Source organism: Pelodiscus sinensis, chromosome 8, assembly GCF_049634645.1.
Source record: "Pelodiscus sinensis isolate JC-2024 chromosome 8, ASM4963464v1, whole genome shotgun sequence".
Classification (NCBI taxonomy): Eukaryota; Metazoa; Chordata; order Testudines; family Trionychidae; genus Pelodiscus; species Pelodiscus sinensis.
The window spans coordinates 23034755-23106372 of NC_134718.1; the positions used below are offsets into that span (position 1 = coordinate 23034755).

The 71618-nt window shown below is 45.9% G+C and overlaps 1 protein-coding gene across 4 annotated transcripts; it reads left to right on the forward strand.

The window, feature by feature from the left end:
* The first annotated feature begins 15992 nt into the window (after window positions 1–15992).
* On the forward strand, window positions 15993–45005 carry CDK1 (cyclin dependent kinase 1). Of its 4 annotated transcripts, none has more exons than XR_012905580.1 (10): window positions 15993–16141; window positions 16629–16717; window positions 19774–19825; window positions 23123–23279; window positions 26069–26192; window positions 27701–27871; window positions 29161–29324; window positions 29464–29605; window positions 39450–39720; window positions 44629–45005. XR_012905580.1 is itself a non-coding variant. In XM_006113587.4 (9 exons), the coding sequence occupies exons 3-9, from the start codon at window positions 19789–19791 to the stop codon at window positions 44743–44745; spliced, it is 912 nt and encodes a 303-aa protein (XP_006113649.1). In that variant the 5' UTR covers window positions 15996–16141; window positions 16629–16717; window positions 19774–19788; the 3' UTR covers window positions 44746–45005. The 4 variants fall into 4 exon arrangements, 1 of the variants encoding a protein (XP_006113649.1); XR_012905581.1 differs by lacking the exon at window positions 15993–16141 and adding an exon at window positions 16148–16374; XM_006113587.4 differs by lacking the exon at window positions 39450–39720 and having other exon boundaries at window positions 15996–16141.
* The last annotated feature ends 26613 nt before the right edge of the window (window positions 45006–71618 follow it).

The following is a 71618-nucleotide window of genomic DNA, read 5'->3' on the forward strand; positions in this document are numbered from 1 at the left end:
ATATGAAATCCAGAGGGGGTGTGATAATGGATTCTAACTGTTAGGCAACACTACCCCAAGAGAAATGGGTGTAGAATTGTTCTCTCGCTGGAAGGCCACACTATCCCAAGAAAGGTGTAGACTTGAAATCAAGCTTTCAGACCATGCTACCCTGAGAACAAGGAGTCGCATACAGTTTGAGGGGCTGCAGAGGTCCCACTGCCGTCCTCACAGGGGGATGGGCAAGGCACCCCTCAACAAGGGGCTTGCATGTTAGTGAAATGTAACAAGTTTTATCACTCTATTGTTAATGGTATCACGAGCTTTCGTGAATGCAACCCACTTCTTCAGATGACTGGAGTATTAGAAGTCCAGATCCAAGAATAAAGGGTATGTCTACACTACCCTCCTAGTTCGAACTAGGAGGGTAATGTATGCATACCGCACTTGCTAATGAAGCCCGGGATTTGAATTTCCCGGGCTTCATTAGCATAAGCGGGGAGCCGCCATTTTTAAATCCCCGCTGCTTCGAACCCCATGCAGCGCGGCTACACGGGGCTCGAACTAGGTAGTTCGGACTAGGGTGCCTATTCCGAACTACCGGTACACCTCGTTTCATAAGTCATGTGCTCTAATATCCAACCTACACCTCCTCCACTGTAACTTGAGACCATTGCTCCCTGTTCTGTCATCTGTCACTACTGAGAACAGCCTCTCTCCATCCTCTTTGGAACCTCCCTTCAGGAAGTTGAAGGCTGCTATCAATTTCCCCCTCACTTTGCTCTTCTGCAGACTTATCAAGCCCAAATCACTCAGCCTCTCTTCATAAGTCATGTGCTCCAGCCCCTAATAATTTTTGTTGCTCTCCGTTGGACTTTTTCCAATGCATCCACATCCTCTCTGAACAAGGGCCCCCCGAACTGGACATAGTACTCCAGATGTGTCCTCCCCAATGCTGAATAAAGGGGAATAATCACTTCCCTAGATCTGCGGGCAATGCTTCTTCTAAGCACCCTAATATGCCATTAGTCTTCTTGGCTACAGGGGCACACTGTTGATTCATATTCAGCTTCTCATCCACTGTAATCCCCAGGTTCTTTTCTGCTAAACTGCTACTTAGCCAGTCAGTTCCCAGTCTGTAGCAGTGCTTGGGGTTCTTCTGTCGCAAGTGCAGGATTCTGCTCTTGTCCTTGTTGAATCTCATCAGATTTCTTTTGGACCAATTCCTCAATATGTCAGGTCATTCTGGACTCCATCCCTCCCCTCCAACGTATCTACCTCTCCCCCTAGCTTAGTATCATCCACAAACTTGTTGAGGGTTCAATCCATCCCCTCATCCAGGTCATTAATAAAGATGTTGAATAAAACCAGCCCTAGAAATGACCCACTTGAAACCAACCACCAACCAGACATTGAGACATTGATCACTACCCATTGAGCCCAATAATTGAACCAGCTTTCTATCCACCTTACAGTCCATTTATCCAATCCATACTTCCTTAACTTGCTGGCAAGAATACTGTGGGAGACCGTATCAAAAGCTTTGCTAAAGTCAAGAAATATCACATCCATTGACTTTCCCATATCCACAGAGCCAGTTACCTCATCATAGAAGCTAATCAGATTGGTCAGGCATGACTTGCCCTTGGTGAATCCATGTTGACTATTCCTGATCACTTTCCCCTCTTCCAAGTGCTTCAAAATTGATTCCTTGAGGATCCCCTCCATGATTTTTCAGGGGACTGAGATGAGGGCTGACTGGTCTATAGTTCCCTGGATTCTTCTTCTTCCCTTCTTTAAAGACAGGCACTACATTTGCCTTTTTCCAATTGTCTGGGATCTCCCCCAATCTCCACAGGTTTTCAAAGATAATGGGCAATGGCTCTGCAATCACATCTGCCATCTGCCTCAGCACAATCAGATAAATTAAATCCAGCCCCATGGATTTGTGGATGTCCAGCTTTTCTAAATAGTTCTTAACCTCTTTTTTCTCCACTCAGGCTATGGCTAGACTGCAGGCTTCTTTTGGAAGAAGCTTTTCCAGAAGATATCTTCCAGAAAAACTTCTTCTGAAAGAGAACGTTCATACTGCCAAAGTGCATCGAAAAAGCGATCTACTTTTTCAAAAGACAGCCTCCACATTGTCTAGCACCTGTGCTTTTTCCTCTTCTTTTGAAAGAACTCCCTTGTCCCTGTCCACACACTCCTTTTTCCAAAAGAGCTCTTTTGGAAAAAGGCTTCTTCCTCATAAAATTAGGATTACCAATGTTGAAAAAACCCCTCTGTTCTTTCAATTTTCTTTTGGAAGAATGTGATTGCAGTGTGGATGTAATTGATTTTTTTTCAGAACAATGGCCGTTTTTCTGACAAAACTCTGTAATGTAGATGTACCCTCAGGACTGCCCGCCTCCTTCCTATACTACGTTGCCTAATGCAGTAGTCTGGGAGATGACCTTGTCTGTGAAAACAGAGTAAAAAAAAGTATTGAATACTTCAGCTTTACCCACATCATCTGTCACTACTTTATCTCCATCATCTCATAAGGGTCCCCCACCTTCCCTGACCACCGTTTTATTGCTAGAAACCTTTCTTGTTACCCTTCACATCCCTTGCCAGCTACAATTCCAGCTGCACTTTGGCCTTCCTGATTACGCCTGAGTAATATATTTATACTCCTCCCTAGTCATCTGTCCAAGTTTCCACTTCTTGTAAGCTTCCTTTGTGTGTTTAAGCTTGCCTAGGATTTCACTGTTAAGCCAAGTGGATCGCCTACTATATTTGCTTTTCTTCCTGTGCATTGGGATGGTTTGTTCTTGTGCCTTCAATAAGGCTTCTTTAAAATACTGCCAGCTCTCCTGAACTTCTTTACCTCTCATGTTAGCATACCTGCTCATTGGTTCCCTGAAGGAGGAATGCATACCCACAATGCTTTGCTCTTTCTGTAGCGGAGGGAGCTGCATATGTGGCCCTGAGTTGTGGCCAGCAGGCACAAGAAAAACCAGTCTGGCAAGTTTGTAAACAGCATTTTCGTCACCAAAACTCGGAAGTGTAGACATAGCCTCAGTAAAATCATACAGTAGATTCTTATTGATTAACATACAATGTTGCCATGCACATTTTACCAGCACAATAATATTTAGCAGATTACGAGTTTTCAAATGATCACTCACAAGACATACTTTGTACAAAATGTATCGGTCATGTAAAAAGTGTGAACATGGGATATAGCGTGTGACAGATATTGTTAGGGAATTGATTGAAGTAATTTATCCCAAGAGCATATATTGAGTCAGTCTCTCAATAATACAATCCAGGAACCCTAACCACTACTATATTGCTCTTTCCACATTCCCCAGCAGAGATACATTAAGATTGAATAATAATTTAGTCCATAAGCTAAGTTATACGTCACCTTATTTAACTATTACGTAGATATAGGCTCAGACTTCTTTTGGAACTAAGTGCCCCAGTGACCATTTAAAAACTGTCTTAGTGAGTCCCAGAAGTATTTTTTAAACCAGCACTCTTGAGAGAAGTATAAACAAATGTATGTTTTGGCTGGTGATAATATATACATCAAAAAGACTTGCTTGATTAAAAAGATAAAAAGCAACCACAGCTACATAGTCTCCCTTAATCCCAGTACATCTATATCCAGTGTACCATGCAAATAGCCTCAGGTGTTATTAGAGCAGTTATCCATTTACCCATTTGTACTGCCTCGTGAAAACTGCACATGTTTAATATGTCTTCATTTAGATAAGATACAGGTTAAAGCTTTTTGATCTGAGCACTTGACTTTGGTTTACTACACACAGTATTGTCACAGTCTTACCCTATAGCGATCTATTTACACCACTACCAAAGATGAGCAATGAATTCCAGACAGTTTCATTTCAAAGTCACAGGAGCTGCCCCTGAGATGGGGAAGCTGAAACATCTGCTGTCTACCATATACTGCTTCATATTATACATTACAACCAAAGGCTGTTTAACCTGGTAAAATCTATAGGTCCTACAAGGAATGACTTTGGAAAGCATGAGCTAGACTCTCCATTGCTCTGCATCTTATGTAGCAATTTACACCAATGCAAAATGGGCATAAAATGCCGCCAATGGAGAATTATAGTGTTTCATAACCACTTTGCACCCCTCTAGTGACTACAATGGAAATGGAAATAATTAGACCCTAATTTGTTTCAATAGCCTAAATTGGTTATCCAGTGTGGGGCAATGTCACAGGGGTCTCCTGGTGTGCAGGGCACCCCCCGTTGTTCCCTGTGGGTATAGCCCATAATGTCATGGCTGATTCAGCCTTTGGGGCTTCATGCCCTAATCAGATTTACCCCCTATTAGGGTCAATACGGCCTCTTGTGCCTAGTCGCTAGTCCAATGCACCTCTATTAGGATGAATGCAGCCTCTGTGGCCTATTCCCAAACACAGCTCCCCTCCCTCAGGGTATGGACAACCTTGAAGGCCTGGTTCCCAGGTAGTCTTCTCAATGAGCCTGGAAGATGGGTTGCCGTGTGGGGACCCAGGCCCTCCTTCTCCCCCGGGTCCCAGCCCAGGGACCTGTTGGCAGCAATAGCGTATGCTGCCTGCTCAGTGGGATTCCACCCGAAGCACTGAGCTCCCAGAGATCAATCCTCCCCCGGGTGCCTTCCTACTGGTCCTAGGTGTTGTTCTGGTCTTGGGGCCTGGCTCAGCGAGTCAGGGCCTTGTGGCACTCTTTCCAAGTTGGGCTGTCACACAGGTGGCAGCTGCAGAGCCAGCTGCTCCTGGGATGGTGTGACTTCTGCAGGGCCGGCTGCTGCAGCAGTAGCTGGTCAGGAGCCCCTAGCTGAGCTCCTTCCCCTCCAGATGTCTGCCCCAACTGCCCAGTGTAGCCCTCTTTTATCCCAGCACAGCTGGAGCAAGCCCAGCACGCTTCTGGGGTGTGGCCTCCCTTACCTTTAGGCTATGTCTAGACTGGTATGATTTTCCGCAAATGCTTTTAACGGAAAAGTTTTTCCATTAAAAGCATTTGCAGAAAAGAGCGTCTAGATTGGCATGGACGCTTTTCCGCAAAAGCGTCCATGCCAATCTAGACACGGTTTTGCGCAAGAAAACCCTGATTGCCATTTTCGCCATCGGGGCTTTTTTGCGCAAAACAGTTTTTAGCTGTCTACACTGCCCCTTTTGCACAAAAACATTTCTGGAAAAGGGCGTTTGCCCAAACGGGAATGTCAAAGCATTTGCACAAGAAGCACTGATTTCAGACAGTAGAACGTCAGTGCTTTTGCACAAAAATCAAGCAGGCAGTGTAGACAGCTGGCAAGTTTTTGCGCAAAAGCAAATGCTTTTGCGGAAAAACTTGCTAGTCTAGACACAGCCTTAGAGTTGAGTTTAGTGTGGGGGAAGTTCACCCTGTCACAGGCAACTTCAAACTTTTACCAAACTATGAATTCAGCTGCAGCGAGTGCTTCAATTTGATGTTACACCCTTATGCTGCCCAAGACACAGGATAACCGGATGTATGTCATCTCTTCTCCAAGCTAAACAGTCTCAGTCTTTTTTATTCTCTCCTCATACAGAAGCTTTCTCAGATCCTGGGGGGCTGGACTCAATGACTTCCTGAGGTCTCTTCCAACCCTATGATTCTATCATCCTTAATGCTTTTTGTTCGGTACCTTTTCCAATATATATTTGGAAGCAAGCTATTGGAATTGCATGCAATATTGAAGGTGAGTGTACCCTGGATTTATCTGATGGCATTATGATATTCCATGTTTCATTCTCAATCCCTTTCAAGATCATCAGGTTTGTATAATTGTTGGTAGTGCCCAGAACAGATTCAAGTCCTCACTCTTATACATATCTACCCCTAAGGCTCTGGGAGGAAGTTTGGGTGCGGGAGGGAGTTTGTGGTACAGGCTCTGGGCTAAGGCTGGGGTTGGGGTGTAGGAATAGGTGCAGGGCATGGAGCTGGGCCAGGGATGAGGAATTTAGGGTGCAGAAAGAAGGATGTCCTAAAGTTAAGACAGGGCACAAAAAAGAGGACTCCCCCTTCCCTCCCTGGCAGGACACTCACTGAAGCCTAAGAGGTTCTGACAAGCCAGGATAAGTCCCCCCTCCCACACCATGGAGTTACCTTCTGGGGGTGGGAGAGGCTGTCATATGCCTCCTTCCCTCTTCCCTCCATAGGGGTAACAGCTACTCCAGCGGCCAGCGAGGGAGTGCTGCAAGTGAAAGGCATTGGTGGTGGGTAGCAGAGCCAAGGGAATACAGTGCTTTCCCAAACTGCCAGGCATGGCCCCACCCACACTCTGCCCCCACACCCTCTCTCCCAACCCATTCAGCTCCTGTCAGTATCCCAGAGCTGCTCAGACTTAGGTCCAGCAAAATTGGAACCACCCATGTTCTGAGTTGCCTTCCCTCTGCTCTAGGGACAAAGAAGCTGGGGCCACCCACCCCACCGTTCTCGGGATCGGGGAGCCTGGGGCCACCCACCTCTCAGGCTGGGAAGACTGGGACCGTCTGCACCTGGTTATTTATTACTGTTTAATTTATCAATTGGCATCTCAGTCTGGGACAGTTTCTCAGATTCATCACCTTAAAAAAAAATGGTTGAGGTGTAGGATTTCCCTTCACATCCTCTGCAGCAAAAACTGATCAAGGGTCTTAAATTCCTGGACTGCAGTCTGGCCCAGTGGGAAGTATTCCCATCACTGTTCCTCAAACCCCATCCCTTCCCACCATTGCCCTATCCTTTCCTCTCCAAGGCACCCATTCCCCAAGGAACACTGCTTCAGAGATGACTGGGAGGCCCTGGTGGGGGGGGGGGGGGGAAGGGAGCGGCAGCAGTGAGCGCTCTCCTTCCACACTCCTGGTGGTAGCAGGAACCACAGGGAAGTGGTGTGCAATGAAGCAAATGTGCCTACTAAGTTAGATCCTCTTACTGTTTATTTAATTACTGGGGCATTCATATAGTTTGACTCTATTATAATGATTTAAAAAGTTTCTAGGAAGCTTCTCCTGTGAGTGTTCCTAATAATTTCCATTTAAATAGCCTTCTCATTTTTGTGTCATTATCAATCATCATCATCATCTTCATCATCATCGCCCTTCACACCCACTGGCGTATAGGGCAGCAACAAAGGACTTCCACTTCTGTCTGTCTCTGGCCAGCCTCTCAATAGTCCCTAAGTGTGATTCATGCTCTTTATTTCTATTTCAGTGGTCCGGTGCCATGTTGTCTTGGGTATCCTCATTTCCGCTTCCCTTCAGGGGTCCAGTGCAAAGCAATCTTTGTGATGGAGCTTCCATCTTTCCTGAGCATGTGCCCAATCCATTTCCAGGGTTTTTTCATAATGATGGTAGCCATGTCATCTTGTTTGCACTGCACAAGCAGGTCCTGATTTGAAATTATTCTTGGCCAAAAAATACAAAGAATCCTCTGAAGACTTCTGGCATTTTTGTGTAGTTGCTTATTTTTGACATTAGTGATTCTGTGGTTGGTTTCTTTGATAATCCTCCCTCCCTGACTGTGGCGGGTTCCCCCCCCCCAACCCTCACCCCCTCTTCTCCCCAAGGTTAAAGCAAGCCCTGAGACCTAGTCCAGCACAAACGCAGGCCCTGAGGCCTAGTTCACAGTTAAAGCAGGCCCTGAGGCCTAGTCGAGCACAAACACCGGCCCTGAGGCCCAGTCCACACTCTGAGTGGATGGGGTAGGAGGCTTCGGGCCCTCCCTCTCCACCAGACCCCAACCCAGGGCCCTATTAGTGGTGGGTGGTTCCCACCACCGGCTTGGCGGGGAGTTCTCCCTGAAATGTGCCGAGCCCACCGGGGGGGTTCCTTGCCCTGGGATGCTTCCTACCCCAGCCCTGTGGCCAACGGAGACTCCACTTGCAAAAGCTGGGCTGGTGGCAGCTGCGATGTTGGCAGGTCCGGTGTCTGGGGCAGCAGCGAAGGGGTTGTCCACCGTGGCAGGGCGGGCAACCCCCCGGAGTCAGCATTGCGGGCGCACTCGACCTGGGGACGGTAGCAGCGACGGGGGTGGTCCTGGCAGCTCTTACTCCGGCGGCAGGTCCAACGGTGGCTCTGGAGGTTGGGCAGGAGCTCCTTCCTCCCCAGAGGCCAAGCCCCAACTGAGCAGCCCAGCAGCCTTTTATACTGGGGCTGCACTGCGAGCATGCCCAGCAGTGCTGCGGAGGAGGGGCATATTCCACCTCCCTATTCAGTGCAGGGCAGGCCAGCCCCACCACACACCTCCCCCCTTAAGAGCGTTCTCCCCAGTAGTCTCTCCTCCCCCTCCTTAGAACCTATGCGAGAAAAGAAGTCTGCATTTCCGTGGGCTCTCCCTGGCCTATGTGCCACTTGAAACGAATATGGCTGCAATGCTAGATACCAGCGCATGATAGATACCAGAGCATTGGTGTCTTTCACTATTTGCAACCACCTTAGGGGGGCATGATCGGTCACCATCAAAAAGGTGCCACCCAGCAAATAATACCTCAGCGCATCCACGGCCCACTTCACTGACAGCGCCTCCCTCTCTGTGGTGGAATACTTGGTTTCTCGAGGGTACAGCTTGCGGCTTAGATACAGTAGAGGGTGTTCTATTACCTCCACCTCCTGGGATAGCACTGCTCCGAGGCCTACCTTCTGTACGATGAAGGGCTTGGAAAAATCCGGCTGGGCTAACACTGGTCCCCGAGTAAGTTGGTCTCGCAAGGTCTGAAACGCCCTCTCACACGCTGCTGACTACTCCACCCGCCGTGGGTGTTGGTTTTTGGTCAGTTCCGTCAGGGGGGCAGCTATGATGGAAAAGTTAGGGACAAAGCACCGGTAATATCCCACCAATCCCAGGAACTGTCTCACCTGTCGTTTCGTGGTGGGTGTGGAGTATTCTCGGAGGGCCTGAATTTTGTCTATTACGGGTTTCACCTGTCCCTTCCCCACTGTATACCCCAAGTAGGTTACCTCCTCCTTCCCTAGATGACACTTGGCTGGGTTCGCTGTCAACCTGGCCTCCTCTAGTGCCCTTAGTACCTTTTCTAAGTGGGTTAGATGTTCCTCCCATCCTTCACTGTAAACAATAATATCATCAATGTATGCAGCTGCATTCTCATTGTGAGGTGCCAAGACTTGATTCATCAGCCGCTGAAATGTGGCAGCGGCTCCATGTAGTCCGAAAGGCATCATCGTGAATTAATAGAGCCCAAAAGGGGTTGGAAATGCTGTTTTGGCTTTGGCTGTCGGTGTCAATGGGATCTGCCAATAGCCCTTTGTGAGATCCAGTGTCAAGATGTACCTGGCCCTCCCTAGGCGTTCCAGTAGCATGTCTACCCGGGGCATGGAGTATGCATCGAACTGGGAAATGGCGTTCACCTTGCGGAAGTCAACTCAAAACCTCACTGAGCCATTGGGCTTGGGGACCAGCACAATGGGGCTCCTCCATTCACTTCTGGATTCTTCCACCACCCCTAGGGCCAGCATTTCTTTTAGTTCCTGGCGCATGGTGTCCCACATTTTCCGGGGCAGGGGTCGATGATTATCCCATACTTTCTGCTCCGGTATTGTGGCAATGTGACTGATTAATGGGGTTCTTCCAGGTTTATCGGACAACACATGTGGGAACTGTGCCATGAGTTCATGAAGTTGTTGCTGTTGTCCCTTCTCCAGGTCCTGCCCAATATCCACCTGGGAGCACTCTGTCGAGGCTCCAACTTGCAGCCCCAACTCTTCTTCGGGGGGGAATGATGTGATCATCATTGCCTCCCTCTCCTTCCATGCCTTCAGGAGGTTCACATGGTATATTCGTAAGTCCTTCCGCCGCCCTGGCAACCTCACCCCATAGTCGACCGGCCCCACCTTCTGCACAACTTCAAACAGTCCTTGCCACTTTGCTAGCTACTTGGACTCCGAGGAGGTCAACAAGAGCAACACCCGGTCCCCGGGTTGAAAGGTCTGCACCTTTGCCTTCTGGTTGTAGTAGCGCACCTGTGCTTCCTGTGCCATCTGTAAGTTCTCCTGGGCTAGCCGGCCTAATTCTTCTAGCCGCTCTCGCAGTTGTAATATATAGTGGATGGACCCCGGGCATGTATTTCTTGCCTCTCCCAAGTCTCTCTCACTAGGTCCAGAATACCCCGCGGTCGGCGCCCATATAATAATTCAAAAGGGGAAAATCCCGTGGAGGTTGGGGAACCTCCCTTACTGCAAAGGGAAGCGCTGGTAGCCACCTGTCCCACTGCCATGGGTCGTCCTCAACGAATTTGTGCAGCATTGACTTCAGCATCCTGTTGAATCGTTCCACCAGTCCGTCTGTCTGGGGGTGGTATACAGAAGTTCTCAGGGATCAAATATTCAGTAGTCGACACAATTCCGTTATCAGCTTTGACGTTACATTAGTTCCCTGATCTGTTAGGATCGTCTTAGGGAGGCCCACCCTGGCAAACACTTCTAAGAGTTCATTGGCGATGGCACGGGCGGTCACGACCCGTAGGGGAATCGCCTCTGGGTATCAGGTGGCGTAGTCCACGATGACTAAAATGTATTTGTTTCTGTTGGTGCTTCATTCCAGCGGCCTGACCACGTCCAGTCCTACCCGTTCAAAAGGTGTCCCTACCACTGGCAGTGGGACCAACGGGGCTTGGGGAACCCCACCTGGGTTAGCATGCTGGCACTCGGGGCACGATGCACACTAGTCTCTCACAGTGTCGTGTATCCCTGGCCAGAAGAACTGTTGGGCTAGTCTGCATAATGTCTTTTCCCGGCCCAAATGTCCCGCCCAGGGCACATCGTGGGACAACCGCATCACCGCCCTCCGAAACCATTGGGGTATCAGCAGCTAATAGATCTCGGCTTGGGTTTGTGGATCTTGGGTCAGTCGGTACAGCAGATCACCCTGTAGCTCGAACCATGGGCCTTGTGGCCTTCCTTGGGGTGGCCAGTCCATTGGCTCCAGTCCCCCTGCCTGCTCCCAGGCTTGGCTGAGGGTCAGATCATTCCTTTGTTCTTCTAGGAAGTCTCCATCCAGGTCTATGCCTGTTTCTTGGGGGTCTATAGGAGGAGTGTCGGTTCCTTGAGATCGTAGGGCTCCCCTCCTGGGCCCCCCGAGGTCCCTTCCCCAGGGTCCTCTTCCGTCTGCTGTCCCACCAATGCCACTTGCAGCTGTTCCAGGCCCCCATTGCTGGGGTCACCTCGACTGTTGCTTTGTAGTAGGGCAGAAAAATAGGGCCAATCCTGCCCTACCACCACGGGATAGGCCAGTCGGGGGACTACCACTATGCTCTTTGTGTGACCCGATAGCTAGCTTCACCTTGGCCGTGGGGTACGTCCTCACATCCCCATGAATACACTGCATTCTCACAGGGGGCCCCCATTACTCTTGGTCGCCGACTAGACCTTCCTCTGTCAGGGTCTGCCCACAGCCAGTGTCCACCAAGGCTGTGGCCTCCTCCCCTTGCACCTTAACCGGGATCACTATCTTTGTCCCATCCTCTTTCTGTGGTTGCACCCCAGCCGCTAGTACTTGCCCGTAGCTACAGGCCCTGGCAGTACCCTTATATTTACCCAGGCCTCCATGTTTTCTCCCTGGGCGGCTGATCTCCCTCAGGGCTCCGCCGGCAGCCCAGTAACCTTCTAAAAGGGCTACGGCTTGCCCCAAGGTCTTGGGCCCATGCCTCTGGATCCACTCCTGGCCTTCCTTGGGCAAAACCCTCAAGAGCTGCCTCATGGCCTCTTTACTGCCTTTCTGGGGGGCCGTCTTCTTCTGGGCCCCCTCCCCAGATCGGGACCTTCTGGGGTCTCCCTCCTGCCCTGGGCCCCCCGCATCTGCTTGGGTTGCTGCACCTGCTCACCCACCCCCGTAGGGGCAGCTGGCCCCCCACTCCTGGGGGGGGGGAGAACCAGATTACACGGCGAGGGCCCCCCAGCCACCACTTCAATAACACCAGCAAAAATTAATCACAATTGTCTCACTCGCTATAAGCCCACCCTCCAAAACATTTCTTCACCCCCTTTTTGTTGGAGGGGGAATCAGAGTGCCCACATTCTCCACCAGTTGTGGCGGGATCCCCAGCCTCGCCCTCTTCTCTCCAAGGTTAAAGCAGGCCCTGAGGCCCAGTCCACGCTCTGAGTGGATGGGGTAGAAGGGACCGGGCCCTCCCTCTCCACCAGACCCCAACCCAGGGCCCTATTAATGGTGGGTGGTTCCCACCACCGGCTCAGCGGAGAGTTCTCCCCGAAACGTGCCAAGCCCACCGGGGGTTCCCTGCCCCTTGCCCTGGGATGCTTCCTACCCCAGTCCTGTGGCTGACAGAGACTCCACCTGCAGAAGCTGGGCTGGCGGCGGCGGCGATGTTGGCAGGTCCGGTGTCTGCGGCAGCAGCGAAGGGGTTGTCCACCGTGGCGGGGCGGGTGACCCTCTGGAGTCAGTGTTGCGGGCACACTCGACCTGGGGACGGTAGTAGCAACGGGGCTCTTGCTCCGGCGGCAGGTCCAGTGGTGGCTCTGGAGGTTGGGCAGGAGCTCCTTCCACCCCGGAGGCCAAGCCCCTTCTGAGCAGCTCAGCAGTCTTTTGTACTGGGGCTGCACTGCGAGCATGCCCAGCAGGGCTGCGGGGGAGGGGCATATACCACCCAATAGGCGGGCTCTCCGCCCCCCTGTTCAGTGTGGGGCAGGTCAGCCCCACCACACTGACAAAAATGTTAAATTTAATTATGCTTTAGCTATACTCAGCCTCTTGGACTAGATCCTGTGCTCCATTTAGGTCTAAAACTAGAAATACATCAGCCCTTGTAGCAGAGAGGACTCCTGATGAGGGGAGAGAGCACAATTTAAAGATTGTGGTGGTATGCAGTGGGATTCACTGCAGATACTCAGCAGGAAAACGGGTCTGATTTCCTGGAAGCACTTTTGATGTCATAGTATTGACAACATAACAGCAGATGAACTCCACTCCTAAAATGAGCTACTCCTGACATAGGTGCAGACTTCTCTTCTACGTGGATGGGGGGAGGAGCATGTGCTCACTTCTCCTCTGCCCTAAGCCCTGCCCCCATTCCACCTCTTCCCCCAAACTCTCACATCTGCCTTACCTCTTCCTGCCCCTGGTGTGTCCCCAAGCACACCCCATGTCTACTGCTCCCTTTCCCTCCCAGCACTCCTGCACACTGCTGAACAGTTGATTGCAGCATGAAGAAGGCACTGGGAGGAAAAGGAAGGAGCAGGATCACTGAGGGGTGGGAGGGTCTGGGGGAAGGAGAAGCTTGGCTGCCTGTGGATGCTAAGCACCCACTAATCATTTTCCATGGGTGTTCCAGTGCTCCTGAGATTTACAGCCAAATGTGAAACTTGGAAGCTTGGAAATGTTCTTGTTGTAGCACAGGACTCGTTAGGCTTTAGACCCTGCTGCAGATGGTGTCAGGGATTGCTCTAGGCAGGTAAGGAAGCCAGTCTGGGAAGAGAAGTAATGAAGAGAGAGAGCTACTGCATCTGAATCACTTTCTGGGGGAGGTAGACAGAGAGCAGCTGTGGAGAGCCCAGCACCAACTGTGTTATGCAGGTGATGGGGGACAGGACTGTAGGCACTGGCAATAAAAGCTTAGAGCCAGGGCAGGCGAAATACAACCTGCAGGCCATATCTAGCCCACCACGATACTCTAGGCTACCAGTGTATCAAGGTCTAGCAAGATTTCTTGGGTAGCCTCCCTGCCTGCTGCAGCCTTATACACTGCTCAAAGTACTTGGCTGGTGGGGCCATGTGCATTTCTGCACCATGCACCTCATGTGGATGGGGGCTCTGTGTACTGCCCCACCTGCAGCACAATCCTCGCAGCCCCATTGGCTGGAAACCGGTCAATAGGAGCTGCCTGGGCCATGTTTGCAGCACAGAATCCTGTCCCAAGGTCCTGCTGGGCTGCTGGCCAAGAGTTGCCTAGGGTAAATGCTCCTGGTCAGATCCTGCACATAGCACTCCACCTCCTTCTTTCCCACCTAAGGTCACAACTGTCAAGTCACAGGGCCAGGGCTGTGGATTCGCTTCAAGACAGAGTCAATGGCTGCTTTTATTAATCTCACTACGTCATTACTGTTACAGGCTTAATACTGGCAAATGGTTACACAGCTACAGCAAAGTAATACAACAATCAGCATAGGCAAAGCAATGCATATAAGAGTAACAGGCACTTGAAAATGCTTGTGCCTGTTTAGTCTGCGGGAAGTCCTGTTCTGGTCTTATATTGTGGGAATAAGTAAATAACTGTTCCTTATTCACTTTTTCCACACTAGTCATGATTTTATATCCCTCCCTTAGTTTCTTCTTTTCTAACTTGAAAAGTCCAACTTTTTAAAAAGTCTAACTTTTTAATCTCTCTTCATATGGGACCCATTCCAAACCCCCTCATTATTTTTGTTGCCCTATTCTGAAACTTTTCCAATGACAATATATCTTTTTTGAGATGAGGCGACCATATCTGTACTCAGTATTCAAGATTTGGGTGTACCATGGTTTTATATAGTCATTAAGATATTTTATCTTATTCTGTATCCTTTTCTTAATGATTTCTAACATTCTATTTGTTTTTTTTTGTTTGTTTGTTTTTTTGCTGCACACTGAGTGGATGTTTTCAGAGAACTATCCACAAAGACTCCAAGATCACTCTCTTGAGTAGCTGTAGCTAAATTAGTCCCCATCATATTGTATGTATAGTAAGGATTATTTCTTCCAATGTGCATTACTTTACATTTATCACCATTAAATTTCATTTGCCATTTTGTTGCCCAATCACTTAGTTTGGTGAGATTTTTTTAAGCTCTGTACAGTCTGCTTTGGTCTTAACTATTTTGAGCAGTTTGGTATCATCTGGAAATTTTGCCACCTCACTGTTTATCCCTTTCTCTAGAAGAGAAGTGCCGTGGATGCTGCCAAGAGCAGCAAGGGAGTCTAGAGCCCAGCTGCCAAATGCATTGCCCACTCATTCTAGGAAGTGCCATAGCAGTTTTGCCAAGCTCAGGCCTGTATAAAGAGGGGAGAAGTTGGCAGCACATTTCATGGCAGCCAGGCTCTAGCCTTTATTTATGTATCTATTATTACAGTCTTTTCTGGGTTTGTAGACTCTCTAATCTCCCTGAGCATTTCTCAGCATGATGACCAGTGCAGCCCCTTCTAACCCCATAATTCTATGACTCTATCTAGGTGCCTAAGGAGCATCTCATGGAAAATATGTAGATGGGTACATCAGCTTAAGTATCTGCAAGCATTTTACAGAGTGACAATATTGTCCCATTTCAGGGGTGCTGCTAAGATACTGGATTCAGAGTATTAGATCCTGCAATGATGAGATGTTAGGGTTGCCAATTTTGATTGAAAGAATTCCTGGAGATTTTATCATCACATGACAATTGTTAATAAAAGATTAATCTTTAATTCCTGGAGAAGCTGCGCCAATTCTGGAGGGTTGGCAACCCTAAGCATGTGAGAGAAGGGAGTAGGGAATACAGCTGGTATCTCCACCACTAATTGTCTGGCCTAAGACTGATGTGGAGGTGCTGTCATTATTCACATTAATTACAAAAAATCTGAGGCAGATCAATAATGTTTCACTGAAAACATAGAGAAGTCCTTCATCCTAGGAGGCACAGACAGTTTAAAGTCCCAGCAGGGTACCTGTGTTAGTCTGTATCTGTGTTAGTCTGTATCTGCAAAGTCCTGTGGTAGGTACCTTAAAGACTAACAGATTTATTTGGGCACAAGTGTTTGTGGGTAAAAGCCATTTCACCAGATGCGCTCATGAAAGTTTGTGCCCAGATAAGTCTGTTAGTCTTTAAGGTGCCCCACGCTAGACAGATGAAAGACTGTTAAATATATTCCAAAGCAAGAAGCTTTCGGGCCTGTCAATGCCGTTTTGATTTTTAAAGACCCGCCCACGTTACATTATCTCCTTTGTGTTAGAAATCAGTGGGACGCTCAGTAGCATTTTCAGATTGAGGAGCCCGCCCGCGCCACTACTCGAGGCCGCCTTTCGGCGCGTCCTTGGCGCCTGCCCAGGAGCGCCTGCTGATTGGCTGCTTTGAATATCTCGGCGCGACGCAGTTGGCGGAGCTGGGGCGGCTCAGCGCGGTCAGTTCGAATCGGCCCCGCACAGGCGCGTGGGGCTGTTGGTGTCGCGAGGCAGGCGGGTGAGTGCCTGGGCCGGTGGGTTTCTAACTGGGAGCGGCCCGTGCCCTGAGCCTGTGAGGGAAGGACCCGCGTCCGGCTGCCCTGGGAGCGTGCGGCTCGGGCCGGGGCAGCGCAGCCAGGGTCCCGATGAACGCCGTGTCCGCAGCGCTCCGGGCCCGTCCCGCGGCCAGGGCTGGGGGCGGCGCGGGAGCGAAGCAGGCCCATTGAGGCTGGTAGCGAGCTGCTCTTGTCCGTACGTTAGTGCCACCGTGGGGAGGGAGCGCGGCCGCAGGGGTGCCTGGCGGCTGCCGGACCTCAGCCTGGCTCGGGGCTACACTCGCCCGCGCGTCCGGAAACGTTAACAGGCGTTTAAGCTCAAACCTGGGAACCTAAACGCCCCGTGACCGCCCCGGAGCACCTAGAAACCAGCACGTCTCTGTGCGGCGCCCTCCGCCACCTGCCCGTCTTTGTCTTTCTGAGCACTTGATGGTACGTTTTGTCTTCTAGTCAGCTTCAGCCTTCCCCTGCTCGGCAGACCGCTTCCTTTGTGTTGCCTTTTTAATACAGCAGAAGAGCAGGCGGTACGTTAGGAAAACGTAAGTAAAACCATAAAGGGCAGACATCTGAATAGTTACTTTAAACTTTCAGGTTGATAGATTATGAAAACTGAAAGTGCTTTAAGGTGCACTGTGTCATCTGGTAACCTCGCATTAGCGTTCATACAATACAACTTTGTGTATACAACTGTAGGAATTCATGACCTATAGATGTGGTAGAAAGGCCTCTGCCCCAAATAGGCTTTCTTTTATTGTGTTATATGTTTGAAGTAAAAGCAGTATTAATAACTTTTTTCTGTGTTACCTGAATTTAAATGTTGGGTAATCATGTTGCCAACCTCAAAGCCACCCCAAGATAATATTAAATTGTCTGTTCCTTTAGAATACTTCACAAAATGGTCCTGTCAAACTATGAAGAGCAGTAGTTCTCAAACTTTTTTGACCTGAAGCAAAATGCAGGACAATGTAGCACTTTAAAGACTAACAAGATGGTTTATTAGATGATGAGCTTTCGTGGGCCAGACCCACTTCCTCAGATCAAATAGTGGAAGAAAGTAGTCACAACCATATATACCAAAGGATACAATTAAAAAAAATGAACAAATATGAAAAGGACAAATCACATTGCAGAACAGGGGGGGGAAGGAAGGAAGGTAAGTGTCTGTGAATTGATGATATTAGAGGTAGGGAGAGTGGGATGTATGTGAGTTAATGGTATTAGAGGTGATAATTGGGGAAACTATCTTGGTAATGGGTGAGATCAAATGTTTAAGTCCTTTTTGGAAAGTGTCGAATTTTAACATGAATGACAGTTCAGAGGATTCCCTTTCAAGTGCAGATGTAAAAGGTCTTTGTAGCAGAATGACCTGTGGAGCACCTGGCTCAATGCAAACCTTTCTGTGGACCACCAGTTGCTAATGGAAACTCTCCGTTAATTACATAACTTTGCCCGAATCATTTTGCTAGTGCTTCAGCTAGGGAGAACAGTTTAATTTAAATAATTTAACTGATTAAGTTTTTTGACCTGTGGGGCTCTTGTGCATTTCAAAGGGCGAATATAGAACTCTGCCTGCAGCCCAGGGCCAGTGGGAAGTCCTACTGACTCTGGACTTCATGTGGGTGTGCCAGCTTTGAAGTGTACAAGAGTCCCCAACTGGGGCTCTTGTGCATTTCAAAGCAGAAGCACAGCATGGAACCTGGGGTCAGTGGGGGACTCAGTCCCCCTGCTGACTCCGGGTTCAATGCTGTGCTGCTGACTTGAAATGCTGCCTGGGGTTAGCTGAGAACCCCCCCCTCCCCCAGCTGACCATGGGTTCTGCGTGGCATTTCCCCAGAACCTGGGCTCTGTTGGGGGTCCCCAGCCGATCATGGGCTCCATGCTGCATTTCAGCAGAACCCAGGATCAGCTGGGGGGTCCCCAGCTGAGACTGGGTTCTGTGCAGCATTTCTCCAGAACCCAGGTTCTTCTGGGGACTCCCCAGCTGACCCTGGGTTCTGCAGAAATGCCAAGCGGAGCCTGGGATCAGGTGGGGAGTCCCCAGCTGACTCGGGACTCCACTTGGCGATGCCATCTTGAAACGCTGCCTCAGCGTTTCAAAGAGGCAACGCTGCACAGCTGAGCCTGGGATCAGCCTCTCCCCCCCGCCCCAAGGGGGGGGTGGGAATCAACTAGTCAACTGACTATCCGATAAGCATTTGTTTATCAGATAGTTGACTAGTCCTTAATATCCTTAGTGGGGAACATTCTTAGGACAGTCTCTCCTATGTTTTCCATTATTTCCTCTTCACTCTCAAATTTGTTTTGCTCGCTTCTCTACTAATGCAGTTCTTGTCTCCTTCCTGATGTCTTGGTGGCAGCACTGCAAAGTGGTGTCAAATGCAAAGCAAACAAAAAGATTGACAAAGTAGACCCTGCCCATGCCTCTGCCTCTATTTACATTCAAAAATTCAGTTTTTCTATTTTGAAGGTATCTCTATATATTTTCACTTTCACCCTCATATAAGCAATCAAAATAAATTAACAAACAGGTTTTCTTCCTTATATTTCAAACTGTGCTCCTTGCTCCATATTTGTCATCTGAAGAAGTTGTGCCTATGAAAGCTCTTGATGCTATTTATATATTTTTGTTACTCTCTAAAGTGCTACAGGGTCATTGTTTAAAATGTTTTTGTTTTTTTAAATTAGATACTAACAAGGCTACCGCTCTGAGACTTCCTGTCTCAAGTTCATTGTGTCCCCATTATGATCCTCTACTGCCTCTCCTAAAGTCTTATGCTGTTGTGAGTGGTTGGAACTAGGGATGTTAAGCAAGTATTTCACTAATTGTGTAGTCCATAGAATTTTTATCAATTAGACAATTAGTCGATAAGGGAAGATGCTCAGTCCCAGCTCATGCCCGGTCCAGGAGCTACCCCCTGCTGCAGCTCTGCAGCTTAAATGTAATAAGAGCCAGGTGGACAGGCAGCCCAACTCATACTACTTTTAAAACGCAGAGCCTCAGCCACGGTAGCCCCCAGAACCAGCTCGAGCTGGGACTAAGCCAGGTTCACTCAGTTCTGACTTGCACCGGGTCCAGCAGTTACCGTCCGCAGAGGAAGCTGGAGTTCTCCTGCAGACAGGGGCTGCTGCTGGAGTAGCCTCCATCAGCAGCTAGCCTGGGCTGCCGTGGACAGGAACTGTTGCTGGAGCAGCCTCCCTGTGCTGCTTCCTCTCAGAGGCACACTCCCACTAGTGACATTACTGCTTTCAGTGCTGAGCAGTGGAAGAGCAGTGGCACTAGCCAATAGCCATTGCTGAAGGGCTGCACAGCTCTGAAAGTAATGCAAAACAAAGGGTGGCAATACAGTAACCCCTTCTGCAACTCCAAGTTTGAGAGGCTGCTCTTCCTCTAAAAAAAATCTGAATTGCATAAGGTTAAAAGCGCTCAAGACTAGATTTCACAGTCCATGATGTGTGTTTCGTGGATGTGAATCTGGTAGGGCCTATATATTAGTGTCCAGGAACCAACCATATATTCAATAGCTCCTTTGTATTCTTCATTTAGTATAGCAACCATTTACTCTGATTTTGTTGTCTCCCTTCACTCCCATTTTAGGGCTAATTTCTAGCAATGGATGACTACACAAAGATAGAGAAGATTGGCGAAGGTGAGTAACACTTGATGGATGTCCTTTGCAGAAGCTTATTCTGCAAGTGTATGTCTACACTGCATTCCTCTTGGGAGAGAGGAATGCAAATGCAGCCGAGCGAGATTGCAAATGAAGTGCAGATTTGAGTTTCCCGTGCTTCCTTTGCATCATCGCTTCCGGCCGCTATTTCAAAATACCCTATTTCGAGATTATTTTGAAATAAACCCCTTCTTTTGAAATAACCCTTAAACCTCATTTTTTAAGGAGTGTTATTTCGAAAGAAGGGATTTCTTTCAAAATAATCTCAAAATAGATGCTGGATGTGATGATGCAAATGAAGAGCAAATTCAAATCCACACTTCATTTGCAGTTTTGTTTGTCTGCATTTGCATTCCTCTCGAAAGAGGGCCTTTGTATTCTTGGTACACTTAAACTCCTGGATGGCTCATGAAAATAAATCTGAGTGCACTTGTGCACTCAAACTCTTGGGTGTTGTGCCAGTGGAGCAAGTACCACCTCTTATCTGTGTGGTGTCAGTTGTCAAAAATGTAGGCGAGGATTATCAGTGCACATCTCAAAGGGTACGTCTAGACTATAGGGTTTTTTCGACAGAAGTTTTGTCGACAGATATTGTCGACAAAGAGCGTCTAGACTACATTCAGTTCTGTCGACAAAGCAGCTTGCTTTGTCGACAAAACCCTGTAGTCTAGACACAACCCTACATGCAATAACACCTTCTGTCAACAGAACTCTGTCGACAGAAGGCGTTATGCCTCGTAAAATGAGGTTTACCAGCGTCGACAAAACTGCTGAGTTCTGTCGACGTTATGTCAACAGAACTCAGCGGTAGTGTAGACGCAGGTATAGTTTTGTTGACAAAAGTCCACTTTTGTCGATAAAACTCTGTAGTCTAGACACACCCAAATTGTATTCCATCTCTAACCCTTAAAAGAGAGGGAAGAGAACAAAGTGGGCTTTGAGTTCTGCCTCTATACTGTTTGAGACCTTGTGGCCCCTTCCTGCTTGAAATTTGATATACTGGTTGGCATAAAAGTGACACTGTCCTATTTACAATCTCTTTGGTGGTACATCTAGAACAGTGGTCTCCAACCTTTTTAAGCATGAGATCACTTTTTGAATTTAAGTGCAATCTAGGATCTACCTCAAACCCAAACACCCTTGCCCCGCCTCCTTCCTGGCCCTTCTCCAAGGCCCCCCCCTGCTCACTCCATCCTCCCTCCCTCATCCTCACTTTTATCACACTGGGAGTAGGGGTTTCGGGTTTAGGACTAGGGCCGGGATTGGGAATGCTGGCTCCAGCTGGGCACCACTTACTACAGGTGGCTTCTGGGTGGTGGTGCAGGGAGTTAAGGCAGGCACCTCTACCCTGGCCCTGTATCACTCCCAAAAGCAGCCAGCAAACTCTCTCCATCCCTGCCCCACTATACTTTGTGGAGATGGGGTACAGCGTGGGGGGAGGGCACCCTGACATCAGCACCCTCCCTTCCTCTTCTTTCCATGCCCTGCACAGCAAGCGGGAGGTTCCCAATGGTGAGGGGCACCTCCAAGGCAGAGGTCAGGAGCAGCATGGCAGTACTGAGAGGGGCAGATGAAGTGCCAGCACTTGATAGGTTCCTGGCCAAACCTGTCAGGATCACCTGTCAAAGGTTCCAAGATCATCCCGATCTACTGGTTGGTGATCACTGATCTAGAAGAAGAGTAGTATCAATTTCTGATGAATCCTTGCTCTGGACTACATCTTGCTTGTAGAAGTATGATCTAGGGATGTAAGCAAGTAGTTGACTAGCTGACTAACTGATAAGCCTAGGCTTATTGGTTTGTTGAGTTGACTACTCGCATTCCTCCCCCATTGCTACCTCTGTATCAGAGGCAGCAAGGGTGGGTGGGAAGCAGGATCTGGGGGGTGGGGTGCAGGGTCTGCATTTAAAATATAGTAGGAGACAGGCAGGCTGGCAGCCTGCTGTGGCTCTGCAGTTTAGAAGGCAGTAAGAGCTGGGTGGCCTGCCCACCCCACTCTGGCTCCTGCTGCCTTTTAAATTGCAGAGCTGCAGCAGGGTTTGGTCCCGGACCTGGTGTGACTCAGGACTGAACCTGGCTGCCTATTGACTAATCAAGTAGTTGATAAAAATTCTGTCGACTACTTGATTAATAAATTAACCTTATTTTAACACTTGTTGTATGTTCTAATATCTAACTATGAAGTAGCATTGCTGTGCAGTAGTAATTTAGGGTATTGTAATCTAGGGATGTTAAGGATGCTTATCGGATAGTCCCACAGGATAGTTGACTAGTTGCTCTTCCCTCCTCCCCCCAACTGCCTCTATCAGATAGAGGCACCTGGGGCGGGAAGAGGGGGTTCTTCGTAACAGCGGTGCCTCACGGAGCTTCTCGGACTCCAAGCAGCATTGCCCCTTTGATGCGCTGCCCTATCGGCTAATTGAATAGTCAAGGCAAATATGCATCGACTGTTTGATTAGTGAATTACCCGATACTTAACATCCTTATTGTAATCTACACACAATACCATGTTGTGGAAGGAGACTGCCTTTGTGTTGCATATTGAGCTCCTCTGTACAGGTGGTATCAACATTCTTTGTTCTTTAAAGTCGTTAGGGGCTACTTTCTAAGTAGAAGATTATGTACTCTTTTAATAAAGTCTAGATTTTTATGTAGACTTGAGATTTTGCACCAAGTTCTTTGCCCTAATAAGACTTTGCAACACTTTGTCTTTGGCTTGATGTAAGAGAATGGCTAAACCTAGAGTCTATTCACTCTTGTAAATCTGCTTGTTATTGGAAGTAGGGCTATAAAATCTTATTTAACCGGTTAAACATTGTTTCATTTGGTTAACTGCTTAAATGGGGCTTCTCTGGCCAGGTTTGTTAACCAGTAAGCATCACCCAGTAAGAGTAATACTTACTGATTAACCACTTATATTCTTAATGGGAAATAATTATAGTGATATTGTGATCACTATTACTACATTGTGTGAAGTTATGAGCTTCCTGAAGCTAGCATAAATATGGATGCAATGTCTTTAAAAAATAGTTTTTTTTCCTGTTAAAGAACTTTAATCTTTCTTAAGTATTAACGCAGTTTAGAAGAACTGAAAATTCTTCAAGTATGAAAGGCCACCTTTTAATAATATGTTAGCTTTGTTACACTAAAATAAAAGTTGAACTTTATCATCAAGTATAAGAGTACAAAAATCCCAGCTTTTAAAACAAAAATCAAATATTCTCTTTATGGCTCAATTTTACTTGTGGAAATAATTCTTTTTTTCTTTGGGGCCAGGTACCTATGGTGTTGTGTATAAAGGTCGACATAAATCCACAGGCCAGGTGGTTGCCATGAAGAAAATTCGACTAGAAAGTGAGGAAGAAGGTGTTCCCAGCACAGCAATCAGAGAAATTTCTTTACTAAAAGAGCTACACCATCCAAATATAGTCTGGTATGCATACAATATTCTCAGATTTAAGTCAGAGTCTCTGTTGGGAAGGGCTTACTCTCTCCTCTCATGTCAGAAAATCTCTGCTTTTACTTCAGACTGAATTTGAGAGCTGCAAATCTTCCGCCCAGCCCCAGTTCTGATTTTTTTGCTCTCCATCCTTATTACGTGGTGCCTTCTGCTCTTCTCTCACTCTCTTTTCCACATACCACTTTGGGAATTTTTCAAGATTCTCATTTGTCACTTGGGAGTCTGTACAACATAGCTATCCTCTTCCAGCTGAAGAGAAATGGATATCAACAAAATGAAATTGAATATAGACAGGTGTGAAGTGCTTCAGGTAAAGGAAACAAATCTAATGCACAACTACAAAATGGGGAATAACTGACTAAATGGTAGTACTGATGCCAGGGATCTGGAGGTTATAGTGGAACTCAGAGTAGGCAAGTCAACAATGCGATACAGTGGGGGGGGAAAAAGGGCTGCTAATCTATGGTGTAGTAAGAGGAGTGTCATAGTGTAGACCATGCCATGCATATGAGGTAGAGGGATTAATTTAAGTTACTTATAGGTGTCAGTGTATTTAGATCTACTTTCCCTGGTGTCTTCGCTGCATTGTGTAAACTAGAGACTCTCTCCTGTCAACTTCCCTAGAGTTGATGCAAAAGCAATCGGTGATTGATGACCCATAGCTGGAATGGTCATTGCCTTGTCAATCCGGCAGTAGCGAAGACAAGTCCTGTGACACAGAATATAATTGTCTTGATTAACTTGGTGCTGGGGAGGTTTCAGTTGGAATAGTGTGTCCAGTTCTTACTGCTACATTGGAGAGGGTCTAGAGGAGAGCAACAAACATTCTAAAAGGTTTAGAAAACCTGACCTATGAGGGAAAAGTTTAAAATTATGCATTTTTTTTCTGGTGGGGGAAAGACTGAATGGGAATCTGATTAATCTTCAGATATAAGGATGGTTATAACCATGATAGTGATAAATTGCTCTCCATGTCTACTGAAAGTTGAACTAATTACTTGCCCTATCTTCGTCAAGGAAGGTTTAGGTTAGTATTAGGAAAAACTTCTATAACTGTTATGTTCAAAGTTTCAGAGGGGTAGCAGTGTTAGTCTGTAACTGAAAACTTAAAACAGCAAATAGCCCTGCAGCACATTAGAAACCAACAAAAAATTAGATGGTGGTATGAACTTTTGTGGGCACAACCCACTTCACCTGAAGAAGTGGGTTGTGCCCACAAAAGCTCATGATATCACCTACTTTTTTCTGTTAGTCTCTAATGTGCTGCAGGGCTATTCATTGTTTGTTTTTATAACTGTTAAGCACAAGAACAGGCTTCTAAGGAAGATGGAATTCCCATCACTAGAAGGGTTTTTCTAAAAAATAAAAGATCAAACAGATCCCTGTTAGGAATGATCCAGCTATTCTTGGTCCTGCCTAGGTCCTTAGTTTGAACCAGATGAAATCTTGAAGTCCTAGACTTACATTTCTATGATTCTATAGATTCCTTCTGGAATTAATTAATGCTGTTTTTTCAGTGAGCCATGAGGATCACCTGTTACTTACCTGACCCTATTGGGTGACCACTAGCGGTGGTTGGCAACCTGCGACCCACGATATATTTTGTTTACCATTGTCCATGCCCACAGTTGCCAGATTCTGTTGGTTTTCATCCTGTTAGTTTTTAAACTTAAGCAAGTGCATGTGAATGAGGTCCCTGACAATCAAAGCACTGCTACAACTATCCTATTGCAGGAGTCTGTCTTGGTTATGACAGTCTTGCAGCCCACTGAGATGACGGAGGGCTACTCATGCAGCCTACTCAGTAGCCTACATTGCCCCTCACTGACTGACAAGGTTTTGCTTTAGTCCTAGCTGTGTAAAATGTTTGCTTTGTTTTTCAGCAGATATTCTGGAATATATAGCTGTTAGTGCACTTCATAATTGGTACAAATCGAAGAGCTGTAATTAAAATATTGTGTATTAGAAATCTTTTAACTTATAGTAGAATTGCTTAACCTTAGAAAATGATTTAATATATTTTGCCCCTGCAATATTCATTTATTCCTCATAAAGTATATAGATTCTGTTTGCCTTAACTGGGCCTTTAATTGATAGACCCATATTGGTTAAGATTAAAGATGTCTTTGTCTTGTGTGTGGGTTCAAGTCATCATCCACATCTTGAGTATAAGAACCGCTAGACAAGTCCTATTTTAGGTTCCAATCTTTCACCAAGCTTTCCCCATATAGACTCTTCCTACATGGAGCCTGGCTGAAATAGGGGTCTGCTCATGTACAGCTCAGGGAGATTGGGTCCATAATAGTAATTTAGGCACTAATCCAACTCGCATGGAAGTTGGACTTTTGTTTTCAAAAGTTGCGCTAGATACTTCCTTTTCTGCCATTTTCAGAAAGAGCTTCATCCTTCTATTGAGTGATCTGATTCTCTTTGCATCTGTCTCTTTCTAGATTCTGTTAAAACACTATTTTCTCCTGCCTAGAAGAATGAATTCTTGGTTCCATGTTGATCAATTTCATTAATAATTTCACATGTACTCCATCTCACAAGTTGCACTGAATCTCACTGTTTGACAATAATGTGGAAAGGCTAATAACCTTGACTCATGCTGGCTCAGCTGAAATAGAGAAAACCAATAACTTTATAACAATGTGGAAGTGCTTAGAAACTGAGATGTAGAAAAGTACTTGAGCAGTAATATCAAATCTATTTTAGTTCAGGGTATGTGTAATATTGAGTATATCATAGATATTTCTCATTAGTCTTCAGGATGTGCTTATGCAAGATTCGAGATTGTACCTCATCTTTGAATTCCTTTCTATGGATCTCAAAAAATATTTGGACTCTATTCCATCTGGCCAGTATGTAGATTCCATGCTTGTTAAGGTAAGGAGTAACAATGAGTTACCATATAACAGAGTGTCACTATAATTTTTTTTCTTCTATTTTAAAGATACAGATATGGAAAGAGCAAACTGAAGTCTACCATGCTGGAAACATCAGTTTGTTTTGTTTTTGTGTTTGTTTGTTTGTGTTTTTTTTTGGGGGGGGGGGGGGTAAATAATGCCTCAAATTGCATGACAAATTTGATGCTTCTTTCTTTTCTTCCTTGAGGGTTGATTTGGGAAGAAGTTGCTAGTATCATTATGGAGTGGACCTTTTGAATTTTAAATCTGACATTCTTTGTCTAGTGCAACCTGGAACTTTTTAGCTGTATTTCACAGCCTAAAAAGTGATTTGGTTCTAATAGAAGTATTTGAGTAATAAACAACCCGATGTTACATATTACTTTTGCATTACTCATATCAATCATGTTGCCTTTAAGAAGAGAAGATTGTAAAGTTTACTTACCGTTTGTAATATTCTGGCTCTTAGCTAGCCATTTCTATACAGGCAGTCCCTGGGTTACGTCAGTCCGACTTAAGTCGGACCCTTAGTTACGAACGGGTGGGGGGGGGGACGCAGCTAGTGCGGGGTCCCTCCCCCACTGTCGCCGCCTCCAGTGGTGCGGGGGGCGCTTCCCCCCCAACAGACCAGGGAGACGCGGAGCGGCTTTTCTCGCCGCGGAGGACGCGGGCGGCGGGACCACCGAGATGTGCTGCGGTCCCACTGCCCGCGTCCTCTGTGACGAGAAAAGCCTCTCTGCGTCTCCCTGGTCTGCTGGGGGGGGGGGGGGGGGGGGCGCAGCTAGTGCCCTCCGTCCCCCAGCAGACCAGGCTTTTCTCACCGACGCCTGGGGTAGAGCAGCTGGGGTGCTGCCGGGTTGGTCCCACAGCGCTGAGGTGCGGCGCTACTGGACCAACCCAGCAGCACCCCAGCTGCTTTGCCCCAGGGTCCCCAAGAGCAGCTGGGGTGCTTCTGGGTTGGTCCCGCTGCGCCAAGGGTCGGCGCTACCAGACCAACCCAGCAGCACTCCAGCTGCTCTGCCCCAGGCGTGTCTGATTCAACTGCTGGTGGTCAGTTTCATCAGCGGGTGAATCTGGACGCCAGTTCTGACTTACATACAAATTCAACTTAAGAGCAAACCTACGGTCCCTATCTTGTACGTAACCCGGGGACTGCCTGTAGTATGTAGGGATGTTAAAATTGGATCAATCAACTAATCGAATAGTTGATGGAATTTCCATCGACTATTCGATTAGTCAGTAAGGGCATTTCTGCTTTGAAATGTAGCAAGAGCCTGCCTGGCTGTTGCTATATTTCAAAGGTGGAATGTTGCCACTCTGTCCCTGCTTCCTACCATGGAGCTGGGGGGAACTTTTAAGCTGGCTTCCTAGAATATATCCCTACTCTAGTGGCATATCTGACATAAGCCAGTAGTGCCACATGATGCAGAACACTATCTTGCAGCAAAGGTCACTTTAAAAACTTCCCGTCTTATTTCACTCCTACAGAGTTACTTGTACCAAATCTTGCAAGGTATTGTCTTCTGTCATTCAAGAAGGGTTCTGCACAGAGACTTAAAGCCTCAAAATTTGTTAATAGATGATAAAGGAGTAATTAAATTAGCAGATTTTGGACTGGCCCGAGCCTTTGGGATCCCTGTCCGGGTATACACACATGAGGTAAGTGAATTGCAGTTTTTTTCCCCATAACTGACACAACTGCAGGTGGGACCTTCCTGGTCCACCACCTGAATAGTTCCAAACAGAGTTTTCTGAACTGGGGAGGTCAAGGCTTCCTGCCCAGCTATTGGCCTTGCTCCCTGCTGCAGGCTTGCTGCCCTCCAGCTCTGCTGAAGCTGCGCTTCCCACTTGGGGCTGGAGCTATGTTCCCCAGTGTGCTGATCTTGGCTGGGGTTATGCTCTCTCCACCGGTCTGTACTCCCAGACTACATTCCGGGCTGCGCTCCTGGGTGCTGGCCTCATTGCCTCTGGCCTGGGTGGGGCTATGATTTCTGCTATGCTGTCTTTGCTGGAGCTGTGCTGCCAGCTCCTGAAGGCCCTGCTGTTTCTGGACTGGGGGTAGGGGGGGTAAGGTGGAGGGTTACAGTCCCTGCTGTGCCATCCCTGCTTCTGCTGGAGCTGTATTCCCCACCTAAACTCTAAACCTAGACTCTCTGGTCCAGAACACAAATATTGCTGGATCAGGGAGTCCAGATTTTAGAGGTACAGCCTGTAAGGTGTGTGTGTGGGTACTATGGAATTTGAGTTGGTTATTATTTGTGTTACCAGTTACTCACTCTTCATTAATAGTTTCTTTGAGGAAATGTTAACTGCTAATATGAAGGAGCTGAAAAGATACTGTCAACTAAGAATAATTATAAAAACTTAAATCTAGAACTATAATTAGTCATTTTTCTTTTTTTACTCTGATTAAAAACATTGCACTAAATATTTCAACCACACAGTTATAACAATCACAAAGAATAGGGTGAGGGATGAACCTTGAGAGTAGGAGGCACTACAAATTGAAATATAATCCATTTAAAGGTAATTTACCCAGGGGTGCTCTCAACTTAAACTAGAACACCTTAAAAAAATTGAGCAGCTAGAATCAATGGGAGTTCTGCTGCAGATCATAACACACACATACATACATAGCAGAACTTGATTGATTGTATAAAAATGCTAATACAGATACTTAAATCTGTCTGAATGTTCATCAGCCAGACATAGATACATCCTGCTGTCTTTGAGGAGTAGGTATAATTACTATAGCTAGTGCTATTCCAAATAAATCAATGCGCTCCACTTGTAGGAGTGTAGTGGGCAACATTTCTGGTTACATTTTATTAAAAGAATGTACATATTGGAACAATTTTCCCACTGAATGATGAGCCATACTTTTATACAACCAGCTGGAAGATTTAATGTTACTATAAATGACTAATGAAAGTATATGTGTGCAATAGGTTGTGACACTGTGGTACAGATCTCCAGAGGTGTTGCTAGGATCCGCTCGTTACTCAACTCCTGTAGATATCTGGAGCATAGGCACCATATTTGCTGAAATGGCAACTAAGAAACCACTCTTCCATGGAGACTCTGAAATTGATCAACTCTTCAGAATATTCAGGTATTTAATATTAAACCTTTGCTAAATACATCATGACTAAAATAATGTTTTATGAAGCTATACCCCTCAATAACATTCTAATAATGCATTAAAAATTGCTTGAATACAAATTATCAGTTGTGTGCTTTTTCTTTTGTAGAGCTTTAGGGACGCCCAACAATGAGGTGTGGCCTGAAGTGGAATCCTTGCAAGACTATAAGAACACATTCCCCAAGTGGAAACCTGGCAGTCTGTCCTCTCACGTCAAAAACTTAGATGAAGATGGACTAGATTTACTCTCTGTAAGTGGCTTTTTTTTTTCTAAATTTCATCTTGGGGAGTGTATTGGAGATTAAAAGTTTTTGATGTCTTCTTAGCAATCTAAAACTAAATTATAATGTAGCAGGGTAGAAATATATGGCAAAGGTGCTGAAACACTAAGGGATGTGAATGGTTAACTGGTAGCCCTGCAGGGCACACCACAGGCAGGGAGGCTGCTCCTGCCTGCGCATCCCTGTTTAATTGGTTAACCAGTTAAACATAACCTTTAACTGAGTTAACTAATTAAATAGATTTTACATTTCTACTAAGTAACTCTTGCCTGCTTGGGCCTGTGCCTCATTTGCCTTATTTATTCATATAGCTTCCTTGATGGACAGCAAGCTTTGGTTTCTGGACTATTAGACTAATCTCTAGATTTCACCTATATAGCTGTATGTAAACAGAAGGGAAGCCAAAGCTCGTTTTATATTGGTGGGTCAGGCAAGTTGAATCTGAAGTGTTAAATACTACTTTTTTGAAGACTATATTGAATTCCTAATTTCTTAGCCAAGTTATAGTTTCTTACTGCATTCTATTTATCTTGAGTCATCCTTCTAGCTTGCACTTTCGTGAATAAGATCTACTGGGTGTTTTGTTTGCACTCTTATCTCTGGGCCAAAAGACTGAGTTTTTTTCCATAGTTGGATCCATTTAGCTCTTTACACATGAAGAAGAAGTCATAGCAATCTTGTGTTCTGATCTTGTATATTAAACTGGGTCCACTGTGGACCTTACTTGGTTGGTAATCCGGTATTACAGCAGACACATTGCTATCAAAACTTCTTGCATTTGATTGTGGAATTGTACTGCTGGAACTACAGCTCCACACACAACTGAAAGCCCAACCCTTCCTCTACTTTCCTCACCCCTGGTGTAAAGTCATTTCTTTGGGTGGGTGGTCACTGACGTACAATAAGTCAGCTGGGGGCCACATACAAGAAAGAAGCAGCAAAAAAAAAAAAAAAAACCCTTCACTGACCTGGCTCCCAGGTGACAAATGTGTGGGATTGGAGAAACCCTTCCCTGATGTTTCTGCTGAGAAGACACTTACCTCCAGCCCTGTTTGGGGAAGAGGAGGATTGAGCATGCTGAGGCTCGGGACTTATTCCCCAGGGCCAGATTAACTCTTCTTGAGGTCTGGGGCTACTAGATTTTTTGAGGGGGGGAGTAGGGCTGGGCTTTGGGGTGAGGCCAATTAGGAGTTCAATATGTGGGAGGGTGCTGCTGGGGTGTCTCGGCCTAGGAATGCAGGGTTGGGCAGGAGGTGGAGTGCAGGAGTGAAGTGGGAGAGGGCGTGGGGTCTGGACCTTAATGAAGAAGGATGCTGGAGTAGGGTGTGGTGTCTGGGGGTGGGGTGTAAGGGATTTGGGCACCCAAATGTCTTTGTGCTTCCTCCCATCTACCAGGCAGAGCCTGCATGCCAGATCAGGGCAGAGCCTGCAGGGTGTAGGTTCCCCACTCCTGTAAACTGTAAAAGACTCGCTCAGACTCTTCCTTTCTCCACTTTTTGTATGGAAAATATCAGGTTCTCATTTTTGGAGGACTGTAGCAAAATCTTTAGAAATCAATAACCGTCACTTAGGATTCTTGGCATTAACATTGCATCTCTTATCCTCTTGACGGAGATAAAATGCTGCAGTTCAAGCTGCAGCCTGTGTGATATAACTATTTATTGTCTCCTGGGATTTTTCTCTTGTCCTCTTCATATTTAAAAAACAAAAGAAGGAAGGGGGGAGGACCAGCATCTCAAATGGGAAAAGAACCAAAAAAATACTCTGGCCCCACCCCGAAGCTTGAGACATTGATCTCAATATGTCTGAATATGTCTGAAACAGTAAAGATGAAAATAACTAGTATTTGGCAGTGGTGGTGTGTGGTACTTCTACAGATCTTCTCTGTAGATACACTGCACTGGTGCAACTTAAGGTGCTATGAAATCCCTGGTCTTCCCTCACTAAAATTGGTTTTCAGATGGATTTCAGGCATGCACATCTGTAAAATGTAGCTTGCTAAGATATATCTATCAGACTAGGATATAATGACAAATGTTTAGTCTTAATTGCTCCCCTGACCATATTTGGCTTTCCTTATCAGAAGTAAAAAGGAATATGCTAATATCTAATAAAGCAAAATTGTGCAAGTTTCAAGACCTACCAGGACAAAAGCTAATTCTTCATCAATTTAAGTTACACCAAAAAGTTAAGGTCTTTTTAACAGTCACTAATCAAATTCAACTGACTGGATGTTCCTAGTTGCAAGATAACAGCATAGGGTGTAAAACTGTCTGAGATACAGGAACCTCTCTGAAGTTAACTGGCACTGCCCTCTTAAATGACTTTGCTATCTGCATTACATTTTTGGTCAGCACTTTAAGGTACTTGGTTTTAAGGCTTTCTAGTAGCTAACTTGTAGATTTAATAATAGTGCTACATACAGTAGAACGTTAGTTCTGAATGTGAGTTACAAAATGACCAGTAACCCTAATATATTGTTTGGAAACAGAAGTATATAATCAGGCAACAGACACACCCGAATACAAAAAGCAGATACAATACGGTACTGCATTAAACTACTAAATCAAGGGCAAGATTTTAAAAAAGCTTTGATGTGGTAAATCAACTTTTGTGCTTGTTTCATTTAAATTAAGACAGCAGTTTCTTCTACATAATACAGATTGGAAAATTTACTAAGTCAATGTTTAGTCGCTTTTGAAAGAACAATCATGTTTTGAGTTAAACATTCTTTGACAGCTTGCTTGTGCTTTTCTTGTGCATCAGTGCCAGAAGCTTTTCCCTCAGCAGTATCTGTAGGGGAGTAGCCCTAGTAACTAAGAATATGAACAGTAACTAGTTCCCCAATACTATGCTCCCCTGCCCCCAGCCTTCTGTGGGCAGAGGGCTGCTCCAGCCCTGGCAGACAGCCCTGTGTGGCAGAGGCCAGCAGCCAGCCCCAGTTGGTCTGAAGCGGTCCTCTGCCCTGCATACCAGTTAATCGCTTAACTTATCATTTAACCAGTTAACTTAAAGTTAACTGATTAATAGGGATCTTGCATCTGTACTAGCAATCTTTGGAATGGCGCATCCATAGTGTAGTATAAGGGGCTCTGCATGCTTCCCCCACCCTCAGTTGCTTCTTGCTGCAAGTGACAGTGCATCAGAACTGCTGTGTTCTATACAGCTTCTTTTCTTGCTGCATAGATAGTATCTTCATGTAGGTCGACTTCTCATTTGTGTTTATTAGGTAGTGTCCTGGACAGGACTCAGTGTAGGGATGGGGCATGTCTCAGACCCCTGGGATTGTGTTGAGAATGCAAGCACCCTATGCCCATTAGTGATCTGCATAACAGTTGCCTGAGGTGTTTGGGTGAGGGACACGTTAGCAGTAAATTCTGCATCTGCAAGTCATTTAAACCTTGGACTAAGAGAGACTTTCACCTCAAGGCACTTCTAATGGAGTTGGCGTTAGTCCTAGCACCAGAGACCAGATTGGACTTGGGCCCAAATGCCAGTGCCTTAAGAACATAAGAACGGCTGTACTGGGTCAGACCAAAAGTCCATCTAGCCCAGTATCCTGTCTACCGACAGTGGCCAGCACCAGGTGCCCCAGAGAGGGTGGACCGAAGACAATGATCAAGCAATTTGTCTCCTGCCATCCCTCTCCAGCCTCTGACAAACAGAGGCCAAGGACACCATTTTATCCCCTGGCTAATAGCCTTTTATGGACCTAACCTCCATGAAATTATCTAGCTTCTCTTTAAACTCTATTATAGTCCTAGCCTTCACAGCCTCCTCTGGCAAGTTGTTCCACAGGTTGACTACATGCTGTGTGAAGAACTTTCTTTTATTAGTTTTAAACCTGCTCCCCATTAATTTCATTTGGTGTCCTCTAGTTCTTCTATTTAGGGAACTAATAAATAACTTTTCTTTATCGGCCCTCTCCACACCACTCATGATTTTATATACCTCTATCATATCCCCCCTCAGTTTCCTCTTTTCTAAAGTGAAAAGCCCCAGTCGCTTTAACCTCTCCTCATATGGGGCCCGTTCCAAACCCTTAATCATTTTAGTTGCCCTTTCCTGAACCCTTTCCAAGGCCAAAATATCTTTTTTGAGGTGAGGAGACCACATGTGTACACAGTATTCAAGATGTGGGCGTACCATAGTTTTATACAGGGGCAGTAAGATATTCTGGGTCTTATTTTCTGTCCCTTTCTTAATAATTCCTAGCATCCTATTTGCCTTTTTGACCGCTGCTGCACACTGTGTGAAAGTTCTCAGAGAACTGTCCACGATAACTCCAAGATCTCTTTCCTGATTTGTCGTAGCCAAATTAGCCCCCATCATACTGTACGTATAGTTGGGGTTATTTCTCCCAATGTGCATTACTTATCCACATTAAATTTCATTTGCCATTTTGTTGCCCAATCATTCAGTTTGGTGAGATCTTCTTGGATTCCCTCACAGTCTGCTTCTGTCTTGGCTACCCTAAACAGTTTTGTATCATCTGCAAACTTTACTACCTCACTGCTCTACCCCTTTCTCCAGATCATTTATGAATAAGTTGAAAAGGATTGGTCCCAGGACTGACCCTTGGGGTACACCACTAGTTACCCCTCTCCACTCTGAAAATTTACCATTTATTCCTACCCTTTGTTTCCTGTCTTTTAACCAGTTCTCAGTCCAAGAAAGGACCTTCCCTCTTATCCCATGGCCATGTAATTTACACAAGAGCCTTTGGTGAGGGATCATGTCAAAGGCTTTCTGAAAATCCAAGTATACTATATCTACTGGATCCCCCTTGTCCGCATGTTTGTTAACCCCTTCAAAGAACTCTAACAGATTAGTAAGACAGGATTTCCCTTTACAGAAACCATGTTGACTTTTGTCCAATAAATTATGTTCTTCTACATGATTCACAATTTTATTCTTTACTATTGTTTCGACTAATTTGCCCGGTACTGAAGTTAGATTTACCGGTCTGTAATTGCCAGGATCGCCTCTAGAACCCTTTTTATATATTGGTGTCACGTTGGCTACCTTCCGGTCATTAGGTACGGAAGCCGATTTAAAGGATAGGTTACAAACCACAGATAATAGCTCAGCAATTTCCCATTTTAGTTCTTTTAGAACCCTTGGATGAATGCCATCCGGTCCCGGAGATTTGTTAACATTAAGTTTTTCTATTTGTTCCAAAACCTCCTCTAATGACACTTCAATCCGGGACAGTTCCTCAGATTCATCACCCACAAAGGACGGTGCAGATTCAGGAATCTCCCCAACGTCCTCAGCCATGAAGACTGAAGCAAAGAAATCATTTAGTTTCTCCGCAATGGCTTTATCGTCCTTGATTGCTCCTTTTATAGCTCGATCATCTAGGGGACCCACAGGTTTTTTAGCTGGCTTCCTGCTTCTAATGTACTTAAAAAACATTTTGTTATTTCTTTTTGAGTTTTTGGCTAGCTGTTCCTCAATCTTTTTTTGCTTTTATTATTACAGTTTTACACTTGATTTGACAGTGTTTATGTTCCTTTCTATTTATCTTACTAGGATTGGCCTTCCACTTCTTAAAAGATACCTTTTTGTCCCTCACTGCTTCTTTTACATGGTTGTTAAGCCACGGTGACTCTTTTTTAGGTCTCTTGCTATGCTTTTTAATTTGGGGTATACATTTAAGTTGGGCCTCTATTATGATGTCTTTAAAAAGTTTCCATGCAGCTTTCAGGGATTTGGCTCTAGTCACTGTGCCTTTTAATTTCTGTTTAACAAACCTCCTCATTTTTGTGTAATTCCCCTTTTTGAAATTAAATGCCAGGGTGCTGGACTGCTGAGGTGTTCTTCCCACCACAGGAATGTTGAATGTTATTATGGTCACTATTCCCAAGGGGTCCGGTAACAGTTATATCCTGGACCTGATCCTGCACTTCACTCAGGACTAAATCGAGAATTGCCTCTCCCCTTGTGGGTTCCTGTGCTAGCTGCTCCAAGAAGCAGTCATTTAAGCCATTGAGAAATTTTATCTCCACTTCTCTTCCTGAGGTGACATGTATCCAGTCAATATGTGGGTAATTAAAATCCCCCATTATTATAGAGTTCTTTATTTTGGTAGCCTCTCTAATCTCCCTCAGCATTTCAATGTCAGTATCGCTGTCCTGGTCAGGTGGTCGGTAATATATCCTTACTGCTAATTTCTTATTATTGGAGCATGGAATTACTATCCATAGCGATTCTATTGAACATGTTGATTCACTTAATATTTTTATTTCATTTGATTCTACATTATCTTTCACATACAGTGCAACTCCACCACCCACCCAGCCTGCTCTATCCTTTCTATATATTTTATATCCCGGTATGATTGTGTCCCACAGATTTTCCTAATTCCACCAGATTTCGGTGATGCCTATTATGTCAATCTCCTCATTTAATACGAGGTACTCTAGTTCACCCATCTTAGTCATCAGACTCCTAGCATTTGTGTATAAGCACTTTAGAAATTTGCCACTGGTTATTTGTCTGCCCTTCCCTGATGCATTGGATTCCTTTGTATGTGGGTGTTTGTCTGCTCTGGCCCATGGTTTGCCCTCTCCCCTCCTCTCTTTCTGACTACAGCATAGAGAATCTCTATCAATGGATTCTCTTCTAAGAGAAGTCTCCCTCCGATTTACGTGCATCTCCGCACCAATCGGCTTTCCCCCATCTCTTAGTTTAAAAACTGCTCTACGGCCTTTTTAATGTTTAGTGCCAGCAGTCTGGTTCACCCTGGTTTAGATGGAGCCCATCCTTCCTGTATAGGCTCCCCCTCTCCCAAAAGTGTCCCCAATTCCTAATAAATCCAAACTCCTCTTCCCTACACCATCGTCTCATCCACGCATTGAGACTCTGAAGCTCTGCCTGCCTACCTGGCACTGGGGCAGGACACTCCAGTGGTGCCCAGGTTGGGCCTGCAGAGTTTCTCCTCAGTGCAGAAGGCTAAAATCCCTAACAGACCATATAGTTAAGGAGGAGGCCTCAAACCCATGCCAAGCAGCTCATTGACCACCACCCCCTCCCTCCCCAGGGAACTGGGAGCTGACTCAGGCATAGTGGACAAGACCTTCCCATTCTGCTCCAGCAATGTAGAGTAGCACTGAAGGACTCCAGATTGCAGGGCATATTGATTCTGCTGATACTGGCCAGAGCGGCCCACGGTGTGCTTCAGTCCAGGAGTAAGCCCATGTTGGGCCTGAGCTGGGTATCTCCTTCCCAGGCAGCCCCGATTTTCTCCCCTTCCTCCCCAAAGGTACTGTCCTACCAGCGCTTCCCAGTGCACAGCCATCAAGCACCAAACAATGTTGAGAAGGGCTTCGCGTGAACCCTTACACTTACCTGATCCGAGGTGCTGGAGGCTGGACCTGGGATGGCACTCGGAGCCCCAGAGGCCATGGAGGAGTTCCCAGGCCGCCTACAGATCACACCGTAGCCAGCCCCCAATGACTTGGATATCTCAGTACTGATCCCAAGATCATAGGATGAATTGACGCCACCGATTGTAGTCACCCCAACACTGGTCCCTTTCTCGATGTTCATCACTGTAAGAAGGTCTTCAAACTCCAGGCCCCAGTTTGGATCCCCATATCAAGGGAGCATTGGGAGGCATATGTCACTGATCTCTGGTTGCCTATCCGCTGGTCTGTGCTACTCCCCAGGGGCCCAAGACAGGCTTGCCGGACAAGTCCGCTCAATTCCCTGCTGCCCATCAGTGTCAGACATCCAGACGTCTTCCTGTGTCATGTCAGGGATACCTTGAAAGCTGGCATCGAGCAGGATTCCCTGCTTTTGGACCAGCCTCTGGCACCACTCCCCTCCATGGTGCCACCACCACTGCAGGGATGGCCTGAAGTGGAATGGCCAATGTTCTGGTTCTTTTGGAACCTGTGGGGGTTCCCTCAACCTACCTCACTGGCACACGAAATGTCAAGGATAACCGAGTGACCATCAACCTCGGATTATCCTCTCAAAGGACAAGCCCAGGAGAGAGGGCCAGCATTGAGCCATGGCACCCTGGCAAGCCATCAGTCTGTCCCACCAGAGGAGAAAACATGTAGCACTGGTGTCCACTGCAGCCTCCCTGCAGGAGGCCATTGCAAGCCCTTTGCACCTGGTACCACCGGAAGATGTTAAGGTGCGTCAGGAGCTCCTGAAGTGGATAGTTAACCTGGGCCTCCAGGCAGGGGAGCATGAAAAGCCCACAGACATGCTCTTTGACATTAAGCTCCCCAGCACTGCCTCAGATAGCACTGCATTTCCTTGACTGGGTCTGTAAGATTACCATAATCCTGTGGCAGAACTCTTCCTCCCTCTTGCTCATCTCCAAAAGGGTAGAGAGGAAGTACTCTGTCCTGGCCAAGGACCTACTCATCATACAGTTTAAAATCATTGATGGCTAACCACTATGCCTTCCTTGACCTTTACGACTTCATGTGGGCCATGACTAAATTTAAGGAGGCACTCCTGGAGAATTTTAAGAAGGTGTTCAAAGCACTCTTGGAAGAAGGCACAGTACTAGCTAAGGCAGCCTTACAAGTATTCATCTGCAGTCGCTATGCACCAGGCTTCCTGGTTGCTCTTCTCCAGACTATCCTCAGTGGCACAGCACTCTCCAGGGCCTCCTCTTTGGCCAAGCTCTGCTTGCTGAAGTGTTACACAGGCTCAAGGATGTCCACCCTATATTTACAACCTGAGGTCATATGTTCTCATACCAACTCAAAAGCGCTTTACATCCACACACCCCACCAGTCTGAGCAAATCCTGATAAGGACCTCCTGCCAAATAAAGCAAGGGTTTATAAGCACAGATGAAGTCAATTCTTGGCACCTGCCTAGTTTTGTTTTACCTACCCCAAGCAAGGGACAAGGAAACAGTTTATTCCCTCCTGGTTCAACACCCGCATTTTATGTTTTCTCACGATGTGGACTGCTATCATGTCAGACCAATGGGTCCTCAGTACTATCCCTGAGAGTAAATATCCTTTAATTCCTCTCTCCCTCCCTTCCCACTCCTCCTCTCTGTTCCTCTTCAGGGACCTTTCTCAAGAGGTTCATGAGCTGTTGCAGTTGGGGGCGGTGGAAGACGTTCTGCCCAATATGGAAATGGAGTTCTAGTTAGGATATTTCCTAATGCCAAACGCTTAGAGGAGGCCTGTGGCCCATCTTGGATCTTGGAGGCCTCAAGATGCATGTGCAGAAGCTCAAGTTTCGCATAGCTTCCATGGCCTCAATTATCCCTGCCCTAATTCTCCGGGACTGGTATGCTGCCCTTGACCTGAAGAGATGCTTGCTCCTACAGGGCAATTTTCCCTGGCCACGGCCACTTCCTCCACTTTACAAAGGGACTGTCCCACCACCAGTTTACAATCCTTCCCTTTGGCCTTGCCATGATGACAAAGGTGTTTACCAAGTATGTGGAAGGTAGTGATCTCGCATTCAGGTGAATATAGGTTTATCTTTACTTCAGTTAGTTGATTAAGGGCTGCTCCAGGTCCAAGTCAGCATAGTGGTGGTCCTAGCAACCTGCCAGTTCTTGGGACTCGTAGTCAGTGACAAAGTCCAGGTTGGTACCTGTTGAGAGGATAGAATTTATCAGGCTGGTGCTTGACTCAAACCTGTTCAAGGGCCTTTCTGCCCCTGGATATATTTCAGGTCCTAAGCAATCTCCTAGAGGAAGTATCAAAGTTTGCCCTGACAGCCAGAGTCTGCCTGCATCTGCTAGGTCATTACTTAGTTCACCATGCCAGACTTTTGCATTCGGCTGCTTTAGTACTAGCCGGCTTTGGTTTGCTCTCTTTCAGGACCGTTTGGACAGGGTGGTCACAATTCTTCCACAAGTGCTTGCCATCCTCCAGTGGTCAGTCCTGAGCAATGCTCTGGAGGGGATTCTGTTGTTCAAGCTCCCTTCCTGGAGCCAGCATAAGATGCCTCGTTTGGGGAGCCCACCTCAACGATCTCCCAACTCAAGGGATGTGGACCCTGGAGGAGGCAAGGCTACCTATGAACGTCAGGGAATTTAGGACCATTTGGCTGGCCTGTGTGATTTTCCTGTCTCGTGTGTCATGCAAAGTGGTGAGTCCTCATAGACAATACAGTCTCCATATTGTACATTAGACAGGGAGTGCAGTAATTGAATGAGGAAGAATGCATCTGCTTGGAGGAAGTCCAACAGGTCCTACTTGGTAGCAGTAAGCTATCTGATGTATCAGGCAAAGTGGCTGAGGTTCTCCCTATGGCAGCCGTGGCTGGCTTGCGAGCCAAAAGTGTGGCTCATGAAGCCGCTTCCCTGTGCTTACCTGGTTGGAGCTGTGGGATTTTAAATAATGGTGCCCAAGATGGCGGCCGTCTTAGAGGGGCAGCCTCCTTTAAAAAAAATTTTTTTTAATTTTTTTTTGGTGTGTTTTTGCTTAATTCTGTTCTGGGGGGCTTTTTTGGCTTGACAATTCAGGTGCGCCTCTTCATATTTTTCCCGCTGATGTTTTGGCTCGCTGTTAAATGGGTTGGCCACCCCTGCCCTACGTGCTTCAGAATGTGGTATCTCGCCATGCCGTGCCCCATTCCAGGCTATCTTCAATAACTTGCTCTACCTTTTGAACCAGTGGTTAAGCTAGCATACTCCTCCATCTGAATGCACCTTGCCAGTATCTCCACTTCTCAAGAGAAATCCAAGGGCAGTCAATTTTCTCACATGACTTGACTGTAAGGTTTGTGTGACTGAGAGGCCCTACCCACAGATGAGACCTCATCCTCTCCTGGCTCACCGGACAACCCTTTGAATTCCTTGGTTCTTGCTTCCTACTCCATCTGTTCTAGTTAGCAGCTCAGCAAGGCAGGTGCTGGAGATTAGCGCCTTGACCTTGGAATCCCTGTACATTGTCTTCTACAAAGACAAGTTCCAGCTCTGGCTTTTTGTGAAAGGTTGTTTTTTTGCCTTTCATGTTAATCTGAACATATTCCTGCCAGTATGAATGTCAGAAAGGCATTGGAGTTCTACTTGGAATGCATTACACCTTTCCTTAGATTAACACAGCTCTTTGTGGCCACCACTGATAGAACGAAGGGCCACTGGTGTTGGCTTAATGGCTTTTCAAATGGATCACCTCATGTATTCTGTTACGAGTTCGGAAGAGCTCCCCCACCAGCCCATCTGAGCTCACTCAACTAGGGATCAGGCCCTGGCAGTGGCCTTTTTTGCACGTGCCGATCCATGAGATCTTCAAGGTTTCCACATTTGTCTCACTAGTCCTTTATCCAACAGGCCAGAGAGCGCTGAATTTGGCAGAGCTGGACTACAGTCAACAGGGCCATGAACTCCTATGCTCCATCAAGGGTGCTGCTTGGAGTCGCCTGCTGTGGAATGAACATGAGCAAGTATTCAAAGAAGGAAAGACTGTTACTTGTTCATAACTAGTGTTCTTCAAGATGTGTTGCTCATGTCCATTCTACATCCCACTCCTCGTCCCCACTATCAGTTTCTGGCATGAAGAAACTGAGGGTGGGGGAGCACGTAGTGCCTCTTATATTGCACCATGAAGGCCCCATTCCAGGGGTCACTGAGGTTGCTCCCATATGGGTTCTGCTGAGGGGATGAACTTCTGGCACTGGTGAGCATTCACATCTATTATGGAATGGACCTAAGCAACATATCTCAAAGAACACTAGTTGTGAATTAGGTAACTGTCTGAGTTACTCTCCATTCCCGGAATGTTTTTGTAACTTGGAGCTTCTACTGTAGATGACTTTTCTCATAAGTGCATCAACTCGAAAATTAATATAAGTTGTCAGTGTTTATTAGAAAACTCTATTTTTAGGGATGTAACTGAGCTGTGACATGTTAATTTGGGGCTGAGATGACGTGCAACATCTAATAGCAGAAGCAAGACTTACATTTATATTTTATGGAATTTTTGATGGGGTGTGGTCACAGAAGACCTCTTAGGGTTGTTTTCTATTGCTGATTATGTCACTGACACTCAGCTTCTTGTTCTCTGAGGCTCCCTACCACCAGATCCTCTGGTCTCCCTCAGACAAGGCACAAAGTTGGGGTAACTGTCCCCCTTCCCCCAAAGAGCAATGCAGACACTGAACCACTTCAGCTCTGGGGGAATGCACAACACCCAGGAAACCAACCCTTAAAAAGGATCAAAACCCCAAATCAATCTCTCTGGGTAAAAATTTTACAGAAAGAAAGCTCATGAGGATGTTCACTCTCTTCGCAGGGTTTAAGTGGTTGCAAGTGAAAATAGATGTAAGCAAGTTACAGAATTAAAATAAGTAATGTATAGCTAGTTCTAATACACTAAGAGTTATTACAAACTTACCCTAAAACTTACTTCAGGCATGCTTTCAAGTCAGAGATGATCTTTTACTCTGACTTGGGTCCTCAGCTCTCCCTTAGAGTGTCTTAGGCCAGCCAAGACAAAAGGACTGTTAGCTTCCCATTGTTTTTAGAGACTTTCCTTGGGCAGGAATCTTTTGTTCTCTACCCTTTCCGTGGAAAATTACCTGGTGAAACTGGTATCCTGGTATCAGGTGGCATGGTCAAATCAATCACTGCTTAGACTTAAAGGACAGATAAGGCCGTTCAAGTTGATCACCCAGTCATTGAGACTTCGGCACACCATTGATTACCCTCATTTGCACATTTAAAACCATGAACAATCTCATACTTCATACTTCTAACTTTACATACAAGAACAATACATGCATCTGTAGTAGTCAAGATTCACTGACAGGTTTCCTGCTCCATCAATGATAACTATTTGGCTGTGTGCATGTGTGCTCAGTCCTGCGTGTTGTGTTGACTGGAAGTAGTCAACACAGCCGATTCCAAGAGAGCCCCCAAAGACCACAAGATCAGATAAGGATTGGATGTGCCCAGCTAGGTTTATTGGCAAATGAAGTATATTAATAACGTTTAGTAGACTCTACTGAACCGCTATGCGTATGTACCCCTGACTATGCACTCTGCTCAGTCACTGAAATGGGTGCCCCCTAGGCTGGACAAAGGCAACCCCTCCAAGACACCTCTTTATATACAGATATAAACTAGTTACTCATCTCTCCTGACGTGTCAGGTTGCTACCCTCTGATGTTACCCATCACCTTGGTTCTTGTAGGTTGATTAGAACATCTCTTGCCATTATGCTGTCATTTTAAACCTTTTCCTGAACCAGGTTTAATGCGTTCCTGTTATTGGTGGAGAATGTGGGTACCCAGATCTTTTTTAACAAGGTGGTGTTACTATCCTTTTGAAATGTGCTTTCAACTTATGTCTAGTACCACTTACTGTTTCACAGCCAGTACCTAGTACTAATTACTATTCTATACCTGTGCCTTCCTGTTCTTGTTGAGTTCTGGAAGCAGAGGCCTGCCTCTTCTCACAGCTTACCTTTGCTTTATATTAGCCAAGTTTTGTCCACTGTTTAAGGTCAGGCCTCAAACCAGGCCTGTGCTACATGGACTTTTATTTCAGGCCCTTATCTTACTATAGCACCAAAATAAGATATACAATCTGCTGGATCTGTAATGTTAAATTTAATAAGTTGTGAGGCATTTTGTCCCAAGCATCTTCATGTTATGCACATTTATATACCAATCCCATAATGCGTGGGGGAACTTGTCACAGAACTGTTTAGCCAAATGAAGTTCAGGTCTTTGAATTTCTAAGTGGGAGACCTCCCAGTAGAGACTTGCTGTCTTGCAGTGGGTACAGTGATCCTCCATTATTCCTCTTCCCACCTTCCAGAATCTGAATTTTCTCTTTTGAAGGTAATACTCCTTGTCTTCCTTTGTGATCTCTTGGGGAGAGAAAAAGAGGGAGACTTGGAGGGAACAGACAGGTGGAGTTTTGGAAATTCCCTATCAAAAGCCTACCTCTTTAACTGAGAAGAGGGTACAGCAATTCAAAAAGAAAAGATTCATGTCTTGCATATGCTTGTCTTAGTTTTGGGACTTGTATACTAGATAGAGAAGCTGGGTTTAGTTTTTATCTAATCTAATTTAAATGCTTCCTTATGTGGCCTAGAAGACTCTGGAATGCCATAACTAAAATGGTTTCTTTTCCCCATAGTACTAAAACTGGGAAGAGTAGTAATACCCTGTATAATATCTGTGCTGAATTTTTTATCTTCTTTTTGGGAGGGGGGGGGGGAGCTTTTGCTATCTTCTCAGTTTTGAAGCTTCTTCCAAAAAATCCCTTGTCTGTTTTAGGGATGTAAAATTTCGATTATTTGGCTAATAATTTGCATCAGGCATCGACTGTCTGATAAGTCGATAAAAGGTGCTTCTGCCTTCGAAGTGTAGCAACAACCCCAAGGCTGTTGCTACACTTCAAAGGTGAAAGTGCTGCAGGGAGTACCAAAACAGCGGGGGACTCAAGCTACATGTGGCACTCTGTGTGGCACTTCCTCTTTGAAACAACACATGCAGCCCAGGGCCAGCTGGGGACCTTGGGCTGCATGCGGCATTTCAAAGCGGCAGACCCTAGGCTCCCCGTGGCACTGTCACTTTGAAGTACCGCCTGTTTCCCCCTCCCCCTTGCTGTCTCTATCTGATAGGAACAACAAGGGTGTGGGGAAGTGACTAGTCCTTCACATCCCTATCCTGCACTTTAACTCTGCACTACCAGCAAACTAAAACTACAGAAAATTCTGCCATGAAGTACCTAGAGTTGCTTGTAAAAGTATGCCTAATGTTAATAGGTGAACTACTAAACACAGTGGCTTAATTACTAAGCCAGAGGGGAAATGAATGCATTTGTCTCATATTTTGAAGTTCTAGGAGAACTGCTGTATTTGAGTTGTGGTTAAAATAGCTTTAAACTGAAGCTTCCTAGTCAAAGTGAGCACAGAAGTCCATTGCATATAGAATTTGTATTTCTCTTTTACTGAAGTATTGGAAGATAAAGCTCAACCAGGTTTTACAAGTAAATACATTCATTTACACTTCATAAGTAATTAAACTATTTTTATCCTGCAGAAAATGTTAATTTATGATCCTGCGAAAAGAATCTCTGGGAAAATGGCATTGAACCATCCGTACTTTGATGACTTGGATAAATCCAATCTTCCAGCTAATCAGATTAAGAAATTCTAATACACCATTGGACTAAATCCACCTGAGTGGTCTGAGCAAAATAACTAATCGTGACATTTTACTATTGTCTGTCTCTTTTTTGTTTTTTTATGTCTGTCCTTTCTGCTCTAAAATTGCAGCTGTATTTAGTGTCCTGGTTTAAATATTAATTAAATGTAAATAAATATTAACCTATTAGTGCTGAATTTAAATACAATGCAATCTTTCTGCTGTTAATGCAGTGCACTGTTTCTATAAATAAAGCTTTACATCCAGCAAAAGACTGAGGGATTCTTTCTGAACCACAGATAGGGGAATACCCAAATGTGAAATCTCAAGATATTCGAATTTTTTCCTACTTGATTCATGACTAGGAGAGGCAGCTGTGGGAGAGCATCTCCTACTAACAGCATGGTATAAATACTGTGTTAAGTTGTTCTAATACAGAGATCTGCAACCTATAGCTCTTGGGCCAAATCTGGCTCAATCTGGAACCAAATATGGCGCTCTTGTCATTCCCAAAATACATGCAACTTTTTAAATTAAAATGAAAAATTCAAAATTTTAAAAACACGTAATTACTCGTGTAGCTTGAATGAATGCATCAACCTGAATTGTACCAGTTATGATAAAAACATCAAAGTAATGTGAGAAGATGCAGTAGCAGAAGTCTCATTAAGTAAAGGCTGCAAGTACAATGTTTCGTTTCATTCTATTAATATTACTGATAATTGACATGATTAAGTTGTATTTTCAGTCATGCAAATGAACATTCTTATAATAGCTCTTAGTGGACTACTTCTGAATTTTCATGTAGGTTGGCTCTTTGGTTTGAAAAGGTTGCTGACCCCTGCTCTAATAGATAGTTCAGAGAATGGCTTTTTCATACCCTTGAGCAAGTGATCGTATAGAAAAGCCCATAGCTATTGCCTCTTCATAAGCCTGTTACTCCTATGCCTTAGCTTGCAAACACAGTCTAGTAGGGATTATGCTTGTCTAGCTTTCACCCCAAAGACTTGACTCGTCCTTTGGCAGGGAAAAGGGCTCTGAATCTGAAAGGGGGGTGATCTCCATCTTCACATTAAAGCCCTTAGAACAAGGCTGGGGAAACTTTCAGGTAGCGGGCTGCTGATCCTCATGAAAATCAGTCGGGGGCTGCATACAAGTAAGATGCCCAAAAAAACCCATCTCTCACTAATGTGGTCCCTGACTGAGCAGCAGAAAGACACTCACTCCCTACATTCTCCTCACATATCAGAGCCTAGTAGATTTTGTGTGTTTCAAGCCAGCAGAGGAGTGTGGGCTCCCCAATGCTGGAAGTAGAACCTCGGGAACTGGATCCAGGCAAACTGCGAGCTGCATCTGGCCCGTAGGCCTTAGGTTCCTCACCCTTGTCTTAGGAGCACTTCAGGAAGACTGTGACCAGAGAAGGTACATGAAGATTGCAATCCCTTGAGGATGCAGTTTCATGAGAAGTGCACAGAGGTAAGAGAAATTTCATATATTCAGACTGATTGTAACCTACTATGTAAAGGTGCAAATGATATTTGGTTACTCAAGTACTTATTTAGGTGCTAACCAGCCTGGAGGAGTAGGCAGATAGCACTGCCAAAATGCTTCTGAAATAAATGTAGTAAAACTTTACTAATTCTGGGTCACTGAGAACGAAAATGATGCTTAAAATTGTTGATTGGCTCTAGTTTTCAAGATATGCTATTGGGTCAGTATATACTACCCTTGACTTGCGAATGGCGGAGGATAAGTGAGTTATAAAGAGAAGGGATCTCAATTTAAACCAGAAATGACTAAAATACATCTTTGACTGGATCTATGAATAAATCTGACTGGGTTTGGACAGTACTTGCTTTTTAGGCAAAACAATGAATGATGCAATCTGAAGCTGGTATTGCGTCATACATAATATGAATTACATCATGTTATTTCTAGAAGTCATGGATGTTTTGCTGCATAATGGCAATGTTTTGCCATCAATTCCAGTGGGTCATGCAGTCCATATGAAGGAAACCTATGACATCATGAAACAACTTTTGAGGTGCATAAGCTATGACCAACATCAGTGGCAGCTTTGTGGCGATTTGAAGGTTGTTGCTCTCTTGCTTGGGCTGCAGACTGGATTCATAAAGTACTGCTGTTTTCTCTGCGAATGGGATAGTCGTGCAAGATTCCCACTACATCGAGATACATTGGCCACTCCCTCAGTCATTGGAGCCTGGGAGGAAAAGTGTTCAGCATCCACCACTTGTTGAATCAAGGAAGATTTTACCACCACCCTTACACATCAAGCTGGGTCTGATGAAGAACTTAAGTGAAGCTAAGATAAAGGAAGATGTCTTTGTTGGTCCTCAGATTCGTGAACTTCTTCGAGATGATGCATTTGACCATGACTGCGTGGCAAGGAAAAGACGGCATGGAAAGCCTTCCAGTTAGTGGCAATACATTTTCTCAGACACAACAAGGCAGACAACTACAGGTTGTTGGTGGAAAACCTCCTCAAGGCATACAAAAGCCTTGGTTGCAACATGTCACTAAAGATACATTATTTGCACTCGCATCTAGATTTTTTCCCACCGAACTGCGGAGCAGTGAGCGATGAGCACGGCGAGTGATTTCACCATGACATTGCAACAATGGAGAAACGCTATCAGGGCAAATGGAGCCCATCAATGCTTGCAGACTATTGCTGGACAGTGACAAGAGATGCTCCATTTAATGAATATAAGAGACAAGCCAAGAAGCGCCGAGTAGACACGGAATAGGACTAAACTATGTACATAATAGTTTTTTGCCTTTTGTTTCATAATAAATTTTATTTATATAACCCTTTTGCTGATTTTTAAAGTGTTACATAAACAGGACTGGTGAAATATTATCATGTAAAGCAACCATAAACACATGAAAAGACCTAGGTTTACAATTTATGATTAAAACTCTACTATCTACATAATATACATAGACGTAAAATGTAAAAACTTAAATAGCTTGGAAACAGTAGCCAATCAGTTGTTTTAATTGTCATATTTGAATTCAGAACATCAAAATACATAATAAATAGCACATTTTATCGCTGAAGCAGACAACTTCTAAAAAATTGTAGACCAGTGTAGTCTTTCATTCTCCTGGGGACCTTTAGCCAGCTATTGCCAGACAAAATGCATACTAGTACCCCTTCTATGTGGATTGGATATAAGACTGTAAGATGGATAGAAAGCTGGCAAGACTGTCAGGCCCAACGGGTAGTGATCAATGGCTCGAAGTCAGGTTGGCAGTTGGTTCCTAGCAAAATGCCCGAAGGATCGGTTCTTGGGCTGGTTTTGATCAACATCTTTATTAATGACCTGGATGAGGGGATGGATTGCACCCTCAGCAAGTTTGCAGATGACACTAAGCTAGGGGGAGAGGTAGATACGCTGAAGGGCAGGGATAGGGTCCAGAGTGTCCTAAGCAGATTAGAGGATTGGGCCAAAAGCAATCTGATGAGGTTCAACAAGGACAAGTGCAGAGTCCTGCACTTGGGACGGAAAAATCCGAAGCATCGTTACAGGCTGGGGACTGGCTGGCTAAGTAGCAGTTCTGCAGAAAAGGACCTGGGCATTCTAGTGGATGAGAAGCAGGATATAAGTCAATAGTGTGCCCTTGTAGCCAAGATGGCTAATTGTGTATTAGGGTGCATTAGGAGGAACATTGTCAGAAGATCCAGAGAAGTGATTATTCCCCTTCATTCGGCTCTTGTGAGGCCACATCTGGAATATTGTGTTCAGTTCTGGGCCCCCCGCTATAGAAAGGATGTGGACACATTGGAGAGGGTTCAGTGGAGGGTGACCAAAATGGTGAGAGGGCTGGAGCGCATGACCTATGAGGAGAGACTGAGGGATTTGGGTTTGTTTAGTCTGCAGAAAAGAAGTGAGGGGGGATTTGAGAGCAGCCTTCAACTTCCTGAAGGGAGGTTCCGAAGAGGATGGAGAAAGTCTGTTCACAATAGTGATGGATGGCAGAACAAGGAGCAGTGGTCTCAAGTTACAGTGGGGGAGGTCTGCCCAATTTCAAGGACTCCAGAGTTACCATGAAGTCCTTGCGTATCCACACCCTGTTTCCTCAGTGCTTCCAGTTTAGGCTGCATCAGCTGCCTTGGTTTTACCGTGAGCCCCCTTAGATGGGACCAGGTGCCACAGGCATTATCACAAGAATAGGAGGGGACCTCATTGTTCCTCTCCTAACCAAGGACAAGATCCCACCAAGCAACAAATGGGGCCCAAACCTAACTTTTGAGGGTGCATCTGAGAGTGGAGCACCAGATCCTATTCCAGATCCGTCTCCTCCCTTTGGAAACCATCTGTCCCAATGGGTGTAAACTGCAGCAATGGAGGTTTAGGTTGGACATTCAAAATAAGTTCCTAACTGTCAAGGTAGTCAAACACTGGAATAAATTGCCCAGGGAGGTTGTGGAATCCCCATCTCTGGAGATATTTAAGAGTAGGTTAGATAAATGTCTAACAGGGATGGTCTAGACAGTATTTGGTCCTGCCATGAGGGCAGGGGACTGGACTCGATGACTTCTCAAGGTCCCTTCCAGTCCTAGTATTCTATGATTCTATGACTCTGACTTACCTTTGTAACTGTTCTGCCTCCCATCTGTCAGATTGTTCAGGCCAGAGGAACTGAAATGGGAGTCAGGTCAGCAGGGATATAGATGTGACACCACAAGACATCTCCAGAGGGTGCACTAGAGCCCACCTGACAGGGAAGTCTTCTGACAACCGTGCACGCAGCGTGCTCACATATATTGCAATGGACATGAGTAACATGTTCTGAAGAACAGTTTTAGAGAGATAAGTCACCGTTCTTTATTCATGACTGGAGAAAGATGTCTTGAATTGTCTGGGTCAACCCTTGATGTGAGTTGTGCAAGCAATAGAATTTAAGTTGGTGGCTAAAAGAAAGCAATGGTACACTCAGGAATAACTATTGTTTATCTGAATTGGCTGTCTAATGCATCTGTACTTACGGGAGGAGCTATGGGAGTGAAACAATTGCAAAGTTGGTAGCTGAGCTTTTAGAGGCCTCAAACCTCTCTGCCATATCTAGCATAGCGATGTGGGGATATTTGTGACAGGACTATCCTGCTGGCAGAGGGAAAAATCTGAAACAGAGGACTCCAAAGGAAACCACATTTTTTTTCTTCAAACAATATTCTTAGTATGGCAAAGACGAAAAAGTATTTGAGTAGAAGACGTTGCAATTTGTGCACATGTCTCTTCCTTGTCAGCACCTAGTCTTAAGTGGCTGGTAGTCACAGCAAGGCACAAGGTTGCGTATTATTTATGCATAGACAACATGCTAATCTGTACTTTGTACAAAAGAAGCAGACCATAACCTGAGAGCTGCTAGATAGATGTATAGTTACAAGTTCTTCAAAATCAAAGAGAGCTCTTGATTCCAATTGTTCACCAAAAAGCCAAAACAGACGTGTGGTTGTAGTTTTACCATAATTGTAAAAGCTCCAAAATGTCATTGTATCAATCATTTCTTGAGTGATCTCTAGTAGCCAGTTATCACCAATGGCAAGGATCACAGGTGTCTGGTATCAGGTTGCATCCCCATGCAGGGTTCTTAAAATGCACCTGCATGAATTTCTAGAGCAATACACATGATGCAATGCAAAATCACATCTGAATGCCCTTTTGTGGCAAGTAAATATCAACAGCGTGCTGAAACAAGGCAAGTAAAAACTAGGTTTGTGCACTCCTTATGTATGCAAGCATACTTTGGCAATATATTTGAAAAATCTCAGTACACTTCCATGTAATTCCTCTTGACATTTCTATTGGTGTATCTTTAAAAGTACAGAAAAGTAAAAACTCTCAAACTTGGCATTAGGGAATCTACTCACTGGCCATTTGAGTCTAATATTCTCACTGTAACAGGGTTGGTCAATGATTTTTAAAAGGGAGACACTTTGTATATTTCTGAAGTGGCCCTGGGCCACCCCAGAAGGGATGGGCCCTGGGCAGAAGGGGCGAGGCCAGGAGACTTTGCGTGTTCCCTCCCCCACAGATCCTGTTTGGCCTGGGGGTGGGGGAGTGTATGAAGACTTCCTCCCATCTCCCAAGAGAATTGCCAGCTATTTTAAATCAGCTGATTGTTCCCTCTAGGCGCTGCAGTGGGAGGAAACTTGGCGCGCTCTCCCCGCCTGCAGGCCAATCAGGGCCTGGGGCGGAGGAGCACTTGAAGTCTTTTACCACCTGACCCCTGCCCTGCCAGAGGCATGTGGTGGCCACAGAGAAACACTGGCTGATTTAAAACAGCTGGCATTTCTCTAACTGCTGTGCGCCCTTGATGGGGGGGGAGGAGACTGTGCGCTTCCCAGGTCTTGATTGGCCTGGGGGCAGGGGAGCAGCAGGGCACCCGTTGGCCGGATCCACCTGCTTGGTGGACTGGATCTGGCCTGTGGAGGCCCCTTTGCCCACCCCTGCTCTATAGCAATGACCAATAACAGTATCAGTAGAAAGTGCAGCTAACTAGGTCGTGAGCAATTATGGCAGTCAGAGAAAGTCATCTTATCATTGAGACATGACTGTCTTGTTTCCTTTCCAAGGTCAAGGAGTAACCAGAGATCAAAGGTCCTGAGCTCTGCAAATAATGTCCTAGGCAGAGAAGAGTCTGCTGTCTTTCAAGATGATTCATGTAAAGAACATTGAAAAGTGGGAAAGGGAGAGTCGAAGCCCTAATCTCTAACTGGTCCAGAAGGTCCTTTGGATTTGCTAGACAGCCAAGGATTCTGCATTGTACCTGCAGGAATCTCCAGACTGCTAGAAGCAGTAACCCCTTATTACAGACCAGGCATGCCTGCAGGTAGTGGCCTGTGTATCAGAAAAGAAGCCCAGATTCTCCATTAACTTTTGATGCAGTTTAGTATCCAGACAGAACTCAAGGCTATTTCATTCATTAACCTGGTCTTATTTATGTTTCCAGGGCGAAGGAAACCAGAAAGCTCTTTGGAACAGGCACTATACTTGTGTAGAGTCCAGCACAATAGAGCCCTGAATCCTACTACTTGATCTATCTTCAGTGAACACGGAGAACAATTGATCAGTTCTCTTTGTAATAGCCATTAACACATTAGAAAACTATTAGATCTCCCTCCCCCCCCCTCACTTTTCTTTTGTTGAGTCTGAACATGCCTCGGCTTTTTTTACAACTTTCTTCGTAGGTCAGGCTTTCTAAATCTTTTATTGCTTTTATTCTCTGGTCTCTCCAATGTGTCCATGTCTCTTCTAAAATGTGATGCCCAGAACTGAGCACTGTACTCCAGATAAGGCCTCACCACTGCTGAATAAGAGAGAGAATTAGCTCCTACATACACCACTTCTTTAATACATCCCAGAATACTAGCCTTTTTTTTCAGGTGCTCCACAGACTCATTCAATTTGTGATGCACTGTAACTATAAGAGCTTATTTAGACTAATTCTCCAATTAAAGGTCCTTTTCACTTCCAATCCCGTCCGCCAAAGTACTTGCAACCCCTCCCAGCTTGGTGTCATTTGCAAATTAAGTGTACTCCAAGTGTACTAATGAAAATATTGAATAGCATTGGACTCAGAACTGACCGACCCCGCTAAATGCACCCTACCAATTTCACAGCAAAGCATTGATAATTGTTCTTTGAGTTTGTTCTGTCAACCAGTTGTGAATTCACCTGATGAAAATATCTAAATGAAATTACCCTAATTTGCTTATAAGAATGTCTCGTAGGACAGTGTCAAAAGCCTTACTAAATGCAAGACATGTCACATCAACTGTTTTCTCCTAAATCCTAAACCAATAACCCAGTCAAGGAAGGAAATAAAGTTGGTTTGACAGTATTTGATCTTGGTCAATCCATGCTGGCTGTTCCTTATAACACTATTAGCCTGCAGGTGGTTCTTCAAGAGCTTGTTCAGGTTGATTCCAATGTAGGTGTGCATGTGCTGTGTGCACAGACACCCAAATCTTTCCCCTAGCAGCCGTTGTGAGGGAAGTCACAGAGGCACCCATTTCACAAGGGAAGATAAACTACTTGACGTCTCTGGACAGGAGTCCCAGCACAGGATTCACACCACTTGTGCTTGGTACTGGCAAAGGAGGCCATTCCTCCTCGATCCCTTGGCAAGAGTCTGGCCCTGCTGTGGCATTGGATGGAACGCTCACCAGCACTCAGACCAGAGATGCACCACTCTCTGGCACCAAGGCATGACACCCTGCCTTCTCCATATACGAGGCACCAGAAACTATTATTCCTTAGGCTCATTAGCACCAGCATCCCACAGAGTGGCACCCAGGGCAGGCTAGAGGTCTAGGCCAGGTAGCAGACAGGTCCCAACCTTGTCATCCCAGCACTAATCCCACTTCTCCTTTATTCAGTACTGGCCCCTAGCCAAAGGCTCCTCAGCTCCACCATGGTCTTCTCCTTCATCAGCATCATCTCTATCTGAAAGGAAATCCATCCATTCCAAAGGGACCAGGTACACCTCTAGGCACAGGGCTGACTGTCATATGTTGCAGCAACCAAAATGGCTGTCACAATCTCAGTGGCCTTTCTGTACCCCTTGGGCATCCCACGAGGACCCAAGGACTCCCTCTATGGTTTCAAGATCAGTGGTGTGAGGGGCCCACATCACCCCAGGTCACTAGGAGCCACCTCCTCCACTCCTCATCCCCCAGTGGCCTCATTTGAACCTACTTAGTGCAGGTGACTTGTAGGCTAGAAAAGTGCCCCAGCCACCTATTCAGCCACAGTTGTCCCCTGAGCATGCTTCATGGAGTAGTGACCAAGGGGCACATGGAAGAGCCAGAACCAACCAATGACCAGGAAGGCCCTCTCCCTCTGGTAGCTTCTGGATGAGGGGATGGCAGAGGCATCTACTTAGGACTTCCACCTATCGACCATAGGGTCCACCAGGACCTACTCTGCCAAATGCCCACAACATGGGCATCCAAGCAGAGGAGGTGGCGGCAATTGACATCCTAGCTCTGGAGGGGCTTCGAGGGTTACCGTCCCTCTTATTAAAACTGAAGGAAAATATCTCCATTTGGGAGACCCAAGCCTCCATTTCCCAATGGAAAGGGAGGGTTGAGAGAAAATAGTATGTGCCCTCTTAAGACTACAAGTACCTGTACTCTCACACCCCCTCCACCTGCTCCTTAGTGATCTTGGTGATCAATGAGCAGGAGTGCCTGGGCTTACCAGAACCCAAAGCCAAGAAGACCAAACTCTTGGATGTTTTTTGGCAGCAAGTTGTATGCAGCTATGAGGTTCCAAGTGAGGATAGCAAAACAGCTGGCTATCCTCAGCAGATTCATCTTTAATCTGGTCTTCAGCACATGTCCCCTTATTTTGGTGGGTTTTTCCCCCATCATTTTTTCCTGACATACCTCAGTCAGCATTGCAGTCAATTATTTTTTAACTCATATGCCTATTAGCCTCTTTACCTGTGTTTTCATTGCTGAAATCCATTGAAAGTACATCATGCAGTATTTCCTGCTCTGTAGAACTTACTACAATGGAGAACACAAGCTATACAAGAGAGAAGAACTGAGGCAACAATGCAGGGAACAAAGAATCTGTTGTGTATCTACAGTAACAGTATTTCTGTGTGTGTACCTGCTATGTCATTATTCCCCTTTATTCGGCTCTGGTGAGGCCACATCTGGAGCATTGTGTCCAGTTCTGGGCCCCCCACCCCCACTACAAAAAGGATGTGGACGCATTGGAGAGGGTCCAGCAGAGGGCAACCAAAATGATTACGGGGCTGGAGCATATGACTTATGAGGAGAGGCTATGGGAGTTGGGTCTGTTTAGTCTTCAGAAGAAGAGTGAGAGGGGATTTGATAGCAGCCTTCAACTTCTTGAAGGGAGGTTCCAAAGAGGATGGAGAGAGGCTGTTCTCAGTAGTGACAGATGGTAGAACAAGGAACAATGGTCTCAAGTTGTGGTGGGAGAGGGCCAGGTTGGATATTAGGAAAAGCTATTTCACTAGGAGGGTGGTGAAGCACTGGAATGGGTTACCTAGGGAAGTAGTGGAGTCTCCATCCCTAGAGGTGTTTAAGTCTCGGCTTGACAAAGCCCTGGCCAGATTGATTTAGTTGGGATTGGTCCTGCCTAGAGCAGGGGGCTGGACTTGATGACCTTCTGAGGTTTCTTCCAGCTCTATGGTTCTATGATTCTATGATAGATCGCGTGCTTTACAGCAGTAGGTAGATGTCCTCAGTTTAGAGGGGGAAAATGAGGCACAAAGAGGTTAGGTGGCTGTTCCAAAGTGTCACAGCAAGTCTCTAGTAGAGTTCAGGAGGAAACCAATGTTTCTGGAGTGCCACACCTACGTACTGTTTCCTGGTCTATCTCCTCTCTCATTACTGAAGTCTGGGTTTACAGTAGAAATCTGGTAAATCCTAATGGAGAGGAAGTAGGAGACTGCCCCAATCTGAAGGGTCAGAAAAAAAAAAGATAGGAAGCTAATAGTACAAAAAGCACAGAAAGATGAGAGATTTGGGAGGAGAATAGTAAGTGAGTGGGAAGATAGAAGGAAATGTCTTTATTTACTTGAAACCTCTTCCGATAAAGAATGTCTTCAGCTTGAGACTTGCTTTTTTGTTACGGTCCAAGCAATTCCTGCTTTGTCTCTGAGACAGTCTGTAAATGTCTCACTCTTCCTACATCACCACTCTAATGCAGATCAGCAAGTGGTAGCTTAGGTGTCTGCTGCCCTCAGGAACTTTGATGGCTCTTACAGATCACTAACTTCTGGAAAAGAAATAGTCATCTTTATCTTTTCGTCTCACATGTCATGGAGATGAACATGGGGAAACTATTTTGTTTGTATTCTAGTTGAAAGCAGGCCATGCTCTATGGTCTTACTCCCTGTGCAAACACATAATAAGAGTCAGTGCCTGCCCAGGGAGTTTACAACGGATCTAGGGAATAAACCACATTTGATATTTTGAGACACACAGTAGGAGCAAACTGCTAAAGGAAGCAGAAACTTTCAAGAGTGGGTGAAACTGCAGTTATGAGAACAAGGAAAGAATATTTTCCACATATGGGATTGAGTTCAATAACAAGCCATATAATTTACAGAACAATAAAAAAAGCAGCTGGCAAAGTACCTGCTACTTTGTACTTAGTGTAGGTGAGAGCTGAGGGGAATAAGGTTAGGCTAATGATGTGTGATAATAGGAGATGTAATTTACAGTACGGCGTGGTAAGAGAGGGCTCCTTGCGCAAGAGTTACACTCTTTTTTATCAGGTGTAAGCCCTGTTGTGCAGGAGCTCTTGTGCAAGAGAGCAGTGTGGACACTCAGCAGGGATTTCTTGCACAAGAGAGCCCTATGGCTAAAATGCCCATCAAAGCTTTCTTGCGCAAGAGAGCGTCCACACTGCCATGGGAGCTCTTGTGCAAAAGCACAGCTTGCACATGGCAGTGTGGACGTTTTCTTGCGCAAGACTTCTTGCACAAGAACCCTTGCGCAAGATGTTCTTGCACAAGAAGCCATCAGTGTACACATAGCCTTTGTGACTCCAGGCCTCAGAACTCAGACCAAGGGAAGGAATGAAATGGTACCTAGGAACACAGCCGATCTTGCAAGCTGAAGTTACGCCTCTCTTTGGGTTGTTTTCTTCAAGAAGCACAGTTATTACTGGTAAGCAACCATTTTCTTCTAATGCTGCCTTTTCCACTGTCTCACTATGGGTATGTCTACACTACAGCACTAATTCGAACTAACTTAGTTCAAATTAGTTAATTCAAACTAAGCTAATTCGAATTAGCGCATCTAGACTTAAAAACTAGTTTGAATTAGCATTTTGCTAATTCGAACTAGCATGTCCACACTGACTGGACCCTGAACTGAGGTTAAGGAGGGCCGGAAGCAGTGCCGGCAGGGCATCAGATTAGGACTTAGAGTGTGGAGCTGCTGCCGAGGGCTGTGCTTAAAGGGACCCGACCCCCACCCTGGACAGACAGTTCTCAGGGGTTCCCAGCTTGCAAAGCAGTCCTGGCTTGGAGTGCCCTGAATGCCCACACTCGGCACATCATAGCACTCGGCCATCAGCCCAGCTGCACTTGACGCAGGCTGCCATCCGGAGGGGGGGTCAATCAAGGGGCTTCAGGAGAGTTTCCACCCCCAGAAGCCCGCAGAGCCAGCCCAATCCTCCCCATCGGGGGCTCGTACCCCATTCCTCCCTCACCTCCTTCCACTTACCCCTCCCTAGCCCCGCTTCCTGATGTACAACATAAAGGACACGTGTGTTCAAAAATAGAAACTCTCTTTATTGAACAAAACTCGGGGAGACTGGGAAAAGAAGGTGGGAGAGGGGAAGAGAGAGTGTAGGAGAGGGGAGGGCAACTAAAATGATCAGGGGTTTGGAACAGGTACCATATGAAGAGAGGCTAAAGAGACTGGGACTTCTCAGCTTAGAAAAGAGGAGACTGAGGGGGGATATGATAGAGGTCTATAAAAGCATGAGTGGTGTGGAGAGGGTGCATAAAGAAAAGTTCTTCATTAGTTCCTATAATAGAAGGACTAAAGGACACCAAATGAAATGAATGGGTAGCAGGCTTCAAACTAATAACAGAAAGTTCTTCTTCACAAAACAAATAGTCAACTGTGGAACTCCTTGCTGCAGGAGGCTGTGAAGGCTAGAACTAGAACAGAGTTTAAAGAGAAGTGAGATAAAGTCATGGAGGGTGGGTCCATGGAGTGGTATTAGCCAGGGTGTAGGAATGGTGTCCCTGGCCTCTGTTTGTGGAAGGCTGGAGATGAATGGCATGAGACAAATGGCTTGGTAATTGTCTTCGGTCCATCCCCTCCAGGGTACCTATTGTTGGCCGCTGTCGGCAGACAGGCTACTGGGCTAGATGGACTTTTGGTCTGACCCAGTACGGCCGTTCTAAGCTCAGGGCTCAGGGTCGGGGGTCTCAGTGGACCACCTTGATTTTCATGCCAACCTGCTCCTGGGTGGCCAGGCTGGCAGCTATCCTGCCCTAGATGGCCACTTTCCTGTGCCTAGTGTGGAGGTCGTGGATGAGGTCCACGATGTCCGCACTAGACCAGGCGGGTGCCCGCCTCTTGCGGACCTGGGCAGGCTCCCGGGAGCCGCCAGCCTGGTCCCGGGAAGAGGCGGAGGGCTGGGTGACAGTGGGTGGCTGGTTTGAGCCGTGTCAGGTGCAGGGTGTGCTGGCTGGGTGCTGGCTGGCTTGCACCTGGCACGGGCACCGTAGCCAGCCTGTGCTCCTTTAAGGGCTCCGGGGCTGGGAGGGGGGCAGAAGAGTTTCCCTGGTGGTGCCCAGAGTGGCCACCAGGGAAAGCTGGGGAGGGCTAGTCTCCCACTAGTTTGAATTAAGGGGCTACACAGCCCTTGATTCGAACTAGTTAATTCGAACTAGGCGTTAGTCCTCGTAGAATGAGGTTTACCTAGTTCTAATTAAGCGCACTGCTAGTTCGAATTAAGTTCGAACTAGCGGTTTGCATGTGTAGCGCCTATCAAAGTTAATTCGAACTAACGTCTGTTAGTTCGAATTAACTTTGTAGTGTAGACATACCCTATGTGAGTTAGAGCACTTAAGTGGAGCCCAGATCCTCAAAGGTAGTACTGTATCTCCTGTTGATTTCTCTGCCCAGTTCCAACCCCTCCTTTAAAAGAAAATGGGGACAAGATCATGTCCATTTTCCACAGTGGCAGTGTGAGGGTCAGTGAATGTTTGGAAAGGGGTTATGTAATGCTTTTGTGAGTGGCCTCCCTCTGCTGTAACTATAAAGGAACTTGTTCTGTGTATAATTAGGTTTCTTACAAACATACCTAAGAAGTACGTTCTTACCCATTAAATTTTTTCTATCTAATTTTGACTGCAATCTGCAGATGAAGTTTATAATTTCTGGAAATAATTTCATCAAGTTGAGGTGCTGATCACCAGCAACCTCCATATGTTACCTCAGTTTGTATGTTATATGTTTATTAATTGTGCGGATTGGAAGGTGCAGTGCTATGAGTGCTGTCCTGACCCCACTAAGGCAGTGAATTGAACTATTGAACTTAATGCTAATTCGAACTAAGGAAGCCTGCCATAAGGGGGGGTTCCCGCCTTTTCCTTAGTTGCACATGGTACTAGTGCTCTGCACCCCATTCTAATTCTTTGCACTCGGTACCAAATAGCTGCACACAGTTCAGAATGTTATGCACCCCACCCGCAAAAGAGTGCACTCAGCACCTTTGGAATCTTCCCACTGGAGAGAGCTAAAAATACCCCAGTTCCGTGGCAGTTGGGGTTCCCCTTTTTTTTTTTCCCTACCTGGGTTCCAGTACGTGCGGTTCTGTGTATGTCCCTCTGTTGTAGTATGAATGGTAGGGTGAATGATAGAGAGAGAGAGAGAGAGAGAGAGATAGCGTGAGCCTGGACGGTGTAAGGTTGGTGTGAGTGTGGTGAGTATTTTGGGTTTGCCTATTACCTGTCGAGAATTCCCGGGGATTACCGGCTACATCCCATTGGGCTACCATCAAGGAGCGGAAGACCTTTGATCCATAGTCCATTCCTCACCCGCTGCCCGACTAGAAGGCCAGATCCTGTGACATCGTGGGATCTCCTCACAGTTCCTCTGCCACGGCTTCCAATTAGCTATGGCATTGAGGTCGTGAGCACCTCCTCTGCCTTAGGCCACGAGAGTGTGTGTAAAGTATAACCCTATTGTGCCTAGGGGTCTTCACTGTCTGCTTTATTTCCTGGGATTTGGGTATTAAATTGCTGTTACATGCTGTTCTCTATTTTAAATTTACAATTGTTCTGTATTTTAACCTTACAATATATGGTTTGGCCCCAAATTAAGACTCGAAGTTTCTTTTATTTAGAAAACCACGCGCCAGTGACAGATACCACGGCCATGAGCAATCGGCCTCAGGCGATCCTGTCTTCTGGGACTTGGGACATTAACCATCTCTAATATAAGTCAGGGCATGTCCAATATTAAATTCTAAATTACTCGTTACTGCGTCCCAGGGTAACACATAGACTTTCAGTTGTATTTGAGTGCTCTGACAGGACCAGGCCAGGGGATTTAAGAAATACTAAGCAAATGAAACAGAGTATATTTTGTAAACAAAACAGAGAATGGCCAGGTGTCTGAGAGTTCTTAAAATATTTAACATTCTGCACAAAGACAGCAGCAGTTGTGGGGAAATTCCTTTTTGAAAAATTGTTGCCTGACTAACACATGATGTTCTTAAAGGTAAAATAAAATTAAACAGACTTCAAATATGGTTTCTGTTTGCCTTCTAGAAATATTTATTTATGGTTTCACCAGTTTATATTATATATGGGTTTTGTGTGCGCATAGGTAAGTGCAATGATAACGAAAGCAACAAAACCAGGAAACAAAAGGCTATTTTGAATGAACTATTAAATAAAATATAAAAAATTCTCAACTGATAAAAGCAAAACCAAAAAAAAGACAGTACCTGTTTTGAAACTGCTGTTCTTCAAGATGTGTTGCTCATATCCATCCCACCATAGGTGGGTATATCTGCCACATACACCAATGACAGAAGTTTTCCCCTCCGCAGTACCCCTGTAGGGGAGTGGCTCTGATGACCCCTGGAGTGGTGCTTCCATGGCATGGTATAAGGAGCACCACATGCTTCCCCCACCCTCAGTTTCTTTTTTCCAGAAACCTGACAGTGAGGATGGAGGGCAGGTTATGCATGGATATGAGCAGCACAACTTGAAGACTGTGTTACAAAACAGGTAATTTCTCATGTCCATTCCACATTAAGCAACTCCAAGCAGCACCCACGGAGTTGAATAGGTGTTCACAGTCTCATGGATTGCATCACACTTCTGCCAAACCCAGCATTTTTTCTGGCCTGCTGAGTGAGATATAAACATGTGAACCAAGGACCACGCCATGGCTTCCAGATTTCCTGGATTGGCATGTGTGCCAGGAAGGCCACCAAAGATGCCTGATCTCTGGTTGAATGGGCCCAGATCATCTGTGCTGGAGGGATCTTTGCTAGCTCATAGCAGGTCCATGTACACAAGGTGATCCAGTTGGAAAGCCTCAGTGTGAAGACCAGCAAGTCTTTCATCCTATTAGCCATAACAATGAAGAATTGCCAACCTATTTAGAAAAGCTGGATGTACACAAATCCATAGGGCTGGATCTAATGCATGTGAGGGTGCTGAGGAAGTTGGCTAATGTGATTGTTGAGCTATTGGCCAATAGCTTTGAAAACTTGTGGTGATCGGAGAAAGTCCCAGGTGATTGGAAAAAGTCCTACGTGATTTAAAAAAAGGGAAGAAGGACAATCTAGGGAACTATAGACTGGTCAGCCTCACCTCAGTCCCCAGAAAAATCATTGGAGGGGATCCTCAAGGAATCCATTTTGAAGCACTTAGAAGAGGGGAAAGTTATCAGGAATAGTCAACATGGATTCACCAAGGGCAACTCATGCCTGACTAGCCTGATTAGCTTCTATGATGAGATAACTAGCTCTGGGGACATGTGGAAGTCGGTGGATGTAATATACCTTGACTTTAGCAAAGCTTTTGATACGGTCTCCCACAGTATTCTTGCCAACAAGTTAAGGAAGTATGGATTGGATAAATGGACTGCAAGATCCAAAAGCTGGCTACATCATCAGGCTCAACAGCTGAATGTCTGGTTGGTGGTCACTGTCAAGCAGAGTGCCCCAGGGTCAGTTGTGGGGCCAGTTTTACTCAACATCTTTATTAATGACCTGGGTGAGGAAAATGATTGTACCCTCACCAAGTTTGCAGATGACACTTAGCTAGAGGGAGAGGTAGATATGTTGGAGGGCAGGGATAGGGTCCAGAGTGATCTAGACAAATAGGAGGATTGGACCAAAAAACAAATCTGATGAGGTTCAACAAGGACAGTGCAGAGTCCTGCACTTGGGACGGAAGAATCCCAAGCACTGTTACACATGGGGAATTTGGGCTTTTTTAGTCTACAGAACAGAAAAGTGAGGGGGGATTTGATAGCAGCCTTTAACTTCCTAAAGGGAGGTTCCAAAGAGGATGGAGAGAGGCTGTTCACAGTAGTGATGGATGGCAGAACAAGAAGCAATGGTCTCAAGTTACAGTGGGGCAGGTCTACATTGGATATTAGGAAAAACTATTTCCCTAGCAGGGTGGTGAAGCACTGGAATGGGTTACCTACGGAGGTGGTGGTCCCGGCTTGACAAAGCTCTGGCTGGGATGGTTTAGTTGCGGTTTGTCCTGCTTTGGTCAGGGGGTTGGATTTGATGACCTTCTGAGGTCTCTTCCAGCCCTAGGATTCTATGAACCATGGAGCATTCAAACTAAGGTGCAGGAGCTTATCCTCGTCCTACGAGAACAGGTCTGGACAGCCCAGAAGAGGCCAAGGAAAGTACAACTCCAAGTTCCTGAGTGCTGAACCAGTACCGGTGAGGCCACGCCAGGAGACCATGATAACCCAAGCTTTGTCTCATTTGATGTGAACTAGAACACGGCTGATGAGAGGGATGAGTGGCATTGTGTACAGCAGACCCTCTGACAATTACAGGAGAAAGGCATGGGAGGGAGCCACCTGACCAAAGGGAGAAAAACTGGTGGCATTTTCTGTTCTGTCTGGTGGCAAAGAGGTCTATAAGGAAAAATTCCCACCTCATAGCACGTGCCGCTTCTGTGTGGAGTGACCACTCATGGTGAGAAGAGACAGCCCTGCTGAGGTGATCCGCTAGGGCATCATTGGTTCCTGGAAAGTGACCTGCCAGGTGAATGTCGTGGCTGAGGTAGAAGTCTCAGGGAAGGAGCACTTCCTGGCACAGAGCTGATGAGTATGCCCTGCCTCGCCTGTTTATCTAGAACTTCCATGCCACGTTGTCCATGAAGACTTGCACCACTTTGCCTGACATGTTGCAGGAAGACACTGCAGGCCTTATGCACCCCTCTGAGATCCTTGACATTTATATGCAATCTCACTTCTGCCAGACTTCGCAAGCACTGGATCTAGAGAGTGCTGAGGTTCTCCTGCTAGCTGAGATACAAGTTATCTGACACCCGTTCAAGGGATGGAGTAGGCATGTGGAATGGGACTCCCTCCTGGCTCCAGAGTGGGACCAATGGAGAATGAGGACTCCATGGTTTCCCATAAGGAGTGCTAGCAGGCCAGATTCCTTAGCCAGGAGTAGTCCCACTGGGAGGAAGCTCTAAAGGAGCGAGACAACTTAGGCAATTGTTGTGTGAATCACTAACAGGCATCCAGGTTAACAACTACTCTACAAACTTTACTACTACTAAGGAAAACAGCTACCTATACAAGAAACCTGTGTTAGCCAACAGAAGGAATAATAAAGACCACAAGAGTTCCTTTGCACCATCACTGGTGGCAAGATGAAACTAAGGGTGGGGGAAACACCTGGCATCCTTTATAACACACCAGGGAGGTACCACTCCAGGGGTCGCTAGAGCCGTTCCCCTACAGGTACTGCAGGAAAAACTTCCAGCACTGGTGCATGCGCTGAGCACACACACACCTAATGTTGAGTAGACATGAGCAAGCACTGCAAGATGAACCTTTTTTATACTTCTAAGGGTCATTAGCAGGTCTCTGTTTTGCATTTCTTGACCACAAGATGTCACTATTGTATCTAAATATTAATGACTTGATATATAGAGGGGGAAATTATCTGGCTCTATGGACAGGGAACCTTTTTTGGGTCAGGGACCACTGACTCACAGAAAAATCAGTCTGGGGCCACACACAAGTGAAAAGGAAAAAACCAAAAAACAATAAAAAAACCAAGCAACCCCCCCCCTCCCACTGACGTGGCCTCTGACCGAGAAGGAGAGTCACCCTCCTTGCACACCAGAGCCTTGGGGGGCCCAGGTTAGTAGAGGTTGTGTGCTCCAGCCCAATAATGGGTCTGGAGCGCCAGCATGGGCTCCCCAGTGCTAGAGGGGAGCCCTGAGCTTTAGGGGCTGGATCTGATCCCTGGGCCTGAGTTTTCCCACCCGGTCTTGCTGCTCTGTGAAAAATTGAAGGGTATCTATTTTCTGGTGGGGAGCTGGGCTGAAAATGCTCTCTGCACTAAAAGCTTTTCATGGACAAGTAAATTCTGCTTAGTTCAAAGACATCTAGCCCCTTGCTCACAGTCTAATTTTTTTTCTTCAGAGAAGAGTCACATAGGCTAACACCAGGGTTCAAACTCTGGGTCATGGCTTGTAAAGGCAAGCCGGTAGCTGGCCACGAGATGCTTTGTTTATCTGCCACTTCCCCAGGTATGGCAATCGCAGCTCCGTTGGCTGTGGGTAGCTGTTCCTGGCCAATGAGAGCTGCAGGAAGTGGTACGAACTGAGATAGATACATTGGAGGGCAGGGATAGGACCCAGAGTGACCTAGACAGATTAGAAGATTGGGCCAAAAGAAATCTGATGAGGTTCAAAAAGGACAAGTGTAGAGTCCTGCACTTGGGACGGAAAAATCCCAAGCATTGTTACAGGCTGGAGACTGACTGGCTAAGCAGCAGTTCTGCAGAAAAGGACCTGGGGGTTACAGTGGATGAGAAGCTGGATATGAGTCAACAGTGTACCCTTGTAGCCAAGAAGGCTAATGGCATATTAGGGTGCATTAGGCAGAGCAGTGCCAGCAGATCTAGAAAAGTGATTATTCCCCTTGGCTATGTCTAGACTGGCATGATTTTCCGCAAATGCTTTTAACGGAAAAGTTTTCCATTAAAAGCATTTGCGGAAAAGAGCAAATTTTTGCAGAAAAAAAAGCACTTTTTGCAGAAAAGCGTCCATGCCAATCTAGATGCGCTTTTGTGCAAAAAAGCCCCGATTGCCATTTTGCGCAAAACAAATCTGAGCTGTCTACACTGGCCCATTTGCGCAAAAGCTTTGCACAAAAGGACTTTTGCTCGAACGGGAGCAGCATAGTATTTTCGCAAGAAGCACTGATTTCTTACATGAGATCGTCAGTGTTCTTGTGGAAATTCAAGTTGCCAGTGTAGACAGCTGGCAAGTTTTTCCGCAAAAGCACTTGCTTTTGCGGAAAAACTTGCCAGTCTAGACACAGCCCTTTTATTTGGCTCTGGTGAGGCCTCATCTGGAGTATTACATCCAGTTCTGGGCCCCCGACTATAGAAAGGTTGTGGATGCATTGGAGAGGGTCCAGCGGAGGGCAACCAAAATGATTAGGGGGCTGGAGCACATGACATTATGAGGGGAGGCTGAGGGATTTGGGCTTATTTAGTCTGCAAAAGAGAAGAGTGAGGGGGGATTTGATAGCAGCCTTCAACTTCCTGAAGGGAGGTTCCAAAGGGGATGGAGAGAGGCTGTTCTCTTAGTAGTGATGGATGGCAGAACAAGGAACAATGGTCTCAAGTTATAGTGGGGCAGGTGGAGGTTGGATATTAGGAAAAACTATTTTTCTAGGAGGGTGGTGAAGCACTGGGATGGGTTACCTAGGGAGGTGATGGAATCTCCATTCCTAGAGGTTTTTAAGTCTCAGCTTGACCAAGCACTGGCTGGGCTGCTTTAGTTGGGATTGGTCCTGCCTTGGGTAGGGGGCTGGACTTGATGACCTTCTGAGGTCTCCTCCAGCCCTATGATTCAATGATCTCACAGCTCCCATTAGTTGGGAATGATGACCTGTGGCCAATGGGAGCTGCAATCTCCCATACCTGTGCCTCATAAACAAAGTGTCTTGCCATAAACTAGCAGCTTGCCCTTACAAGCCATGACTCAGAATTTGAAGATCCCTGGAATAATGTACAAAACCAAACCTAAAGCCTCAGGAAAACACTTTGAAGGTAAAATTAATTATCCAAATGAGTTTAATATTGTCATTGAAGTGTCAGTTGATACTTGATACTGTTAAACTATGGTAGTCTCAGTAACAGCAACTGTCCATAGTGGCAGGCTGTGGAGTGCATTTTAGGAAATTCAAAGAGTGTCACCAACAGTTTTTCGGTTCTGCTTTTATACTAATACAGGCTACATCTACACTACGAATTTTCTCGGCAAACTATATGCTAATAAGGGACTCATTTGCACAAGTCACAATCTTATTTGCATATTTTCTGCTGATCCTATTCTGCACTAGGGTTTTTTGCGCAAAAGCAAAGAGTGTGGACATTTTCTTTTTGTGCAAAACCCCCTTTTTCTGCAAGATCCTTATGACCCCAAAAAGGAGGTATACCGACCTTGCGGAAAAATAATTTTTTGTGCAAAAAGAAAACGTCCACACTGCTTGTTTTTGTGCAAAAACCCCTAGGGAAAAAAACAGATTGGCAGCAAATATGCAAATGAGATCACGACTCATGCAAATGAGTCCCTCATTAGCATATATTTTGCAGAGAAAACTTTAGTATAGACGTTGCCACGGTGTCCACAAAAATGCCTTTTCTTTTGTTCATTGATCTGCAATTTTCTAAGCTTAATTCAAATACAAGGACCAAATTTTCAGCTAGTGTAGTTTATACCAGCCGAGAATCTGATCTTGAACATTTGTTTTAATTGTTGTTTTGTTTCTAGTTACTGAAATTAACCTTCTTTACAGCCAAAATCTTCTGGCTAACAGCAGAAACAAGTAAGTTACATCTCAGTTGTCTTCATCCTCTGCTCTCTGATGCATGGAATTATATAAAGACACCTTGAAAAATTAACTCCAGTACTTGTGAAGATATGAGCAATGACTGTTTTTATAAAATATGTAGTGATATGAAAATACTTATCTGACATAGGATAAACAGAAACATGTTAGTGTTAACCAATGAGCTTGACTCAGGTGCACAGGTAATAAATATAGTAGGATTTATTTGTCTGTTAATCATTCTTTGAAATGGTAAAATTATATACTGTTTGCCGCCTAACTATCCTGTAAGTTTTTATAATATGGACTGTCTTAGGGTGTATTTAACACACTGTGAGAGACTGTTAGTCCACAGTTGTGCAGTATGTGTCATCAATATTTCATATAAGGGGGCCTTCAACAAAGGACATGTTATAGCAACTGGATAAGCTCTAAAAATGTTTTGCTTTGTACGACAGAGACATGTGAGTGCATACACATGTCACAATGGATTTCTAGGTAACAAACCTAAGTGTGGATAGTGCATGCACATACATGAAGAACTTTTCTGCTAGGTCCATTAGTGTGTCCTTAACCAAAGTAAAGGGCACCTCACAGGGAATGGCAGGATTTGGCCCCAAGTGTTCCCCCTTCAAAATAAAAACCACTAGCCTCTCTCTTAACCCAGACTGTGCTCCTAATCACTAGGAAGTGTAGATTTCATAAGCTGCTTGTTCAGTCTAGCAAAGAGAACCCTGCCATCCTAATTGACTGACAATTTGGAATTTGGAGAGATGAGATGATAGTGTCTTTTATTGAATCAAATTCTGTGAACGAAAGAGGCAAGTTTTGAAGATTATGTGGAGCTCTTCCAGTCTGGGAAATGTACTCGGTGTGTCATAGCTACACACAAGGTCACACAGAGTTAACACGTGTTTCAGGAGGCCAGTTGAGGTGAACTGGGCAGTTAACAGCTCTAAGTCACAATCCCAAATGAGGGGTAGTGGGTTACAGATTGTTGTAATGACCCACAAAGCCACTGTCTTTATTGAATCCATGCTTATTGGTGTCTAATAGAAAGAATTTATGAATTTAAACATACAGGCTCATCTTTTAAAGGACGTTGTGCAGGTTTCCTTTGAGGACCAAGGCTGAGAGGTTAGATCCAGAGTGATCATTTTGTGGAAAGTTTTTGACAGGTGACTTTTCTTATGATTTGTCTGCAGGAGTTCATTCCAAAGAGTAGTGATGACCTCATTTCACCCATACTAGTTGTTACTTATTTCAAGAGGGAGAAGGGATCTTTCAGAAAAGGCTTTATTTTTCAAAAGATCAGCGTCTAGACTGGCGCTTTTCTCCGACAAAGTTCCGTGCCAAAAAAAAGCGGCAGCCATTTTTATGCTAATGAACCGCGGGAGATTTAAATCCCCAGTTCATTAGCAATTGCGATACATCTAATCTACATCCCTTTTCCGAAAAAGGGATTTAGTCTAGACGTAGCCATGGTATTTGAAAGGTGTGTGGTGGGGTATGTGTTGATCATCATAGCAGTGGAGATGTGTCTACAGCAGTGGTCTCAAACTTACAGCCCCCCCTGGGCCATCTATGGGTCAGACCATATTCGTAATCCAGTCTAGGGAGGGAGGTGGTCTGCCTGTCCCTGTCCTCCAAACCCCACCCCTTCCCACCACTGCCCCTCCCTCTTCCATTGCATCTTGTTTCCTGAGGGATGTGGCCTTGGGAATTAGTGACGGGAGGTAGGGGGGAGCTGCGGGGAAGTGAAGTGAAGCAGAGTGAGTGCATGCTCCAAGTGTGCTCTGCTTCTCAGGGGCTCCCACACAATCGCTGTTCCCACTCCAGCCAGGCCCTACCACCAGTTCCTGAGGCTGCATCCTTTGGCAGACCGGGTGCAATGTATGTGTGGGAGGGGTGGGGTAGTAGGAATGGATAGAGTTTGGGGCCAGGGATGGGCACACCTTCTTCTACTCACCCTTACCACTGGATTGTGAATATGTCTGACCCAGAGATGGCCCACTGGCTGTCAGTGTGAGTCCTTGTCTGTAGGGTTCACATCTGTTGTTCTGACAGAGGCTAGTGCTGCTCTGCGCTGGTGTGCACTGGTTCTGTGGGGGCTTGTGTCTGATGATGAGTTTGGCAAGACTGGAAGGCTGTATGAAAGACAAAGGGGGGTTGGGTAAGATTTCTTTTAGGCTGTGGTCCCTATCAGGTATGGTTTGTAACTGTTAATGATACTACACATTGGTTCCAGTGTTGGGGGCAAGGTGCCAGCTAGGAGTGTGCTTCAGGGAGGGTTTTAATTCTGTATTGACGCAGGTTCTCTCAGGTATTTGGGTGGCCTCTTCTATGATATGACCTACTTCTCTGGTGGAGTGTCTTTGGTGATTTAAGTGTCTCTGGAGGCAATTTTAAGCATGCTAAGGTATATTTCCCAGGCTCTCCGGGGTATTTTCTGTGGTATCTGAGGGTACGTCTACACTACAGCGCTAATTCGAACTAACCCATCCAGACTAAAAAACTAGTTCAAATTAGCGTTTTGCTAATTCGAACTAGCATGTCCACATTAAGTGGACCCTGAACCGGGGTTGAGGATGGCCGGAAGCAGTGCCGGCAGGGCATCAGAGGAGGACTTAGAGCGTGGAGATGCTGTCTCAGGCTAGCCGAGGGCTGTGCTTAAAGGGTCCCGACCCCCACCCCGGACAGACAGTTCTCAGGGGTGCCCCGCTTGCAAACCAGTCCTGGCTTGGAGTGCCCGGACTACCCACACTGGGCACATCACACCACTTGGCCATCAGCCTGGCTGCACTTGCCGCAGGCTGCTATCTGGGGAGAGGAGGCAATTGGGGGGCTGCAGGAGAGCTTCCACCCCCAGAAGCCCACAGAGCCAGCCCAGTCCTCCCCATCGGGGGCTCGTACCCCATTCCTCCCTCACCTCCTTCCACTTACCCTTCCCTAGCCCTTTTTCTTGATGTACAAAATAAAGGACAAGTGTGTTCAAAAATGGAATCTGTCTTTATTGAACAAAACGGGGGGAGACTGGGAAAAGGAGGTGGGAGAGGGGAAGAGAGAGGCTGGGAGAAGGGAGGGCAACTACAATGATGAGGGGTTGGGAACAGGTCCCATATGAAGAGAGGCTAAAGAGACTGGGACTTTTCAGTTTAGAAAAGAGGAGACTGAGGGGGGACAGGATAGAGGTCTCTAAAAGCAGGACTTGGGTGGAGAGGGTGCATTCAGAAAAGTTCTTCATTAGTTCCCATAAAGAAGGACTAGAGGACACCAAAGGAAAGGAATGGGTAGCAGGCTTCAAACTAGTAACAGAAAGTTGTTCTTCACAAAGCAAAGAGTCAACCTGTGGAACTCCTTGCTGCAGGAGGCTGTGAAGGCTAGAACTGGAACAGAGCTTAAAGGGAAGTGAGATCAAATCATGGAGGTTGGGTCTATGGAGTGCTATTAGCCAGGGGGTAGGTGTGGTGTCCCTGCCCAAGGTTTGTGGAAGGCTGGAGAGGGATGGGACGAGACAAATGGCTTGGTCACTGTCTTCAGTCCATCCCCTCCAGGGTCCCTAGTGTTGGCCACTGTCGGCAGACAGGCTACTGGGCTAGATGGACCTTTGGTCTGACCGAGGACGGCCATTCTAAGCTCAGGGCTCAGGGTCTGGGGTCTCAGTGGACCACCCTGATTTTCATGCACACCTGATCCCGGGTGGCCAGGCTGGCAGCTCTCCTGCCCTAGCTGGCCACTTTCCTGTGCCTAGTGTGGAGGCCGTGGACGAGGTCCACGATGTCCGCACTAGCCCAGGCGGGTGCCTGCCTCTTGCGGTCCCAGGCAAGCTCCCGGGAGCTGCCAGCGTGGTCCCGGGAAGAGGGGGAGGGCTGCGGGGCATCGGGTGGCTGGCTCGAGTCGTGCCAGGTGCAGGGTCTGCTGACCGTAGCCAGCCCATGCCCCTTTAAGGGGTCCGGGGCGGGGAGGGGGGCAGACGAGTTTCCCTGGTGTTGGCCATTGTAGGCTTAATCCTCGTAAAATGAGGATTACCTAGTTCGAACTAAGTGCTCCGTTAGTTCGAATTAAGTTCGAACTAACGGAGCGCTAGTGTAGCGCCTATGAAAGTTAGTTCGAACTAAAGTCTGTTAGTTCGAACTAACTTTGTAGTGTAGACATACCCTGAGTGCCTGAATGTAGATGACATATTTCTTGCAGTTTGGGATAGTTACTGGAGCGGTGTGGTGACCTGTGGGTTTCTTGTATATAGTCTGTAGAGTTCCATTGTTGTTTATGGTGTCCAGGAAGTTGATGTGGGTGTGGTAAATGTTCTAAAGAGACTTTGATGGTGATGCTGACTGAAGTTTTGGTGGAAATCTCTAAGGGAATTGAGGTTGTCCAGAGGATGAAAATATCATTTGGTTTCATGGTGCATTTTTCAAGAAATTCTTCCTAAAGAAAGCCCATGAAGAGGCTGGCATATCCTAGTACCCATGACTGTTCCCACAGTTTGGACAAATGAAAAATAGTTGTTGGTGAGGATGAAATGGATGCTCTTGGCAATGTATTAGTGGTGGATAGCTGAGTGTTTTTCTTGTCATTGTGAACTAGTTTGGGGGTATAGGGAGGTGACATCCATGATGGCAAGAACGTGTTCTGAAAAGGGGTGTGAATAATGCACAGTTTCTGGTGGAAGTCAGTTGTGTTCTGGAAGAAACTGGCCCTCTTGGTGTTAAGTGATTTGAGGATGGTTTCTAGTAGTCCTGACATTCCTCCACTAAGAGTGTCATGCATCTTCCTGGATTCCCTTGGTTTTGTGCATTTTGGAAAGTATATAAAAGCTCCATAGGGTGGGTTCATGAGTGAGGAGGCCATAGAGTTTATCTTGGGATTGTTTCAAGAAGGATTTTATGATATCCCTAAATTTCTGGTGACTTACTGTGTGGGATGGTCTTTCAGTTCTTTACAGTAGCTCATGTTAGAAAGTTGTCAGGTGGCCTTACTGACATAATCATCACTGCTGAGGACTAGGATGGTACCTTTGTCTGCTAGTTTGATCATTACTTGTTGGTTGGATTCCAGGGACCGTGCAGCTGTCCTCCCAGAGGTGGAGAGAATATGGTGGGATGTGATTCTTGTTAAGGATTTCACAGTTGATTTTTGTCCCTGAAGCACTCAAGATAATGATCAAGTATGTGGTTTTGTGGATTTGTGGCCATCCAGTCAGATGATTCTTTTTTGGTATGAGTTTTGGTGGGGAGGTGGGGAACTGGTAGTTGTGGGTGGTTGGTGTCTT

Bases quoted from the DNA above. Each gene is read 5' to 3' on its own strand.
- CDK1 (XM_006113587.4), top strand. From the start codon at position 19,789: ATGGATGACTACACAAAGATAGAGAAGATTGGCGAAG. The intron at 19,826-23,122 runs GTGAGTAACACT...CTTTGGGGCCAG, and splicing joins GATAGAGAAGATTGGCGAAG to GTACCTATGGTGTTGTGTAT. The intron at 29,325-29,463 runs GTATTTAATATT...TTTCTTTTGTAG, and splicing joins CAACTCTTCAGAATATTCAG to AGCTTTAGGGACGCCCAACA.